This window comes from Xiphias gladius, chromosome 3 (assembly GCF_016859285.1).
Source record: "Xiphias gladius isolate SHS-SW01 ecotype Sanya breed wild chromosome 3, ASM1685928v1, whole genome shotgun sequence".
Classification (NCBI taxonomy): domain Eukaryota; kingdom Metazoa; phylum Chordata; class Actinopteri; order Istiophoriformes; family Xiphiidae; genus Xiphias; species Xiphias gladius.
Window position 1 is genome coordinate 23,116,182 of NC_053402.1, and position 71,650 is coordinate 23,187,831.

At 46.1% G+C, this 71,650-nt stretch overlaps 2 protein-coding genes and 1 long non-coding RNA gene across 3 annotated transcripts; 2 read left to right on the plus strand and 1 right to left on the minus strand.

Annotated features, from left to right (window-relative positions):
- Positions 1-1,831: 1,831 nt before the first annotated feature.
- On the minus strand, positions 1,832-13,343 carry LOC120806743. Its single transcript, XR_005709730.1, has 4 exons — positions 13,244-13,343; positions 6,445-6,492; positions 3,528-3,597; positions 1,832-2,647 (listed from the first exon to the last, which is right to left on the minus strand). It is a non-coding gene; the product is annotated as an uncharacterized LOC120806743 (long non-coding RNA).
- LOC120806738 (phosphoinositide-interacting protein-like) lies at positions 11,810-12,217 on the plus strand. Its single transcript, XM_040158125.1, has one exon. It carries the CDS (start codon positions 11,810-11,812, stop codon positions 12,215-12,217), a length of 408 nt encoding a protein of 135 aa, XP_040014059.1.
- A 9,705-nt stretch (positions 13,344-23,048) lies between the features above and the next one.
- On the plus strand, positions 23,049-39,275 carry foxk2b (forkhead box K2b). Its single transcript, XM_040158113.1, has 9 exons — positions 23,049-23,711; positions 29,893-30,087; positions 31,686-31,839; positions 32,824-32,970; positions 33,192-33,385; positions 33,979-34,181; positions 34,881-35,129; positions 36,055-36,255; positions 37,606-39,275. The coding sequence occupies exons 1-9, from the start codon at positions 23,419-23,421 to the stop codon at positions 37,824-37,826; spliced, it is 1,857 nt and encodes a 618-aa protein (XP_040014047.1). The 5' UTR covers positions 23,049-23,418; the 3' UTR covers positions 37,827-39,275.
- Positions 39,276-71,650: the final 32,375 nt, after the last annotated feature.

A 71,650-nucleotide genomic window follows, 5' to 3' on the forward strand; every position in this document is an offset into this window, starting at 1 on the left:
GAAAATTAAGGATAATGCCGTACCCGGCACGCGAGGCGAACATTTAGGGCCTCGGTGGTAAACTGCAACATCATATTTCACCCTGGACGTTTAGGAAAAAAAGGAACACGCCCAAGTGCATAATAGAGGCTGCTGTATTTTTGGAGACAGTCTCTAAAGCAGGAATCCTTAAGGTCCTACTTCTCTGTCCGTCTTGGCTGCTGAGATGCTTCAGGAACTAAAAACGGGCGGCATAAGCCCAGTCCAAGCTTAGAGCCTTTATGTGCTGGGTGCAGTTTGAATAACGACTGTGTTTATTTAAAAGGTGAAGTCTGTCATTTTCTGGGTTTTTTTTTTTTTTTTTTTTAACCTGACCATGTAAATTACGGGCGTAGTTGGCTTCAGTTTTTAAATCAAGGGATGTGCACGTCTGAGTTTCTCCCCCCATCGTCACTGGAAAAGATGAGCTCATTTCGCTGGTCTTTGCAAATGTTAACGCTCTAAACTAAACAGGAAACGGTAACATCACGATAAATCTAGGACCTGGTTGTTGTCGTGTGTTATTCCACCTGTTAAACAGTCAGGAATAAAGGTGCCCCCCCCCCTTTAGTTAAGAAAGTGCTCAACACAGGTTTTTGGACATTCTGTATTCAGCCATTTCAAATGTGAAATTATCATCGTGTCATGAGGGATATCGTCACCTTTGAAATGTCCAAGAACACACGCAGTAAACCTGCGCTTGAATCTTGTAAAATGCTGTTTCACATGTTTCACTCCAAGTGTTGTCCCTTGCAGGAAAGCAAGGGACAACAAGAAATGTAGGTTTTCACGTGTGATGTTTTACATTTCACCCGTCGAATAACTCCGAGCCACACGGCACGTGCGCCTTTACCCGACCCTCTTTAGGAGGGTATGCGGGGGGGGGGGGGCTGTTCCACTAAAAACAAGGCCCAGACCTGAGAGAAAGCCTAAGAAACACGGCACATGGCCGAATGAGGAGGCACAATGGTGACTGAGCCTACGACCCACTGATGAAAGTATTGCAATATTTATATATCCGCAGTATTTCAAACTGGGCTCTGGCGACATTCCCAGAAGAAAAAGCTGTAGTAAGTTACTGCTAATGCCAAGCAGCTTCACATTAAAAGCATTTAACTTGCGAGACATGACTTGACTTTTATTATGAAGTAGTAGACGTGTTTGCCAGTGAGCTTAGCCCCTTACCGCCACCGCTCATTAAAAATGCGTCCACAAAACAAGACAAGGGTCGTTTGGGGCAGTTTCGGCCAGAGGGTCGGTCTGGATCAGGCGGGAGCGGCCACGGCGAGCTGTTCGCTGAAGGGCTGCACGCCTCCGACTGCTCAGCGAGGTAACCGGCTCCTTCCACTGTGCCCCGCCGTTTCGCGGACTCAGGCCGTGCGCAGCATACAATCAGATCACCGCAGCTCAGAGAATTGTGGGAAAAAAGCCAATTACTGCCTGACTTCTTCGTTAAAATGACAGCACTTTGTTTTGCAGCCCCCGGAGTGCCGCGCCCTGTAGTATTAAACCACATCTGCTGTTACCACCAGCAACTGCAGCTGTCGCCGAATCCACCAGGACTGAGATCTTCCGGGTCGGCGCTTTTAAAAGTCAGTTTTGTAACCGTCACCTTTTTCATCCTAATCTGCACGTCTGCTATTTGTGAACTGATCACACGTGAAATGGGATTCATGTTATTCCCAAAGGTCAAAAACCAACATTTATACTCTGATGTGCCTTTTATTTGATTTTATTTTTTTAATGAGAAACAGGTTTTAAAATGGACACGTGATGTGAAACTGACATGTGCTATTTTGTATTCTGTCCCTTTAAGTTTGCAAAAAAACAGTTGTGATACACCGGATGTTGCACATTGTTACTCCTAAGTAGCAGTGACAGTGAGCATACATGGGTGAATGATGTCCCCCATTATTTTTCTAAATCTTGGGAGATTCGGCGCTTGGAGCTGAAATTGCCGAATCGGAGCCGAGTAGGAGGAAACTTGCCAACTGCCGCCTGTTGTGAGTCTCTTCCTCGCTGTTTCCTCGGAGCAATCTAAAGTCTGCGAGGCCTCAGAGCTCAACGGGGGAGTTTTTCTCCAGGTGCCACAGTCGGACCCCCCCCCCCATATTGACTTTTCAGCATGCGGCAGGAGGCTCCCATTTATCTTGATTAGGTCTGAACATCTGTGCAGCCCCGGCCATCAAAGTGCCATTGAGCGTCAGCGTCTTGGAGTCTGCTCAGCACACACACGAAATGGGGAGGTCCGCGATACTTCCCCATACGACCGCGGGATCTCCTCCTTACTGCTGATGGCCGTGTGGATCAATACCATCGATTGGTCCCTTCTGCTCAGAGGGGCGGCGGCATTTCAAAAGGAACTCCAGCCACTACTTTGATATTACATCTGCCAGAGGGTTTCTCCATCGAAAATGACACCTGCCTAAGCCTTGACCTGTGATCTCTGCGCTTCAGCAAAGACGAGGCAGCGCTGCAGCCCGGTCGCCGTGGAAACCTCGGCATTATGGAGCACTGATTGTGAAATCTCAATCATAGATAGGCGTCCGGCTGCAGTGCCTGTATCCCTTTGACCCCAGTTAGATTGCTCTTATTTCCCATGGTTCAGGAAGCCAGGCCCTCTTTATATCTGAAATTAGATGTCAGAGTCTCTCATAACAGTCTGTATATTACTTCACTCGGTTTGTAACCTCGACCAAGAGCGCTCCACTTCGTTTCAGGGCTGACATCATTAGAGTTTTATTGCTTCTAAGAGGATCACGAAGAACCGAAGATGACACGCTGGAAGTTGGAGGCTGGAAGGCTTCAAACAGCGGCCAGTCACCTCGAGTTTTTCCAGATCGCTCGTTTCTTCCTTTTTTTCTCTGACTGTCTTTGTGTTTCTCTGTGCTTTTAATCACTAAATCTTGTGTAAAGTACCTGAATTTCTGATGAGCAATGCTCATCACCCGGAAAAATAAAAATAAAATAAATCACAATAATAGTAATACATCTGTTCCTTGCAGCATTTCTTTTCAACACACTTCTAAGTGCAGAGCCCGGGTTTGGTGTACAGAAAAACGCTCTAAAAACCTGACGTGATCTTAGATGACATCTTGGAAATTTGATATTCGCAGCACAGGATCGCCCGTCTGCAGCCATCCCCCCTTAATTTCTGACACACAACAGCAAGATAGCATCCAGTTCCCTCTGTAAATATTAGAAAAATCTTCATTTAATATTTACAGTGGCAATCGGTGAACTCGGCATTTGACTTGATGTGGATGATGCTCGTCGCTTTGTCTGCTTTGTCTTGTCCGGTCACCTGAGTCGCAGCTGTTCCTAATCTCGACGACTACCGTCTAATTCAATCCACACTTCAAAATTCCCCTCGTATTTGTATTTGACTTTTATGTAAAACGCATCACATCCTCCGTTTCAAAAACAGACGTAGAGAGGAGTAAATTTCTGGCTGAAAAATACACGTTTTCACAGAAGCATAACAAGCCCACCAGTGAAAAGAGGCTTACCCTTTCTGACCTTTATGTCCGTTCTCACCGGGCAAGGCTGACTGCTCCCAATGCCCTGTTTACAGTTACACTAGGACAGAAACGGAGAACAGAAAACAGACAGAGTTTTAAAACAGAGCAGAATAATAGACGATAAACAGGATACGGTTAAAGTTGCTACAGCTGATTTCGGAGCAGCTGAAAAGAGACGGGTGGCGAACACAACGCCGACACGTCATCGCGCTTTCAAGTTGATGTGACACTTTCACAGCGGGCACGTAACGGGATTATCATCCAGTCGGGGTCATGTTTGCCGCCACCTGATGAATGTGAGTCCGACGTTCACTCCTGAGAAAATACCCACCTGTCTATTTAGCTGCTGGAGGCTCAGGCTGAGTTCACCAGCAAGTCGCTAACTGCGTCGGTTTGTCAGTAGGTAGGTGTGTGTGTGTGTGTGTGTGTGTGCTGGTCTGCCCCACTATCTCCAACGGCAGCAACAACGAGGACGTTTTGGGGGGGTGGGGGGTTATTTACTCATAACTCTGAATTTTTTTTATTTACATTAGAGTAACTTGGCGTACGTTCCTCCTTTTTCTAGGGGTTAGTATGCAAAAGCTGATTTGTAAGAAATGACGTCATTATGCGCCTGTACATTGTGCCACCGCAGGCAACAAGCCTCGGTGCTCCAGGAAACAGAACTGCTGCTCCTCGGGGGGGGGGGGTGTCTTTCCTACTGACAGTGTGTGTGAAATACAGCGTTTTATCAAGGGGAAGACCTACAACGGGCAAATGTTTCATACGCTAGCTTCGATCTGTGTTGTGTTACAGAGCGGCAGAGCAGAGTTGTTCTACGAAAGTGTTACTGTAAAGCAGATAATGCTGAGACCTTTACACTGGCTGTGATGATTATACACCTAGCAGTATGCACGCTTTCAGCTCGCTTACGGAGCAACAATGCACTTTTATACCATACTTGTACCATCTTTAACGCTGTTCAGACTGTATATATTAACAGAAGGGCCACAGGAGCCCTTTCATATAGCCTACGTTAAAAGGTTATTCCCTTTAAGTGCATCATACACCGTCTTTTATACATTTCTGGCCAGGACTGTAAGTGTACATAAACAAGACCTTAATGCATGGCGCCAACGTCACGTAAGTACTCGTCCTCTTTGATGACAGTGGCGTGGGGCGCGGTGTGACGAGCCTGAAATGAAACGTAGAGGCTGTTATTTTTAGAAATAATTTCACCACGCAGGGCTCTGTGGGCTACAGACGGCCAAATGTGACGTAAACAAAGTGGCCAGCATCAGGCAAAATAATACAAAAAATGTGTTTGCTTCCCTTTCAGCATCTTAATTACATGTTTTTCTCCGCCGAGTTTTTGTCCAGAGGCTGCTGCCGGGCCCCCTCTCTTTAGGGCCTCTCTCTAATTCAAAACGGGACAAATACGTGACTCATCGCGGACTCATTATCAGCATTTTAGAAAAATCATCTAATTATTCATTTCAAGTTGAGTGCACTCTCCCGGCGAGCGCGGTTCACCCGCTGAGGCTCGCGGCAATATGCGGAGACGGGCTCTGTCGTCAACGACAGTGTCCTGTTAATTCAGCCGGATCTCTCGCCCAGAGCGCCGCGTTCATGCAGACCGGCGGGGGACGGTCCCGGGTCACCTATCCCACTTTTACCTTTAACAGGTTGTTTGAAACGCCTGTTATTTTCTCAGACATTGTTCTCTGGAGCTTCCTTTTCACAGTTCGCATCACGATTCATGTCTCGCTGCATCCGGCTGGGATTTTACAAAAAATAAATAAATAAAAATATCACACCATCAAGTGGGTAAGATATGGAAGAAAAGGTTGAGGCATCGGTGAGCTGGACACTGAACTGGTGAGCTGGTGCTTACAGTAGAAAATGCATCAAAATTTTCATCAGGCGATTCTTCAATACAAAGGAATTTGAGATGATCACACCGTGACTAACACTGCAACTAAAATGAAAGGTATTCTTATTCTTGCCCTCATAATCATGGGCCATTCTAACGACGCACACTAACTTTAAACTTGCTGCCCTCCTTGGGGAAATTGGAGAAACACGACTCAAACAAATACATCAGTGCACGAGGCACTCGCCTCCTCCCGCTTTCCAAATAACGTTAAATCCTACAAATAAAGTCAAATCCTACATAAAATTATTTCCTGAGCTTGTGTTTGAATCTGACCAAAAGTATCCACAGAGATGAACCCTCTGGCTTAGTGTTGCTTACTGCGTAGGCATCTACTCCTGGGGCAGCTTGCCAGCCAACTAAACAGCTGCCCGTTCGTGTGCACACGTCAGTGTGTTTGCACGCGTAAGCCTGCGGATCCTCTGCGGGTTTAGCGTGTCGTCGCGCTGGAGAGTGTCTTCCGAGGAAATTCAAGACGACGACGACGTGCCGGTTATCCGGTGGACATTTATGTTGCCGATGATGAGCCACAACTTTGCGACCCCAGTACACAGATGAGGAGCCCAACCAGATGGAAGAGGGAAGACAAAAGAACGGAGGAGGGGCTGTCCCTGATGTATGGTTTTGTCTTGCAGGGTCCCCATTTCCCAGATCTCCATAATCGTGGTGTCGAGTGCAAAGTTAGCGTGACCAGTGGTCAGAACGGCCAGAATTACGACAATAAGATCAAGGTTTAAAAATACCAGTATTTACCTTCAGCTACAAATGGGTGTTTACCTGGTTTATTTGTACATAATGGGGTATGAGGAATCTTCTGACACACCGTGGGCTCCTGAAAATCTGAAGACCGAGTCGCAAGGAGCAGCACATGTGGATGAACAACCCAGCATATAATTTGGCCTGTGATCATACTGTAAAAGAGAGGATTCCCAAAGGTTTGTGTGGAAGAAAAGGAAAAATAATGGTCAGCGCAGCATGTAGCAAAGATCTCACCTCCGTGTCCACTGGCCAGTTTCAGTCAGCAACCTCCGACATCCCCACCTTGAAAAAAAAAAAAAGAGAGAGCGAGAACATGAACCATCAGATCAACAGGAGCATGGCACACTTTGTTCTTTGCCCAATTATCAGACTGGGAAAACAAATCTGTCAGAAATGAGATGTGGCTGAGCTATTGATCTGTTTTTACACTCCCCATCCTCTCCTTTCCCTCAGCATCTATTAGCAGTGCCTGCCTTTCCACGTCTTTGACATGCCGCTGCAGGGGTGGAAAAGTGCAGGCCACCGACGTCATGAAGGCCCGGGCACCGGGACATTCAGGGACCGCGGGTGCTGCTGAAAGCACGTATTGTGTGCTCTGTTTGTGTGCCAGTGCCCTGAATCAACTAGACGGCTAAGGAAAACGGATATATGTTCATACTCGTTGGACGCTGTGACCACCAAAGCGCGGAAATGCGATGGGGGGAAAGCGTGCCTTCGCTTTCCTTGCTGCGGACCGGTAGTGGATGGAAACATCCCCCCTAAACAGCTCGAGCACATATTTGATAACACCTTCTGTTGCTCGTACTTCACGACAGACACGTTATCACACAACATTATTTCATGTCAAAGCCGTTTAATGTTCATTGACATCTAAAAAGAATGAATTTTACTCGTTTTTGTTCGTAATCTCCCTCTCTCACACCATCTAATGCTATGGAATTCGTTTACTATCTATTAGCCGCTGTGCTAATATTTGTGGAGGGACGCTGGAGACGCCCCCGGAGAAACAAACACATTAGGTAGCCCAGCGAGGACATTTGTGTAAGCCTTCCCCAGCCGTATCCCATCAGATTTCCTACATGTCGGTCATGGTTTTAATCCTGGATGAACAAAGAAAGCTTGAATACAGTTCATTCCGTCTCACTTTTTCTTTTGAAAACGGACGGCAGGCTGTCTGCAACAGCAGTGACCTACCTAATCTGTCCTCCAACTACTTTGTTCTCCAACCTGATATGAGACAGGGATTTGCTTTATTTTCCACCGTGGTTCCTTAGGATTGTTATAGCTGAACCAGCCCCGGAGAGACGGAGTACGACTAACAGGGCAATTTACCATTCCTCGATGTTGATAATATATTAAACATGTTCGACCCACTTTTAAGTCAATTTAAGTTATTACAAATACCGAGAGAGCTGGTTGAAATATCCTGCTGGAGAATCAGAATTCATTTCGCTCCTCGGACTAATTTTAAAGGCGTAGCATTCTCTGTGTGCATAACACACTCGGTGACTCGGTGGTCAGCATCGCCGGCGTGGTAGCTTCAGTGGCAGCGCTGAGGTTTGAAACTAAGGCCTTATTTTTGCTTTGCTGGCGCTGCACACATGACACAAAAACCAAGGGGGGAGAGTTCAAGCCTCTGGCACCATAGAGGGAAAAAAAAAAAAAAAAAGGCTTGATGGGACCTTACAACTGATGTTATTGGCACTCCGGAAGGGCTTGTTAAACAATACGTTGGCCCGTGGTATGAACTACTGGTGGACACGCAGCACTGCAGCAACATCTGAGCCAGACCAGTGTCTTTTCGGCAGTTTTTGAGACGGCGCTACTGGCGGGTCTGATCGAGGCCTTAGTTTTGTGTCCTTCGCGCCATCGTTTGGACCGGGACCTCCCGGCGAAGCGGGATAACCGTGGGCACACACAAGCCCCGGTTTGTCGGGGGCTGCCTGTGCTCACTTGCTCTGAGCTGTACGCTCCCTTCGGAAGGAACATAATGCCTCTCGTGAACTCTCGATCGTCGAATCAGTCCAAAGCGCAGGATATTCCTCTGGAAGATGGGTACTGGGGAGGTTGGGGGGAAGCCGGATACATCTGAAAAGCGAAAACTAAGATTTCAAACTAAATGCACAAAGCATGATCGGCGACATTGAGCGGAGTGAAAGTATCAGTGGCTGCTGCTGTCCTTTGAGGAGTAGACCTATGAATATCAGAGAGCTCCCTGCGTTTCCATGGGTGAAAGAACCTTTATGCTACAGTTGTTTACTTGCCCTCCCCCCTAGGATTACTCAACAAAAAGCTGTAAATATGCAAAGCAGATTAATTAGTTTTCCAAGGTCACCTGTACAGAAAGGGGCTCTGTGTGTGTTAATAATTCAGCGGTGTATCACCTGAAATGTGACTTGTCTGCAGACGAGCGAATATCTGCAGATGAGTTGCCGCACGGGCTTTATTGATATTTGCTCAGGAGTTAACGAGGCTCTGTGCGAGGCCTCATTTGGCCAAAACGTATTCCTGTTTAATCCACAGCCTTCAAAAAACTGCAAGGGTTGGAGTTGTTAGAGCATCTTAGTTCTGGTGGCTTTAACCGGAGGGTGCACACTGTGCCTCAAAGTCCACAGTTCATTTGAATCCAATCCTAAAACCCCTGCCAAACCAAAGTCAGCGTGCTGACTCAAGATGAGACTTATTAGCTCTAATCCCTGGCAGCCCTCTGTGTTTGCATTATCAAACAGGATTAGACTGATACCTGTGTGTCGGCTGACCAGTACACTGGCTCAACTTTTAACTTTTGAACACTGACGTGTCACATAATACACCTTTTGATATGATACAGGATCCTCTTTGGCTGCAGAAACTTAAGTCTGGGAAACCCGCAACATTTTTTAATTGGCACTGCAAAATCGTTTTTACGTTTCCAACGCTGTCATCCGAACATAAATTCTACAAGCCTAAATTCTACATGTCCTACAAGCCCAATGTATTTTAGAATTTTTTCCTGAACCGCGTAGAAGATAAATGGATGGTGATCACTGATTGAGTGAGGTGGGTCGGCCTGCTTTGCAAACTGCTGACTGTTTAGATGAGTTTCATTACTCCGTCTTTCAGCGGATGGGCTACTGTGTTCGTGTCAGAGAGTCGCATGTAGAGTATCAACATGAAATATGAGCAGTGTCCTCAAATTAGCGCTGCGATAAGCTTTTTTTTTTCCATGATATGCCGATCCGATTATTTTCACAACTTGCTTATCTTGACTGATCTTTTGGTCAGTGAAACTGAAAGTGCCGGTCATCACTTTCCTGAGGCCCAAGATCACGTCAGTATGTCAAAAATGTTGTGCGCGTTCTGTAGTTCGGTCCGATGAGCGGTCCAAAACCTCAAGGGTAATCGATTTATCGTCACATGGGACACAAGAAAAGTGTCTTAGAAAGATCATTACGTTTCTGTCCATCAAGCAATCGGTTCACTGTCAGATTGTTCCACCCCTCCTTCAAATGCCCACATCCACCTGGACGTTACGCTACGCCCACTACACTTGAGGTCCAAAAATCACATCCTGCCTGTTGCTAAAATGCTACCTCATCTTGATCAAACGCACAGGGTGAATGGAGGTCGACAGCCGCACCTCACTTTTCAAGAGGTTCACTCAGAAGTGTAAAATACCCTCAGATGACTTTGATCAACCGCCCACTCAGATGGACCGTTAAAGAGAATTAGGCACATCATAATCGCAAAGATACTGTAAGGCATTACGTGGAATGGATAATTAATTTCTCACGTGGCTGCAAAATAAAAGACTTTGATCCATACGGAACATCAGAAGGAACCGGAGCCTGAGGTGATTACAAAAACCCACGGAATTGACCGATTAATTAAACTGATCCCGGTATGAAAGATTTCGCCAAAAGTCAATGACACAGCCAAACTGAGTTCGAACGTTTGCCCGCGCGCCGAGGCACATACCAGCACTGCCCTCTGCTGGGTCACGTGGCTCATTGCGAGCACTGGCAGGTTTCCTCACACCAGTTGTTGTGCCACGGGATGGTACGGTGGTGCCTTTCAGAGAGATGACAGCAGTAATCTAATGAGATCAGGGTGGGGGTTCAGTGTTTACTAAGTACAAGTGGCGGTGCTGAAGAGCCATCTTCGGGGGCCTCGGATTTCTCCGGGGAGTGTAATCCCGTTAAAGTGTGAGATCATGTTCAGATCAATGGCCTCATACTGACAACTGTGTCTCGCCGACAGAGCACACAAAGCAACAAAGACACAAATGTAATATCAGGGCCGCTTAATGGAAACAGGAATGTTATACAACCCCCGCCCCGCCGCCCCCGCATCCGAGGCATCTGAGGCAGGACATTTTAGAAGCTGAATAACGAGATGACGAATAACATCCTAAATTTGACCAAAATTCTACACGATTTCCTCTATTTTCCGAGGGTTAATTATGCTGCACAGGTTTCATCGACCTCGTGTTCGGCAAACAAAACTACAACTCGCGAATAATTGCTCCGGGGTACTTTGGGATCAATGCCGTACCAGCGTTATCAGGCTGTATTGGAAAGTCTCTGTATGGGTGATTGCTTGCTACATCAATTCGGCTCTAACAGAGGGCCATTTCCTAGTCGCTGCCCTGCCCTGCTCCTCTTTGTGTGGAAAGAGTACCAGCCAACTGAGGCAGATTATTTTCCTCTCCTTGTCCAGCCCTGGGAAATTTCAGACATTTTACACAAACGGGCAACGACCGAGCTGCTCGTAGAAGTTTTTTTTCAAAATCGTTTCACGAGCCCGACGGAGGCTCGAGCCTGAGTGCTTTGGGGTCTATGGGAATCCTCTGGGGACCGGAAGGCAAGCTCCTCGCCCTGGATGCAACGTCAGGACTGACCGTCTGCGATGTTAGATGATGGTAAGGGGATGGTAGTAGCAGGATCCTCTTGAGGAGGTGCAGAGAGCAGAGGAGGGTGGGCAGATGGTTGTTCAATGGGAATCTGTGTCATTGCATTTTACTGGTTTCTCCGGTCGGACGGTGGGTGGAATTTTTTTTTTTTTCCAGCTTCTGCCTCAGATTTCTGGATGTTTTCTAATGGTTAAGAGATTTAAACTTATCGTCGGCTCTTCAGAAATAAAGACAAAGGAAGTTGATCCAGATTTTAAAAGGTAGGTGTTGGTCTACTTGTTTACTTGTGTGTGCCTGGTGTGATCTGCTTCCCAGCTGCAAATGGGTGGAAAGGACAGCAGTTTATGTTCAAGCTAGGTGATTCAAGAAGGCAAAAATATGCAGCCATGACATTATTAGATAGAAAAAAGTCCACATTTTAACAACAAATCAATGCTGATTTTAAAATCCTTTTGTCATTTTCTCATAAGTATGATTTAAGTCTTTAACAATGGCTTCCTGGTAACAGTTCTCTCCATTTTTTTGCGATGTAAAGACAGTATCACTCATTTTATCTCCTGCTTAATACCTTGTTAGTTGTGGAAGGTAAAGATTTTACATTATCCACCCATTATACTTTCTTGTATAAGAGCAAATATGTAAGAGAAGCATGACATCCTCAGACCGACTCCTGTTCTACGTTACTCCTACAGAGTCATCCAGGAGGCCATGCCGGGCAGCCCAGAGAACATCCCCTTGGGAGAGTGCACCCTCTCCCAGTCCAGGGACCAGCTGACGCCCTCCAGCCGCACGGAGAGCACCGTGTTCAGCCTCTCTCGCAGCGAGTCCCTCTGGACCTCCGAGACCTCCCGCAGCAAATGCGAAGTCTACTGGTTCCCCATCCACCTCATGTCCACCGGGGGCAGCTTCCTGGCATGCGGCATCATCATCAGCGGCCTGTACTTTGCCGGCCACTGCAGGAAGGTCACTAACATCCTGGGACCCGCCCTGCTGTCCATTGGGCTGATGGTTTTCGTGGTGGGGGTGGTCCTGATCCCCATCACTAAGGAGAACAGGAAGCGGTCGACAATGAAGAGGCCCCTTAGCTACTACAGGCCTCCCATGTTCAATCTGTGACGACACGGGGCGTTGATATTCTGTCGCGAAAAACCTTCCTGCTCGGAAGTAATCCCGAACGAGCAACGTTAAGACCACACTGAATTGAAATTGACCTTTTCGGCACGGGCGCCTCCTCGCACAAGAATTCCGAAAACTCTGCGTGGCGGTGACGTTTATATTGATTCCCCTGATTTACCAGGATTGACAAGACCAAGCGCTTGTCTCGGTCTCATGTGTGCATGACAACGTTTACATTAATAGCCATGACTGTCGAAAAGAGGGTGAGAGTGCACGGCAAACAATGAGCTGTACAAAACGCAAGGATTCACACATTTACACACAACTTAGCAATGGGGATACGAAAGAGAGAAAACTGCCCTAATGAATATTTATGAGGGAAAAGTGCACAAGGGGGATTTCCTAATGCTGTGCGGTACAGTATATGCCAATTCATGCATAATTAAAAGCTGCGAGAGCTTATAATTGTTAGTTCCCAGTTTACTGTGTGTCAGGTTGCATCCACTGAAGCCCTCGCTGTGGCAGAGAATCACCGGGAAGGCAACTTTGAATCTAAACGCACTCGTCCTCGCACATATGTAAAAGAGAGAGAATCTGACTTCCGTGACCTGAAAGTACATTTTCATGGGATTTAAATATCATGTGGCAGGAAATTCTAATTAACCCCTTCAGACCCTGCCTCTGAAGTAAGGGACGATAAATATTTATTGGTGCCAGCCACTCTGAAAAATGCACAATTTGAAAATGAGATCTCGGCCTGTCAAGAGTAGATTGTATTTATAGCAGCTGTAATCAATACTCTTATATTAAGAATGGCTCGTCGCATGTATCAGAGAAGCAAAGCTCGTAGTGATGAACCTACAGAGAATGATCACCCGACTCTGCAGTTCCTCTCGGCTCACTGAATCGGTTTTTCTGGTCTGTTTTTGGTTCGATCTCATAGCGTCATTCCTGGCCACGGCAGGCAGCCGTTTTCAGCCAAAAAAACAAAAACAAAAACAAACTATAAAACCAACTGTATGCTACCTGTCCTCCACCAAAGAGCAGACGGCCGAGGTGAGAGACTAGCTGGCAAACGCAGAGGAACATCTAGCTGCTAATGAGCTAGTTTTCTCAGGAGCCACCGGGAGGGTGTCATGATTTCTGTCTCCGGCTTTTTATTGGCCTCCTGTCATACTCCACCCACTCACCAGATGTCCCCGGACTTTGTTCCTGTTTCCACGTCCACCCGCTCACCTGTTTTCCATTTCCAGTCACTGGAACCTCCCCGCCAACCTACACACCAGTTCCCTATTTCTCTCATCTGCTCCACGGTATTTACACCAGCCCTGTTTCCCCAGTCAGTTGCTGGATTGTTTGCTAACGTCTCTGTGTGTGTGTGTGTGTGTGTGTGTTTCACTTTGGGCTGCTCATGCTGTGGACGCCTGTTCCAGCTACTTGTATGTAGTTACCTGCCCGCCCGCCCCTCATCAATTACTCTATTAAAGTCCCTTCGTCGCACCACTCTGCCTGTGTGTCCTCCCTGCCTCTGCTCCTACCACCAGCCGTCACAGCCGTACATGCTGCTTGTGTTAAAACTAGCCAACTGTCGTTAACTTAAAGGGTGATAATACGTCAGTGTTGTGTTGAAAGCTTCCACTTGTTCCTGCTGTCCCCAGGTGTCACAAAAAACAAAACAGAAAAAAATCAGTTGATGCATTTTTAATCAATAAATATAAATTTTTGGCATCTAAGTTACATCAGGACAACAGCATGACAGTCAAAAGGAAAAGGGTTAAGTCAGAAACATCTTTCAAATTCATTTATAGTTCATTCAAATAAATGAACGATGACAAATTCAGGGTAACGCTTCAGACTTTGGCCCGGGATAAACAATCTAAATGTACAGAATGAAATGCTCACTGCCTACTGGTACCTGTTGCTAGAGCAGAAGAAGTCCGGGTATGACATTAACACGCATAATTCATCATATCAAAATTACATTCGCAAATTTCTTCAACGCGGCGAAGGCAGGATTTTTCAAAACTGAACGTCAGCCCTGACAGAACGAGGTCTAGACTGACACAGAGGCCGATAACCATATACATTTTTACAGTAAATACTTGTGTTAGATGATATCAAGTTATTATTAAAGTTACCAAGTCAATTCATATCCCAGTTACTGTGATTATTGGTTACTTTCATAGGTCCTTCGCAACCATCTATACTGCATTCGAGAAGCCTCCAGACGGAGTCCCTCGACCTCTGAATCCACACGAGACTTATGTTACGGGCCAAGTTTGACCTGACGACCTTTTCCCACATACCGTACGTACTCTGCAGATTTCAAGAGAGTCTGCACAGAAGACATCCCAACCCCGACGGGCCTTAAAAAAACAGGTTCGAGATGATTCGCCGATTAACCGTTTATTTCATAAACCGGAGAATGAATCTGCAACTATCCTGATAATCAATTTATCCCTCAAAAAAAATTTCTCTGGTTCCAGCTTCTCTGACGTGAATAGCTAATTCTTCCTAAGATATCAGACCGAATATCTGTGGGTACTGAGCTGAAAAAACAAAACATTCGGCTATGTCGTGTGATGGGTATTTTATGGCCCAAACAATTTATGGATTAACCAAGAATATGATCAATAGATGAAAGTAATCACCAGTTACAGCCCTAAAACATCTATAAAACTAAACAGAACACGGAGACAACAGCGCCGAGGACTTCTCCAATAGCTTTATCAATCAATTTAAGCAAAAACAATACATGAGGCCTAGCTGATGCACACATCCTTAACACAACCAAGAGCTGATGCAAAAATCCATTACATATCATCTGTAGGACATTTTACACAGTCTCCGTCTAAACAGCCACATGCAGAAAATGTAATAAAGGCACAGGTTTACATAAAAATGTTGATTCGGCCTCACTCCTACATCGGAGAGGCGCAAGAATGAACTGGCAACGTGACTCTCGGGTGTAAAAGCATCAGACCTGAAGTTCTTAAGCTGCGATATTTGGCTCAAATAGAATGAAAATTAGTTTATAATATAGTTTTCTGGCGACATGTGGCTCCACTGTTGGTGTATAAACAAAAACCAGCCGATGCAACATGGTCAGGAGCAAAGCTGAGTCATGCGTGACCCCTGCGCTTACATCATTTTGACTACCAAATTAAAAACTTCTGCAACCCTTGCGCCATTTGCATCACGGGAACCGGGGCACATTGTTGTGGAATTTCGGACGTGTTCTTCAAATGCCTGACAACAGGAGAAAGACAAGTGGCTGATCCACAGGACAGTCGGCGCGCTTGAATCCGCGTGAGGAGGCCTAGGGAACCACCTTGTTTACCTTCTCTTGCCTTGGGGCGTTTCTCTACAGGTGCGCTGGCCCCAGCTCGGGTGGAAGGTGCGAAGCATCCTCCCGTTACGCAGGCCTAAAGAGTCCGGGATGTTTCCGCGATGGAGCTGATCAGGTGTTTGGGCGGCTGTGTGCTTCTGTTCCTGATGGCCGTGGCTTTGGACGTCGTCGGCCTGATCCTGCTTTTCGTCGGGATATTCGCCAACCTGCGCCTCGACGGCCGCTTTTACGGCGACTTCTTCATCTACACCGGCTCCCTGACCATCTTCTTCAGCCTGGGCTGCTGGCTCATGTGGTACGCGGGCAACGTCCAGGTGTCCGAGGACGACGGCCCGAAGAGGAGGAACGGCGCGGTCGACGCGCTGGCGAGGAAAATATCCGCGAGGTTGAGCCAGAGAGCGAAGGGGGAGGAACGCGTGAAATGCGTCGCGGACGGGGACCGCGGCCGGCTGGGTTCGCCTCCGCGCACAGCCGGCAGGGCGACACGGGGCAGGTCATCTGCCTACCACAATGAAGGGTACGATGACTCCCTGGACCCCCCTGCCGCGGAGAGCGAAGTGGAAACGGACAAGGAAGACGTGAACCGCCACCACCACCGTCCGGAACGAGTACCTTCGTAGAAACGTACTTGTAAATGGGCCTGTGTGCGCGTAGCCCAGAGCTCTAAAGCCCCTCGCTGCACCCCAGACAAAGTTGTCTCCGCGCGGAAAAGAGAGTCTCTAAATATTCGTGATCGTTTTTCCTCTTTAGAAACGAGGACGTGTTTTACAGGTCAGAAATTTCCCAAGAATTCCCCAGGAAGTTTCCTGGAAAGGACTTGGTACTATTTATAGGGCAGATGGAGAGTGTTTTGATCAGTACTCTCGATTGATCACTTCCAATTAGTGTGTGTATGTGTGTGTGTGTGTGTGTGTGTGTGTGTCTATATATATATATATATATATAGATACACACACTGTATATAGCGAAAGTGAGAAATTGGTCTAGAGGCAAGAATACGATGGAACATAAATCAACAAATATTTATTGAGAAATCATGTGTAAATCGTTGACCCATAAAGTGAATGATTACTACTATACATTTTTATTTTTTATTTTATTGTATTCATGTAACTGTTCAGTTGTATTTTTTTTACGCACATTCTGTGTCGAAGCTTTTCTTTCACTCAGGCAGAGCTTGACTACCAGCCAGATCCCCAAAGCGGGCGGCCGCCTGGGGCCCCGGGCTCCAAGAGGCCCCAAAGTGTCAAGGTTCACCATGCGGCTGTCAGCTTGTGGTAATTTAACTTACTGCAGATATGTTTGTTAAAACCACTCAAGCACGGTATGAACTGAAAAGATGAGAGCCTCAGGGCATCGCCTGCACTGTTACCTAATCTTGAGGGCCCTGTCTTGTAGAGGGGTCCTAAGCTGGAATCTAGTTTCAGGGCCTTTATTATCTCAGTTTACACTGTGCTCGTATGGTGCGTTTTTGTTCTAAATGAAATCCTGCTTAATCGAGTTAACGGATTCTCTAAATACTAAATAATGCACAGAGAATGGGAGAAACATATGGCCAATAAGGGCCCACGGCTCGTATTGGCCCAGGGGGCCCTCATTAGTTTTATACGGCCCTTGATGTACTGCATCTTGCGTCTTCAAAATACGAGAATCTGCCTATAAAATAGTTAGTTTCTTTGGAAGTAATTGTAGCCTGAACTCCCCGCTAGGTTCCTAAAAACCCCATAAACCCCCCCCCAAAAAAACTACAGAGCACACAACCATACGGCCTTCTTAGAAAGTCTGTTGTATTGCGTTGTGCATTGTGTCCAACCAGGAAGGGCCAATATTCCTGTCTGAACAGTCCTTTGTCACATCTTTCGAGTGCATTTAACATCACTCTATACAAGTTGTAGCTGCTACCCGAGACAGTAAAGTCAAGCCGTGTTTGTTCTTTGATTTGCTGTCAAACAAACGCACTGGTCGGACTGGTTTTGTCCCAGCGGTGTGATGTTGGTTAAACAAAACCTAAAAAAAAACACCTCAACACAGGATCGTGTGTGTGAACCTGGAAACCTGCATAACACACCGCAATATCCACTAAGCACTAACAGCCAGTCGGCACGACGGACAGCGTAAGTCACTCTCGTCCTGCTCGGGAGAGCGTTAGAGTAAATAAAACATAAGTCATCTCTGCTCTGTGCACCTGCGGTAATGGCAGGCAGGACAGTGAGTCAAAGCCGCGGAGACGAGACAAACACTGGCAGCTTGGCCGATGGAGCAAGGCGCTAAAAGAGGATCTTCCATTACGTGCATTTCCTCTTTGTGACGCTCACCTCACAATAGGTATCGTCATTGTAGCGATGCACGAACCATGGATTATTAAATATTTAAGGGAGGCTTGAATGCAGTGTATCCACCTGTGGAGCTGCTCCCAAGCTAAACACAGAGGGCAAATAAACTTCCCGGGCTAAATTCTCCGGGAGTGAAGTCCAGAGGAGGCTTTGAACAATCTGATAAAAGATGGCAATTAATCAAAGGAGGCTCCGCAACGTGTTGCCACCAGCACAGCGGTGGCTGACTACATGGTATACGTGCACAAGGCTGTCGTGCAGGTTACATGGGGTGACGTGTCACATTAATGACATGAAAGGTGCAAAACAAGTCAGCCCTGCAGAAGAATGAAGATGGACTGTGGGGCTTTCAGCTGCCATAGACGATCAGCACAACCCATTGTTGTGTTGGGATACTAGTCCTGCCACTAAGTCTTGAGTTATGAGAGAAATGTAAGGCGTGCTTCTGGTGAAAAAGAATGATCCCGAGGACAGGGAAGCACTTTTCTGGAGAGACTTGCTCTCACTCCTGTCAGACCTTCAGAGGACACCCACGTGTCCGTCTCGCCAGGCCCGGCTATGGAACAGGGGAGGTTCACCATCCTCTTCCTGTCGCTGGCTGTGATTTTGGACGTCGTCGGCCTCATCCTCTTCTTTGTGGGGATCTTTGCACCTCTGAGCTTCTGGGACTTTTTCGTGCTGTCCGGACCTTTGCTCATCTTCCTCAGCCTGGTTTTCTGGATATTCTGGTACCTGGGGAACCTCACTGTGTCTGAGGAGGAGCTCGACCTGTGCAAACAGGACACACTGTGATCACAGCATGAGGGAACCTGGACCGAGTTGCGTCCGGCCCAGAGACTGGAATCTGTCAAACCGGCCACATGATGATGAAAGGGGAACCGGCAGGTGGGACTGACGCAGAAGCTTCATCCAATATCACCAATCTGTGAACCTCTGGCCCCCTGAACCCCTCGGAGTTTTGCCTCAGCGGAGGATATGCGATCAGTTCGAATCCAGGCACAACCTGGAACAAATTGGAATAATCCTAGAAGATAAAACAAACTCCCGTCCACCCTTTGGCTTCGGGGTAAAAACAACGTGTCGTGTTGTGAATGGACAGCAGTGATTCCTGGACTTTGTCGGAGTAGAAAATGTATTTCTTAGCACTTCCAACAGGAGGAGGAGGCTTTTAAAATCTGCACCGTAATGATGCTGTACGTCTTATCTAGTTATCATCATCTATGGACATTGTGAGTTGATATTTATATTTCAGCATGTCTCTGCATGTTCATTTAAGACGGATAAGCTTGTGAAATAAGAAACTGAAAATGCTTTAAAATGACTTTCGTTGTGTTCTTTGTGAGGCTGCTCCTCCATTTAAAAACCAGCCAAACGGGCAGCGTGGGTTTTTAGCTCGGGGTTATTTCGGTAAGATCCACCCAGTGCAGAGCAGAGAGAACACACATCACTCTCCCAAAGACAAAAGTACCGGGGGATGTCGAAAGGCAGAAATCATGCTCCTTCACAAAGCATTGAATCTAAAACACCAAACTCAAGGCGCGCTCAAGGGTTTTTCCCAGTCAGCAGCCCTCACTTAAAGAAAAAAAAACCAAAATCCAAATGCTGGATCTGTGCTGCGGTTTGTTCACAGCAGCAGCCAGCGAGGAGGACGAAACTCATACTCCTCCTCCACGCCCAATTCTTCCCAACCTTAATCAGCACTCAAGGCACCATTAGCTCCCTCAGACAAGGAGAGTGTTATTAATGTGTCCATTTGGTTCCTGTCCCTTAGAGAGGAAATGGAGGAGAGGCGTAATGGGGCTCTCTCTCTCTCTCTGTCTCTCTCCGTCTCTCTGCAAAGAGATGGAAACCCTGCTGCTCGGCCCCTCCTCCCCCACGGGACACCACCCTCTTTGTTATACTGAAATCCCCATATTGTCTCCATGGTATACGTCTTCATAATCTTAATCAGAGCTGTACTCATCAGAGCACAATAGCGTCTCCCGTGAAAGAGGCAGATTATGAGAGGTTTTACTTTCAGAACACGAGGCTCAATAGCATCCGTCCTGACTTGGTTATGGCTAAAATCAAATAACGCAGCGCGACGGAGCACACGCTCCTTTTTTGCAGGTAATGCTCGGCAGATATTAGGCTGTAAATCCCGATCGTGTGGGTTGAAAGAGCTTTGACCGACAGCTGATTCTCCCTTTAACTGTGCCACGGCGGACGCCGCTCTTCCTGGAAAGCAACGGAACTGACCGACACCGGTGGAAAAACAAGGAGTTTACCGCAAGACGGAGACACAAAAAAGTACAATAAGAAACGCGGATAAATAGATAAATCTTTCAAATGTCTTTGATTTAAGGGTTCTCAATAGCTCTGATGTGGGTTTCTAAATGGCTTCATGAAATCCTCCTGATAGGTACTATCACTTGAGATTTGTAGTATCAAAAGTACGGTCAAAATTAGTTACCTGGAACGATCAATCAATCAAACGCGTGTCAATGTAATTGTTAGACAAATGTTAGGCCCATTGGGCAGCTCACGTTGATCACAATCTTCACAAACGCTACGTTACCAATGAGCAGATAAATGGCGGTTTACATTGGCTGTGGGCAAGTGCATCTGTCTCTTGGCGGGTGGTGAGGCGGTGTGCATTACTGGTGCTCTGTTTTTCGGACACTGCCCTCAGCCTAAAAGCTTAAAATGGCTGGCAGGTCCGCGGTGTCTTCTTTTTTGGAGGATTGTGAAGGTGCATGTCTCCCTCCAGTGGTTGCTAAGAGTCGAAGGCAGAGGTTCTCTCAGGTCGCTCTTACGGGCTCCTTCGGCAGGAAGGAGGGGGAAAAAAAAAAAAGAACTAAAACCATAACATCCTGCCTCGTGTAGCCTATCAGACTCCGGGCTGCATTTGTCACAGTGAAAATCCCGTTGCAGTGAATGATACTTTACCGGCGGGTTTTACTCTCCAGCAGGTTTCTCCCCTTCAAGGCCTCAGTCCACCGAACATTAGAGCCACATCCTTGTCTGTTCAAGGGGGAAATGCAGCCGTCAAATGTGTCCATTTAAAGGCATCGCTTTAACTTAACCTCACTGCCATGGCTTTTAGCCTACCGGTGCAGATGTTTCACTCTTTTTTTGTTTTTTGTTTTGGAGGATTATTCCTGCACATATCCAGTGAGGAAGGAACGTGTGAAATGGTTTTCGAATCTGCCAGTCTTCTCATTGCGCGGGTTTAACTATAAAGGCAAGATCACAAGAAGGAATGGGGGCCCACGGGACAAAGAGGAGTCACCGGGATGTCACGGGACGACGCCGTAATGGGATGAGACTCCGTAATTAGGACGTTTCACGGAGAAACAAAGCTGTCGGTGCATCAGATGTACAGAAAAAAAAAAAAAATCAACATCCACAATCAATAAAAATCAACAGATAACCTTTCTAATAGTGTATTATTCCAACATTTTATCTGCTGTTTGGCCAGTTGTACTGGTTTTCACACGCTTCACATATGTTACGCGTATATCTTAGATTTTACGTTTATATCAGACTTCATCGGGTTAATTCTTTCAGATGTTTTTGACGTAGTATGGAAATGACCAGTGAGGATCAAGCGAAGTAGCAAGTTTCCAATGGTGTCTTTGCAGTTGTAAAGAAAAACAAAAACAAAAAGTCAGTCTTTTAGCTGCCCCATACTGAAGAAAACAAAAAGTTAGTAAATGCAAAATAAATAATGATTTTAACCCCTTGTGCAAAATGTGGGGGGGAAAGGTGACGTAAAGGTGAACATTTCAGTCAGAGGACCATCGTCAGCACAACTTCCATGTCACGTACTTCGTCCCTTATGAGACAAACATCAGTATCTGATATCTGCGCAAGTGGGAACGCGATTTATTGATCGGTTATTATACGAAATGTGAGGAAGCACTAATAGAAAAACACCCACCACAACGTCCTAGAGCTCAAGGCACCGTTCTTCGGATTGATTGTTTTGTTTGACTAAGAAAAAAAGCTGAAAATCCTCCGGCACCGAGGACACGGTCGCTTGAGAAGTGACTGTAATGATTAATGGGTTATCAAAATGGATGCTCGTTGGTTCTTCTCTCATCGGCTGGTGGTCGGTCATTCCAGTTCTGTAAAGGTTTCCTAACCTCAGAGCCACGAGAACTAATGTTTTCTCGGAAGTGGCAGAGCGCGTCGCTTTGAAGTGCGTTTTATCGATGTTTTTTTTATCGTGTGTCGCCCCAAACGGGAACAGACATACGTAGCAATATAGGAAACCATGGAAACACGAAAGGCCATTTTTCCTTCTCTGTGGCCGTGACGACGGTGCTTTTTCGCGGTGTGGCCTCCGCGGACACGTTCACGCCGGGGTCTTCGCGGAAACCCACGGCGGGTTCCCGCGCGACAAGGCCGTTTTCCTCGCGGTAACCGGCCTCGGTTTCGCCCCCGCTCCACGCGTGTCAGCGCCCGACGGTCGCCTCGCGCCTTCCTCTGCGGTTGTTATTGTCCCGACGGAGGCCTTGGGTGTTGCGCGCGCACGCGCACACGCGCGGACCGTGTTTACAAACAAGTGGCCTACAGATGGCAGAGTCACTGGGCCTCACGGTGACGAGGCCCGCGGACGCATCGGGGTCACGCACGCACGCACGCACGCACGCTCTCACACACACACACACACACACACACACACACAGACACACACACCTGCAGCCTCCGCCAGGGTAAAATGAAGCAGGCCTAACATTTGTTTTGTTTTGTTTTGTTTGTTTGTTTTGTCCGGTTAGCGATCTGTTAACGATGACATTTTTGAAAGACGTCCGACCTCGTCTTCACCAACGTAGCGAGATGCTGCAAAGGGGGCAGCGCGCAAAGCCAGGCGTGGAGTCGGTAGTGGAGGAGGGAAGACCGTCGTGCCCCTGTGGCTGTGCGCTGCTGCGACGGCGAGACCGCGGGGAGCTAAAATCCCGCGGACTGCTCCGATACAGCCGGTCGACTCCCGGTTCGGACACGCGACTAGTCGGCGATGCCGACGCGTGGTCGTAGATCATCGATCATCCCCCCCCCCCCCGCGTTGATTACGCTGACTGGGTGCACGTGTAAAGCGGTCGAGCCACTCCTTTCCTGTGCGCACGGACGTGCCCGCGCCGCTTTTTGCGTCTCGCCGAGCGGCATATGCGCGAATAGCTGCACACCAACCGACCTTGAATGTGTCCTCGGATTTAATTCTGGCGTGCGATTGGCCGCAGCCCGGCGGCCGTGTCGCCTTGCTCCACTCTGACTGGCGGAGGGCGCTGTCAGTCGAGCCATATCCGCCTTCTGCTCCGTTCGGTTGGATCTCTCCGCTACCCTTTCTCTCGGCGGTGGGTTGGAGCCGCTGTCCCTGGCCTCGCATGTTCCCCTCTAAATTCCTGTTTTGAATTTGATGCCCCTCTTGTAGATTTGCTCCATTTTTACACGCCTCTGAAGGGCCGTAGTCGGGCGTCCGTAGACCCGTGTCTTATTTATCCCAGCATTTGGCGTTTAGAGACTTTAAGCCGAACATGGCCGTGGTGAGCGGATCGTCTGGGCCGGTTGCCCGGCTCGAGGGCCGTGAATTCGAATACATGATGAAAAAGCGCTCGGTGACCATCGGCCGGAACTCGTCTCAGGGCTCCGTGGACGTGAGCATGGGCCACTCCAGCTTCATCTCGCGGAGGCATCTGGAGATATTCACCGCCAGCGACGACGGCACCGGCAGCGGCGATTTCTACCTGAGGTGTCTCGGTAAAAACGGGGTGTTTGTAGACGGAGTGTTCCTCAGACGGGGCGCCCCTCCTCTGCAGCTACCGCGAATGTAAGTTCCCCCCTCTTGATGAACATGTGGGTGCATCGCTAGCAGCCAGGCAGCTAAAGTTAACAGTTAACAACACTGAGTTTTGTGTTGGCTAGCAGGGTCGAGAGGACCACGTGTTTTAGCATGTTAGCAAGAACTCCGCATCCTGTTCCCAAAGCCATTTTCTTTGTTGACATTCTTGTTAGCAACAGTGTTAATTAGCCGCCTGCCCTCATCCCACCCCCACCCACCCTCCCCCCGTGGTTAACTTAGCATTAGCCGCATTCCACAGTGTCTGTATTGAGCTAGTTAGCCAAAATAACTAAGCTAGCTCACAACTGTGGGGACGCTGCTGTTGATATAGATTGTTGGGTGTGTTTTTTTTTTTTTGCTTCGTTGTCTTCTTAAATCAAGTGGGCACTCTTAAACCAGAAATGTACGTGTCGTGATAGTGTAAACATTCACCCTTGTGGCCATGCAAACATGATAGCTAGCAGTTAGCTGTAGCAGCTCTGTAGTTGTGAATGGAAGCTCCTGTCGACCCCTAAACGTAAACAAACCAGCCCGTCCCCGCCCTGCCGGCTCACAACAGCGGAGCCTGCGGGACCTTTGGCCTCTATTAAAAACCGGCCGAACTCATACTAGCCAGTGTATTTCGTCAACTGTTTGCGAACAGTGTGCGTTGAACAGGAAATTGAGTTTGATGGTTCGTTTCGAAAATTAAAGAGTCACCTGTGAGAGGGTTCTGGTTAGCTTTTAAAAGGAAGTGCCTGAGCTGTGTCGTGCAGGTTGGAGCCTGCACCCTGCGACCGTATAACTTTCAGGATTGTTAATAATGTGCTACTTTCAAAACGTGCGTTTATCACACACACACAGAGAGATCTGCCCTGATCCTTACTTCACGTTACCAGTAGGCTGTTAAACTTGCCACTTGTATTCCAGTATGTATGTGCTGCTAGGTTTGGTTGGTAGGCCATGTTTTGGTGGCTGGTGCGGATATATATATATATTTTTATTTTTTTATTTTATTTTATTTTATTTAATCTGTAAGAAAAAAGAAAGTGACAAAGTAATACTAACTTGGATTCTTCTAGGTGTGTAGTGGCGCTAGGATGCTGATTTCATCAACAGGAAGGTGACTGCCGGCAATACTGAGAAACAATTAAACGTTAAAGTTATTTTTTATGCAAAAATGCCAAACGTCTCCAGGTTCTACGGTGTGATTAATATAATGCCTTTCTCTGTTTCATATGTGTGTAAATTGAAAGTCTTTCGATTTCGGACAGTTGGTCTGGTAAAACAAGCAATCTGAAGACTCCACCACGAGCTCTGGGAAACTGTGATGGACACATGATTATTTTTGACATTTTAACTGAGCAAACAATAAAAAATAAAAAAAAAGCACTTTAATCATCAATGAATATAATTGTTTATTGCATCCCTAAAATTTCTACCCATTTCCTGCCCCCAGCTTCTTAAATGTAAGGATTTGCTGCTTTTCTGTTTTTATGGGACTGCAAATCTTTTATCTGGAAAATCAAGCAATTTGAAGGCGTCACGTTGGGGCTTGGGAAAATTGACATTTTATAAACTAAAAGAGTAACTGATTCTTCAAAAATGTAATCATTTGAGTAATCAACAATAAAATGTCCTTGAGAATTTTGAAGTTGTGTGTGATTTTATGTCCTTAGCCTTATAATGTCTAATCAATTAAACTAAAATAAGGCAAGAGAACGTTAGATTACCAAATTCTTATTATCGACAGCTATTATCAAACATATAAGAAAGAAGGGCAAAAACTGTCAATATACAGAACTGAAACTACAAACCAAAAGTAGGAGAATTATAAATGAACCAAAAAAAAAAAAACAGCTTGTTTACATTTTGACCAGACAGATTTATTCGGGGATTTTGGCAGGAAGAAGTGGTTTTATTCGCTAAAGTGGCCTGCGATGTGAACAAACCTACCAGCCTCAGCCAACACTGGCCATACTTCCCACCCTGCTCTCAGCTATTGTGCAATTCTTCAATGAGAAACCACATTTTCTTTGTACTGCACAAAGAAAATGCTCCCTTTGACTTGATGCAATTTCTAAATTGGCTTTTTGCACAAAAATGAAAACCTCTTCAGCTGCACCCTGGTGATACTGAGGCTGACAGCTAAATCAATTTCTACACTGCTCCTCAGCCACATCATACATACACCGATGCATTTCATTATGTAGGCACCATTAGGAACAAGGAAAGAGCAGCAGTGGTTTCAGGTTCTCATATTGATCAGGCCAACTGCCAATAAAGAGCTTTTAATCAGCGGCAGGCTTTATTACTCGAGCCGCCATGAGTAAGACTCCGCATAGGAAGGGCTTGCATGCTGCACTGTAATCCTTGAGCTGGAGACGGCACTTTTTTAACGACCCTCACTGTCCTTGATAAGTCGGGTCCAGCTAAAGAGGCAGATTGACAGCATGAGAGAGAACTGGCAGAGCCGCGGCCCAGGGGACAGGTTGCTTGTATTCCAGGGATTCCTCCTTGGTGATGTAAACAGACCGAAGAGAAAGGAACATCTTTCCCTCCCCTGCCCTCCCTCCCCTTCTCTGTTCTCTCCCGCACCCACAAACTCTCTCCAAGTTGGTGCCCTTCCTGTCTCGCTGTCTTCTTTTGTTTACATTCTTTTTTCTCTCTTTTTTTTTTTTTTTCCTGCAGAGTGGGTGGTGGAGAAAATCAAGTGAAGGGTTTTCAGTCGAACACGCTTTGTTTGCAGCGTAGCATCTGTGTTTTGGAGTTTAGGCCTCATTGTTCATACAAGAGAAAAATAGGGTTGATAAGAGTTTTTTTCTTTGCCTACCTGTGTGGATGGGGGCTGTTCAGTAACGTAAACGCAGCTTTCCGAGCAACGAGCCTCACACGGCAAAATTTAAAAACTTCCCGTCTTGAATTAAAAGTGTTGCGTGTGGTGTTGAAACATTCAGTGGATGGTAGAGCAGGGTCTCGACAAACATTACTCTCTGAATACTGACAGAAACGTTTCCATCGCATTGAAAAAGTTTGTAGCAAATGCTTGTTCAGATTCAGATTTTCAAGCTTGAGTACTTACTTTGTTAGGATATTTCCTAACATAAATTGGGAAGTTTTGCTACCTCTTAGACTATGTATTTATATTTAAATTTCCATAGCACGGATGTATCAAGAAAGTTTGGCTTATTTTATTGAATGTGGAAAAGTGGTTAACCCCAATGCTGCAGTTAACAATTACATTCAATACTGATTAATCTTATTATTTTTCTTTTGATAAAATGTCATAAAAAAGTGGAAATTAGTCTCATATTTACAGCTTTTTTCTCATACAACAATTTGATTACCAAAATAGTTGCTGATTAATTTTCTCTTGATCAATTAATCAAAATCAGCCCCTGTTAACACAAGTTATATGCTTTATTTATATATATATATATATATATATATATGTTGTTTGGATATGGGACATGAAGCTCTGGAATCATCTTAGCCTAAGATACCTAAGATTTTCACGACGATACACAGCCTTACTTAACATACGGAAATTGGTTAATAGGTTTGATAATCCGTTAATTGTTTTGGTCATTCACAAGAAAAAATGACAAACTTTTGCTGGTTCAAGATCCTCAAATGAGAGGATTTGCTGCTTTTCTATGTTCTGTTGCTGTAATGTGCTGGGCTGCAACTAAGTGTTGTTTTAATTCCTAGAGCCCAAAGTGATTTTTGTTTTTGAACAACAGTCAAAAACCCTTCAACACTCACTGTCTTATAGACGTCAAAGAAAACCAGAAAATATTTACATCTGTTCAAGTGGAACCGCTGAGTTTTGTATTGTTTTGTTTTTGTTTTTTTTATCATTTTTGCTTCAAAAATGGCTTTAGCAGTTAATTGATGATCAGAATAGTGGACATTTAAACTACTGTTGATGAACTAATCATTTCAACTGCAATAATTTGAATGTCTTTGGGTTTTAGGGTGTTGGTTGGATAAAACGAGCAATCTGAAGTCATCCCATCTGGCAAATTCTGATCATTTTTTCAATGTTCCCTGACATTTCATTGACTAAATCTAATTACTAAAATAATTGATTAACTGATAATAAATAATCTCTAGTTGTAGCCCCAGTTGCAGGTTTATAGACCAGGGAGTTTTTGAAAAAAAAAAACGAGCTTTTATAGCAGCTTAAAAACTTGCTGTAATGGTTTTCGAGGAATATTTGGTGGTTAACTATGACTCAGTCTAAACCCAGACAGACTCTGAACCTTAAGGAATGCTCGGCCAACATCAGCATGTGCTGCCGAAGTAATATACTCTCAAATTGTAATATTTCTAAAGCTTATTATTCCCATATCAGAGTCTAAAATGTTTATTGCGTGGGTCAGTATTTATATTTGAACATACAGCGGCGTTTGACAGCAGGGTGAAATGCAGGAAAGAACATAAAGGAGTTTATTGTTCTTGATATTTTCTAATTTATTGGTATATTTAGATATCGCTGCTCCCACTCTGTCAGTTATACACAGTTGCTAGATATTGAGAAATGCTCTGATGTTATTTAAGGATCCTCTATAACTTTATCAGATCCACAGAGAAGTCTCTACCCTGAAAGGGTGCTTGGAGGGCACATGCATAATGAAAATGGCTCCTCTCGGCAGTCTGGCTCCAGGAAGTGTTTCAGTCTCCTCCTGTGAGCGGCAAAGCTAATTTGAGATGTAAGTGTCGAGGATACAGTTCTCTCAGCAGATGCCAGCTCTGCGAGAGCCTGGCAAAGGAGAAAAAACAAAACTGCTGTGCCTGGCACTCCCTAACTAAATGAAAACCAATGTGTGCCTGCTCCGTCTCCAGGGTGTCGGGCAGCCTGGTCCTAACACTGATTTAGAGGAGTTCCTTCTATTCCCTGGTACCTGCGAATGTCCCAGATTTCCTTTTAACAGTTTCCCTTCAACCCTCTGATATATATGACTACGCTAAACCAATGGGGAGCCTGTTTTTATCAAATCCAAACTATTTAAATTACAAGAACTCCAGCCTTAAACTTAATCAGTTTCTGTTCGCAGCATCCTCGCATTCCTGAGTCCATTTTGTTGGTTTCGGTTTTTTATTTCCTCTGGATATCAAATAGCAGGAAAAAAAATCTCCTCTCACTTCTCCATCTAAAACATCAGTGATATATTTTTTATTTATTTTTTTTATGTATCGATCAGCGATAAACATCAATGGTGCAGACCTGTTGCCTTCAGTTGTACCTGTGTTTCTCACACCCACCTGTTAGTTCAAGATGGCGGAGTGCCCCCTTTAATTTGAGTGATCATGAGTGACAAGCCCCAGATTTGGTTTTGTGGTGGTGTGACTGCTGCTGTTATTTTCCAAGTCAGCCAACTGACTTCATCACCTCAGCTCCATCACTTTTATCCACAATTTTTTCCACCGACGGTGTCGAATCCAAAAAGCGCAAACACGTTACCGCTCAGATGGTCCGGTGTCATAACTGTGAGCTCGGCGCTGCTCGCTAGTTTTCTCAGTTTTGTGTTAAATGATACTCTAGTTTGCTGAGGGCCACAGGACATGCAGTAGATCCACCCCAGAGGCAGAGTTACCGAATTGTGTCGAGGTCAATGGGCCATAATTCAAAGCAGCCATAAGGAATGCTGCATTCAAGTCCCTACCCTATTTGCTGCAGTGTGTTGAAAGTCATTGTGGAAGGAAAGGTTCGGAGTAAAGCGGATATAATAACTAAAAAGAATTGCACATTTTCACCTGAGGCATATTTTATATTTGACGTGTCGCTGACACATCTTATATTTAACAGTCTAATTTAGGCCTGTTCTTCTCGGAGGCAACCGCTCCCTCTGAAAACCAGCACATATCAGAGGCACTTCCAGTCAACTCCGCTCCTCTGCGGTTTTATAATGATTCATCAGGCCGTCGCATCAGTGTTCAAATTTAATTAACTAACGCATTGTCTCTCTCAGCTAATTAAAGTCGGGCCAAGAATCAGCAAGCAGTTCTAACCCGGCAGAGCTTTATGTGGTGTTATCAAGTACTCACTGATTTGATTTGCCTTTGAAATGCTGTTTTCATCAGCACTTTTACAAAAAAAGGGGGGCGGTGTTTTATTATTTCTTGTTTTTTTTTGTTTTGTTTTGTTTTGCTTTTTTTTAAATCCTCTGTCTGTTTCCTTTTGCAGGTGCACTTTCAGGTTCCCCAGCACAAACATCAAGATCACATTCACGGCCCTGTCCAGTGGGAAGAAAGTGAAGCGCGAAGCTCCCGAGTCCCCAGTGAAACCAGTACAGCCCCAGATCTCTCCCCTGACCATCAACATTCCAGACAACATCGCTCACCTAATGAGCCCCCTGCCATCGCCTACTGGCACCATTAGGTACTCCCCACTGGAAACGACGCGTTCGCTGACCTAGAGCAGGCAGCAATCAGCTTTTCTTCGTGCGACCAAAATCCTCCCGTCACAGTGATTATTTCCCCCATCAAATTAGTGTCTGGAAAACAATCTCACAGACGAGGGTTGTTCGTTTAGCAAAGATGCCGAAAGCAGCAAACATTTATTATAATAAGGTTAATTCAACCTAAACTCTAAATTCAAAAAACTATTCATCATAGTTGTCAGTTTAATCCTGATCGGAAACTATAATTAAAAAATTATTATTTTTTTTAGTAGGTTTTTTTAGGACTTATTTCTTGATGTGTGACCTTGAATATCTGTCTCAATCTTAAGAAAGGTTGGTGGATTGTGAAAATCAGAGTGACAGTGATGGGAGTAAGTCCAGGACAAAGTCTGATATGATGTATTTTATAAATACTGTGTGTTAGGATGTTTGGTCCACGAACTTCGATATTAATAAAAAAGACAACGCGGAGTGTCGTCTCTCACGGTAACTCAGACATTAGGAGGAAGAAAAGCGAAACAAATATGCTCAATGATAAAGTGAGCACGGTGTCCCGAAGTAACCCTTAACGTTTCTGTGCGTGATCGCACCGCGCGCCATACAAAATGACACTGCTAAAACAGATTCTGTCATCCTCCGCTAGCCACCTGATAGTTTTGGCTGCTTACCATAATCTCACTGACCTAGCAACATAACAGGGCTACAAATAAACCATAATGCAAAACTCTGTGAAAGACTGTAGTTACACTGGTACTGTCGCCGTTCAAAAAAGAATATCTGTTGCAATGGATGAACACGCAGTTGTCGGAAATGCACGACACGCCCCACTTTTTTCTGTTTTCGGGGGAAAAAAATAGTCTTATATTCGGGGCCAATGCGGTGTCCTTTCTCTCCAGAGCGGCAGAGAAATCTCAGCATAGTTCATTCGGTTTAGGCGCCGCGCCTGAGCCTTACGAAGGCAGGGAAGACCCTGTGATCAGCTTAGGCTTAGGTCACCGACTGCAGGGCTCAGAGAGGGAGGTGGCTCCACCTCGCTCTCCCAGATCCTCTCAACCCCCGATCTCAGCCAGATGGCTAAAGACCAACCCGCTTTTCTTCTCTCGTACAAGTCTCCCCTGTAGGTTAAACGATGGAATGTGTGTACTTCTCACAAACAAACAAACACGCAGTCGAAGTAATGAAGGCGGCAGCAGGTGTTGTACATGCGAGAATCCCGAGCTGCTGCCTCTCAGTGTTTGTTTGTTTGTTTGGTTTGCCAACATCTCCAGGGCCCCCGATAACTGAAACAGATATTAAATATAGAGAGAGTGCTTTACATTAAGTCCCCTTCATCCCCTGGTTATTCAACCTATTAACTGTATAATCACACATGATTAAAGTTTGAGTTCGTCGTTGCTTCAGGCCTGATTGTGGCTCCTAAAGTGGCTGCAGTGTTCCCAGATAATGTGGGAGGTAGAGCAGTTTACCTCCAAGCACTTAATTCAAACCTATTGTCGGTTGTTTATTTCTTGACTGAGTATAAATTATATTTGTAGTAAGCGTCTTGGCAGCTGACGGTGTTGCTGTTTCCCTGCAGTGCTGCTAACTCGTGCCCCTCCAGCCCGCGGGGCGCGGGCTCTTCGGGCTACAGGATGGGTGGTCGCATGGTCAGCTCTGCAGAGCTGCAGCTTATAAACGACAACTCGCAGCCTGAGAACGACAAAGAGGCCTCCGGAGGGGACAGTCCTAAGGTGAGACTAATACCAAGTGTAGCCCAGTCACTAGTCCCCCCCCCACTTTCATTTAACGTTTCATCGCTCATTTCACCGTAAATCTTGATGTCAGTTCAGTCTGCCATTGTCACCGCTCTCCCGTACACTCCCACAGAGCAGTATGTAGTTTTGAAAAGTGAATCGCACGTCCTCCGGTGTTGAACATGTCGTATCACAACATTTCAGACACAAGAAGCACGTTCTGTTCTGTTGCTCATTGTTGTTTTCTGGCCACTGTGGACCGTTGATCAAGGAAGGCGTGTAATTCTCACTTAACCTACAGTTTATAGCGTAAATGTAACAAAACGAAAATTTTCTGACAACTCAGACTTTTGTTCGTTGTTTCCAACACGCAGTAGTGAAAAAAATTGCTACACACTGTCAACGAATGCTGTCCATTGAATTAACGTGTGCTATGTTTTGGTCAGTCAACATTTGTCAGACATATTTTGAGTGAAAAAAAAAAAAAAACGTTGTCTGACAAAAACATAACATTTTTATACCTCTGACACATACGTCTGTCTACAGGACTGCACTGGGTTTGGGATTCTGCCGGACCCAACACAAATCTCACGGGAGCGGGCGGTTTTAGCTTTGCTGCGGGGTGGGAGCGGACGGTCAAAAACCAAACCGCGGGTCCCGGGATTGAGGACCACCGCCGAATGTCATTCATATCCAGCCCCGTCCATTACGCAAACGATGACTTCAGTCTCGTTGGGGGGTGTTGTTTGTATTCTTGTGTTTAGCAACTCCTGACTGCAGTATAAGGATTCTGCAGGAAATAGGAAGGAGAACATTCTCACCTTTTGTTTTTTCTATGATTTTCTCTCCTTGGGTGGTTTGAAGAAATTCAAAACATATTTTCTTATTAGAGGATGACATGAGGACATTTTGTTTCCTGATTCTAGTAGAAAGTTTTGGCCGCGTGACGCATGAAATCTGCATTTCTCCTCTGCTCCACAGGATGACTCCAAACCTCCGTACTCCTATGCACAGCTGATCGTCCAGGCCATAACACTGGCTCCAGACAAGCAGCTCACACTAAATGGAATCTACAATCACATCACAAAAAACTACCCTTACTACAGGACTGCGGACAAGGGCTGGCAGGTGAGTTTTTGGCCTCGTGTTCATCTGTTGGAGCAGCACTCGGACTGTCAGCATGATGATACATATGGAAAAGACCTGCTGAAGAACCTCTGCCCAAAACCTCCGCGCAGAGTTTCCCTAGAAACAGTCACAAACATAATCTTTAAGACATCCATAATAAAAAACCGTTTAGAGCATCTTTTTTGCTTGAGCGTCCTCCTCGGGCCTTTTCTCTGTTGCAGAACTCGATCCGTCACAATCTGTCTTTGAACCGTTACTTCATCAAAGTGGCACGGTCGCAGGAAGAACCAGGCAAAGGTTCGTTCTGGAGGATAGACCCGTCCTCGGAGGGCAAGCTCATCGAGCAGGCCTTCAGGAAACGAAGGCCCCGGGGAGTCCCCTGCTTCAGGACCCCACACGGACCCCTCTCCTCCAGGTCTGGCTTCGTCCCACCATCACACACTCCTACTTTGATTCATAAACAGAATCGCTCACATGAAGAACCCACTGAAACACGATTTTGCTGCAGTGTAGAAGCATTTTATCTGGATGTTTTGTTTGCCTGTAATAAATTGTGCTTGAGCTGGTGTCGCCATAACAGCAGAGCCCCCACGTAAAACCGAGTGGGGCCCCACACATTACTCGTTGTGTACGCCACAGTAAAGCTTTGCTGTGAGGTGTCAGAATACCTACGAAATAAAACTGTGAGCCCAGACACTTAATCGATTTCAGTATACTGCCAGTAAACGTATAGTTCTGCATGAGTCATCAACACAATCTGCTAACATTTCATAGCAAGACTCACAGTCACGCCTACAACTTTGTGTGTTGGCGTTTCCCTTTGCGATTGCGTATTATGGTGCTAATTGTCGCATACATTTTCATGGAGAATTGTTTGCCAGGCCGGTGATGAGACCATTTAAGTCTCGATTTTCTCTGTCCTGGGCGTGTCTGCAACACGTGGACCACCCACGCCACCTCTTCTGTTGTGAATGTAATTAACATTTGTCCGACCCTGACTTGTCTCAGGAGTGCACCGGCGTCTCCCAATCACTCGGGGGTGCTCTCCGCTCACTCCAGCGGCGTCCAAACCCCTGACAGCCTATCACGAGAGGGCTCCCCGGTTCCCCTGGAGCTGGAGACCTCCTCTGCTCCCGCCCCGGCGTCCACCACAGCAGTCCAGCCCAAGCTGGCGGTCATCCAGGAAGCACGCTTTGCACAAAACACACCAGGTAGAAGACCGTCCCTCTCTGCTGTCCGATTGTCTCTTTCCCTCTTGCAAGGCGGTTTAAAGCAGTGTTTTTCAGACTCCAGCGGAGCTGCTTTAGCTCCTGTGGATGTTGACTCTGGCTTACGTCCCATCTCTGCCGAGTCAGAGGTTAGGTGTACAATCACTCCCATTGTCTCTGGCAATTCTCTCGGGGGGTGAACATATGATTGTGGTTGTCAAGGGCTCTGCCAAAAGTCTTAATTAATTTTTTTTACACAGTGTTCAACCAGTCCTCAAAAGGTTATCTGTGCTGAGCAAACTAAATAAAACACAATTTATCAGTAGATTTAGCTGTAAAACTATAAAAAGGTTGTTAAATTTTATTGCCACTCAGGTTACTTGTTGGACTGCTTTATTGTCTCCTGTCTAAACACTTGCAGGTCTTGAACCTGTCTGCCCATGTCACAACTTTTCAGCAGCAGTGTTAGACGTGAAAAGTTTAAGATGCATCTCTGGTCTGTTTCTTCTGCTGCTATATTTTTCGTTTTCCCTCTGTCTTTGTCTTTTCAACTCTGTGCTGCAAGTGCTTTTTCTTTTGCCCTGAATGTCTGAGAAAGTGTGTTTACTCTTCATGTATGTCACGTCCTTAATTTGAGTTGTGTTATTCAATAATTAGATGCTAGCTCTCTCGCGTTTATGACCCCGTTCCTCCGTCTGACAGGCTCGCCTGTGAACAACCAGCCGGTACTCATAGCAGTCCAGCGTCAGTTACCTCAAACCATCAAGCCAGTGACCTACACCATGGCCTCCCCGGTGAGCACCAGCACCTCCCAGCCTGCTGTCCAGACTGTCCACGTCCTGCAGCAGATCCCGGCGGGGTCCCTCAGCCCCGCCACCGTCATCGCCCAGCCGGCCACCATCATCAACAAGAGCGAGCTGCAGGAGAACGGTGAGCACGCGGAGGTCAAAGGTGAGTCGGGGAAATCCTTTTTTTCCCTTTGGCATCATTACCTGCTGTATCACCTCTTATCCTGCAATTGGCGTCAGTGGTTTGATGTTTTCCTCATGAATGAAACCCAAAGAATTTTATGACTTTGACCAACCTGTTTGTCTCAGAAGCAGGGAGCGGTCTGTTGGACATCATAGTCATTGTCACTTCCCATCAGTAACATTAGCGACTTGGCTACCAAACAACAGAAAGCTGTACTGCAGTGTATTGGTACCAAACCAGTTGTGTCATCTGGGCCCTGCTATCATTTGACACATGACCGTGTTTGTGTGCGAACACGAACTGATTTCAGTTCATGTAACCTCATGTCTGACATTATTTCTGATTTGGCAGAACAGTAATGAAAGTGAATGAAGTGAGAAAAGCGATGGATATGAAGCTAATACGTTCAGCGTTCATTTATGTTTACAATCCATCTATAACGTCGCCATCCTGATTGTTCATACTGTAACTACATATGACGTCTGTCACCTGTCGGTCCGTCCTGGAACTGGGATCCCGCCTTTGTTGCTCTTTGCTCTCCCTGGGGTTTCTTCTGTGTTTTTTGTTTTTTGTTTTTTCCTTACCTGATTCGAGCCTCTAAGGACAGAGGGTGTACAGGTTTTAAACCCCCCCCCCCCCCGGCACTATTTATTAGTGCTGTATAAATAAGATCAACTTTACAAAAGAATGCCTGACGATGGAGCGGTTAGAAAGATTTTCAGCGCTGAACATCGCAGGCTCACGGCCCTTCCTCGTTGTAGCAACGCTTAACGCGTACGAGGTGCAAAGTCAGCTCACTACCGCCGTTACCGCGTAGTATGTCTTAACCAGACGATTCCATCCAGCGTTAACGGTCTAATCCATAACCAGTCACTGAATTATTTAAACGTTTTTGTCCTCTCAGTCAAAGTGGAGACAGTTCCCACCATCGCCTCTATAGGCGGCTCCAGTCGCATCATCCAGAGCTCCCAGTCGGCCACGCCCCTGCAGACTGTTACCATTGTGCAGCAGGCCCCCCTGGGTCAGCACCAGCTGCCCATTAAGGCCATCACGCAGAACGGCACCCACAGCATCACCACTGCCATCCAGGGACCCGCCAGCTCAGGTGAGACGCGCAGGAAAAAGTGTGAACGGCAGGTGTGGGACGTTTTGTTTGTGGAAATGCCCCCTCAGAGAAACAGCAACGTTGTTTTCAAGGATTTTATTAGATGAACCCGTGTAGTTATTGCTTCCATTATGATTTCTGAGTCTGCTAATTCCGAAGAATTGGGATGTTATTTATTGAATTAGAAGCTAGTAGAGAAACTGAAGTACACCTGGTGTTTCAATACTTTTTGGATGGATGTCAGTAAGTCTTGACTGAGGGGAAGCAAACAGAACTTAGTCGGGGGCTGATCTGCTCACCGGAGCTTCCAGCAACTTTGCATTGAATATTTTATATCGCACATTAATGGACCTGAAGTGGAACGAATACAGCGTAAAGGGTAACAATGTGGCTCTTGTTACATATTCAGACTACATTTAAATATTAATGAGGCTCACAGCCTTCAACATTTTATTATTATGCATTACATTAAAAAAAAACGTCCTTTTCAAAACGTCCACAACCGCGTTTTTAATTCAAACTTCTTTGTAATACCATATTTTTGATGACGACAATTTTGTTTCACAATAAAATTCCACGTCCATAAATGACAATACTAAATTTGGGTCCTAAACTACTAATTGTTCTATGTATCGGATTAATCAACTGATTATTCTCTCGACTAATCGGTTAAAGGTGCTACAGGTAAGGTCTCTCTGCCGGTAGCACGTGGTGGGTGGTGATGGTCGCTCACCAAGAGCGTCGGCCGTCGCGAGAGGTCAGAACACGCGCTCTGGGCGGCGCCGCTTCCTCATCCTCCGATGTTGGACTGAGGGCAGACTGGACGCTACGGCGACTCACCAGAGCAGAGTAGTATTACTCGAAGGGACGGGGCCGGGGCTAGCCTCTTAGCACGCTAACTTCGGTAGAAGAAAGGAAGTGATGGAAACAGAAACGAAAACGAGAGTGGACATTGGCGTTGCTTTTCACAGCTGGAGACGCCTCTTGAAAAGTAGTTTTAATTTTAATTCATTTTAGCGGGACTACATGATGAATCTACTGGTCTCTTCAGCTCTAGGCTCGTGTGGTCACTAATAAATGGTACCGTGATGGGCGCTACAAGACGTAACCAAATTCAAGTGAACCTCAAGATCTCTGACAGTTATGTTTATGTTCAACAAGGAACACTTTCTCCGTCTCCACTGAATAGAAAAACGACTTTATTATCCCATACTCGCGGCAGCCGAGCCAGACCACACTTCCCACAGGCCTGCTGCTTCCAGATGTTGGTTAACCGCGGCTTGAGCAGTTATGTCAGTGAAATGTTTCCTCCGTTAACCCGCCTCCTCCTTTCTCTCTCCTGCTGTTCAGCTCCAGCTGTGGCCAGCCCCCTCCACCTGCTGGCGGCCCACGCCTCCGCCTCGGCTTCCCTCCCCACCAAACGGCAGAACGGGGACCAGCTGGCCGGCGAACAGCCGGACGCCAAGCGCATCAAATCGGAGGACGAGGCGGCCCCGGCCCCTTCGACCCCGGCCGTCTCGGCAGACTCGGACTCGTCGGCAGCTAACGACCAAGGCAGCCACATCAACTAGTCTGTACAACCACACGCATCACACAACCCCCCCCTACCACCACCACCACCACCACCACCGCTTTCTCCTCCCTCCACGGTTCCTCCCTCTCTCGTCCCCGTCGTTTTGTTTTGTTACTCCTCCTTCTACCACTGACTCCAGAGGTGCCAAATGGAGAGGATTTCTTTTCATTTTCAGTTTGGGTTATCTGTTCTAGAGCATCGAAAGAAAGAAATAATGTCCACCCCTTTTTAAAGACCGGAACGTGGGTTGAGAACAAAGTAAAGAAATGGGACAAAGATGAACTCAAAGGTGTCCCCCTGTGAGCCGCTGAAACAGGAGAGTGAACTAAACCCAAGACCACAGGAAGCCTTAACAACAATTAACCCTTAAGAGCTGACCTTTGACCTCACACGGTCCAGCGGGGAGAGGCCCTGACTCAGCTCGGGCTGCACGCCACCTTTCTGTCGCATCTACCTCAGAGCAGATAGGAGACTCCGGCAGCCAGCAGACAACATCCTCCCCGGTCCGTGACCAACCGAGTAACGAGTATGACGAGCATTCAATGGTTAAACTTTTCTCTTTTCTCTTTTTTCTTTTCCTTGTTCTTTTCTTTTTTCTCTTTCTTTTTTTTTTTTTTTTTTTAAGGAAAGTAACAGTCAACGCATTCAGACATTCAGAAAGGGATCAACTCGGAGCCAATATTCCTGAAACTCTGGCAGCTAGCCTCTCACAATACTGACCTTCCTTTATCGCAGCTGTACGTAGATATGCAGTATTTTGTTGTTCAAAATGTGGAGCATAGGATTTTTTTTTTTTTTTTTTTTTTTAAATGTATTTTCACTTATCTAGATAAGTAATAATTTAATTAAAGGAAGAGTATAAAATGGTGAGGTTGGTGACATTTCGGTAACTAAGTTTGAAATCTCACTTTTTTTATGTGGACTTCCTTTTCTGTTCAGTGAAACAGTGTGATAGTTTTCGTAACGTTTGTTTCTTTCCCCCCTTGTTCTGACATATCCATATGAAATTGCTTCGTTATACCTACATATTTTAATACTTGCACAGATAACCAATAAGCATATGAAATCTCCCAGTGTAGTTCCAGATGTTGACCTTGCATGTATCCGACAGAGAAGTTGTTAACTGTAAATCGAACGGATGAAAAAAAAAAAAAAGACCTGCTTTGTCCAAACCAGACCTGCACTTGATTAAATGTTTGTGTTTTCATTTCCCTCTTCCTCCTCCTTTTTTGTTTTGCTCCCACCACCACCCTCCTCCTCCTCCTCCTCCTCCTCTTCCTTGTCTCTCTTGGCTGTGTTGACGTTGTGGTGTTGGCAGACCAGATCCCCGACCCCTTTTTGCTTGATTATTTTACTCTGCTCTGGCAACCTGGCGAGTCTGTTTTCTGATTGTACACGTTCCAAACAATAGTAAAAGAAAAAAAATTTGATGTTTGTTCTGCTTCAGTGGAGAAATGCTTTTTTTTTTTTTTTTTTCCTTTTTTTTTTTTTTTTTTTTTTAAATAAATTAATTTAAAGCCCTTATCTGTATCTGCATCTTTTGCTTCAGTATCTGAATGATGGTTTTGGTTTTTTTTTGATGCTGCTGTTGTTTCCACGTTTCTCCACTGAGGAGCAGTAAAGGAGCGTTTTTAAACCGCCGGACGGCTGGAAGGGCAGCAGATTAACTTTGCCCTTTAACACAAGATGGCCGCATCCTAACACAGGAGCGGTCAAGTGCACAGCAAAAACCCATCGGTATGTAATAATATACTCTACATAGTAGGATAGAGTTCATCGTTACACATTGATTTAATATAGTTGAATTATTTCATCCATCTTTTTCATACAAATGTTGCCTCTCAGTTTGTATTATTTTTTTTCCATGTTCTTACATCTGGAGCAAAACATTTATCTCCAATTCTGGTGTTTTGAAGAATTGTTACTGTACGTTTTAAGGCCGCTCTCCTACTTCTCAAGCTAAAAAAACAAACATTTAAGAACCCACTGGATTGTTTGAAGGACACTTTGTCAAAGCTGAAAAAAAGAACACACTCTCTATTTTGACACTGGCGGATGTATTTTCAATGCAGGAACTGGCTTTACTAAGCAAAACAGAGAACTATTTGGGTGAAGAAAAGATAAAACTTAGTTGTTTATGCTCCTGTATGTTTTCTAAGCCGAACTCAAGGTAGTAGGAAAAAGTAGACTGAAATTGCAATTTATGTTCCGTCAAGGCTGGACAACCAACCGGGCAAAGTGGGCAACTGCCCAGGGGCCACAGAGCCTTAAGTCAAAAAGAGCCCCGGGTTTACTCTGCTCTACTTAATTCTAAATAATTAGTTTAACTGCAAATCTGTTAGAAATGTAAACCGCAGAAGCACATGACAACTGTGACGGTTCCTCCTCCCGCCTCCTTGTGGCCCCAGCCTTGAAGAGGGACCCGTGCCGAAAAATCTAGTTTCAGGACCTTAAATGTTTAGTTTCTGTTGTGGTAGTTTGTTGTGAAGTGTTTTATCAAACCGCTTCCATTTTTCTGTGTCTTAAGTAACGAACCCTCAGAAAACCTCAGGCAAGGTCGTATTACTCCACCACAGAAGCACTGCAAGGCTGCAACCGACAATTACTTCCATTATCAATACGTCTGACAATTATTTTCTTTAATGACCCATTGATTGTTCAGCCTATGAAATGTCAGAAAATAGCTTTAAATGGCCGCCATTAATTAATCCCTGAAGCTCAAGTTAACATTCAGATTGATTTGTTTTGTATGAGCAGCATTCAAAAGCTCAAAAATGTTGAGTTTGCAATCAGAGAAAACTCAAATCAATTTAAAAAAAAAAAATCAGTAATGACAATTACTTTAGTCAATAAAGCAATCAGCTGAAAGAGTAGTCATTTCAGCTCTGGCTTGCTTTCTGGCTCCCTCAGGAAATGATGAAACGGGGCTCAGTTGGGGGCCCGACCACAGATTTTGGTTAATCCGGCCATGTGCCCGGCGAAATCGATTCTTTGTAAATCTAAGAACCGGAAGTCAGATGTGAGTTAGTTCAACGAGGAGGGGTCTGCTCCTCTTATTTGAAAGATGTGGAAGCTTCGTCTAGCGAGCCGACGTGAGAGAGGAGTTGCGCGGGGGGCTTTGCGGGACGAGGGAGCTGAGACGGAGAGCATTGCGTCAAAGTACGGAGAGCGGAGCGCAGAAACCACAGGGCGACGCACGTCTGATGCTCCTGAGCTGCCAGTTGCTACGCCGCTTCGTTAGCTTACAAGGCACCGGAGGCACGTAAAAGCTATGCCGTGGTCTGATGTGTCCGGATAAACACGCCCAGCGATAGTCTTAACCATTATCCGTTCGTACCCCGCCGAGCTGCCTACATTCCTCCTTTTGTGTAGGAGGTGTTTCCTCACCTCCGGCCGACACAGGATTCGGTCGACAGAGCTGCGAGCAGAGGAAGGCGTGACCTTCAGAGTAGTCCTGAGACTCAGCGGCGCGTTTGTTAACTTCGTTAGACGCTGGTTGCGCCCGGGGTTCGGTGTGTGAAGAAGGAAAACGAGGGACTCATTCTTCTAATCATCCTGCTCGCTTGTGATCAAGCATCCGTGTCTCAAACCCAACAACCCTGTCCCGCCTCAACAGACATCGGTCAAGTAACACCTGGATCTCAAGATGCAAAGTGGTGAAAAGATGTGAATTATTCGCAGTAATAAATACCGTCCGTGTCAGTAATTTTGAGCCGAGAAAGTCTCGCCCGCGGTTTGAGCAGAGCCGCAGAGGACAACGCACGCAACGCGTTTTGCTGACAGATCGACAGGTTGGAAGGTCGCTGACGGGTGTGCGCTTTCATCCTCAGGTGTGCGGACGGAGGAACCGCCAGCAGATGTGTTACGTGTCCTTCACGGGATCAGAAAGAAGGAGGAATTCACCGGGAGCAGAGACTGGGAGGGAGACAAGTGGAACCAGCAACTGATTCTGAAATCGCTGAGGTCCACTGTTCTTCATGTTATAAGACTAAAACTGAAAAAAGCTAACTACCACCAGGGGCAGGCCTAGCAGACCTCTGCCGGCATGCTAACAATGACTAACACAGAGTTACGGTCGTGGTTTGGTTCGGTTTGAGAAAAGGTCGCGGCTGTGGGTTGAAACTAGTACCTCCTTAAGGTTAGAGGACCTCTTGTCGCCGTGCTTGCAACGACAAACACGCGGTTAAGGTTGTGGAACGGCCGTGGATCCGGGGAACAGCGGCGACAATGGGTTTCACAGGAAAACCAAGCTGTGAGCGCCCTGTGTTTCGGTGCCCGAGGTACCAGGTCCCCCGACTTCCTCCTTTGTCATAATAACTCCGGCCACTAGAGGTCGCCCAGCACCAAAACGTAACCATGTGTCGTAATAAGGACAGATGAACTAATTCCTTCTTTAAAAAAAAAACGTGACCATTGCGCAGCCTTAGCCACGCGTTTATTACTGTTACCATGACGGCGAAGGTCTGGCACACTTGCCTCCTACGGGCGTATCAGAGGGGACGGACCTGAGGGACCTAAATGACGTGAAGCTTCATCTTCTAGAACCTGGTTCTTCACCCCGGAAAGTCTCTCCTCCAGCGGACGGGACCCACCAGTCCCCCAACTTGACTCAAAACGAGTCAGGTTCTGTAACGGGTGCGAGACGGACGGGTTCGGCGGGTCGACGACGAGTCCCTGACCTCTTGGCCCCCCTCTCGCTCCAGACTGGCGAGCTGGCTTCGCAAAGTAAACGCGCACACCGCACAACACGGAGCCGCCGCGGGACTGATGCCGGCACGCGCCGGCGACTGCTTCTGGTCTGCTCTCCGACGTCGCCCCCCCCCCGCTACAGCACGATGACAGACACCCGGGGACGGGGGACAAAACAGTGGGAAGAACACGGCGGTGGGGTGGGGGTTGTTGCCTCCACTGCTGGTTGTGTAGGTGGATTCTCCATAGAAACCAAGAGCTTGTTGCAGCTTCCTGTGCTGAGTGTTGATACTCTTGGGGGGGTGATGACGAGTGAGTCATCTGCCAATGGACGACCAAGAACTCTGCATGATTTGTGTTCACTGAAAATGGTTTCGGCGCTTCTTTTCAAGGGAGGGAGCTTTTTCTCTCAGGGGCAGATCTAATCACTGACGTCCGAAACTGGGGCTTGATGTCTTTTATTAGCCGGTCTCCCGGGTCATGAGGTTGCTCGCTGCGGAGGAAAACTATTCCAGGTCCCTGGCCCCCCCTGATAACATCTAGTCTCCCGAGGGGGGGGGCTGACGTCAGAGGCCCTAAAAGCTGGTCCACGTCTGATGAAAAGACCCGCGCCGAGGTACAATCCCGGTTACACAAAATCTGCCTCCCCACGTGGATCTGCTCTCGTGATCCCGCTATTTTAAGAGACTGAGTCGGTCTCTGACGATTTGGTCATTATTGGCACCCCCCCCCCCCCAGGTTTTTGACATAACTGTGGGAAAAACAACGAGCCTTTCAGTCTCGCAGCCAGAAACGAGTTCACGTCGAGTCGAAGCGTCATGAACTCTGCCGCCAACTTGGTTCTTTTTTTTCCCTGATCATCTCTTACCTATGATTATTATTGTGTCATGGGGGGTAGTGGGGGTGGTGGGGGCGGGGTCTCATGCTGCAGATCTGGTGAAACGGTCCGATCCCGGTGGATTGTAAAGTTGTATTTATTGGCTCTTTATCAGCTTTTCATTTTTGATTTGGTTTCTTCGTCCTTTCCGGCTCCTTCTTAACGAGATCCGTTGTTCCGAACTTTGTCCTTTTACCGCCCCGAGGAGTTTTGCCGTTTTAAACGACTCCCCACAAAGTTCTTATTCATCCCGCTCATTTCTTTTTTTTCTCTCTTTGCATTTTTGCATTCGGTAGTGTCGTCGTCCTCTCCCGCCGCCCGAGGGGACGGCTCACGAGGCTCTCGGCGGGAGGCAGCCGTCGCGTGGAGCGATTCTTGTGAATGAAACGCGTCACTTCCTGGGTCCGGGTCCCTTTTTTTTTTTTTTTCAGAATAAGGGACCATCCCACCCGTGAACAGCGAGTAGAACGGCTCTCACGAGCCGTCGGGGGAATACGCGGGTTTTTGTGTCACGGAACTTAACCACTACAGCGTCGCCGCACTCCGGAGAGCCTCGCGGGACGGGGATCAACCCCGCTCCCTTTAGTGACGGACTCCGTTTGGCGTGTCCCCCCCAGTCAAAAGCAGAGAGCACTGGCTGCAGACCGGCTTCGTTAGACGTCCGCCGCGGGGTCTGCGGCGCTCCCACTTGACCGCACGGTGGCAGCGCAGAGCAACGGACGCCCTCTCGCGCGCCCGCGCATCGCCCCCCCCCCCGTCCACGCGGACGCACAGCATTTGCAGCGAGGTCACGAGCGCTGCGCAGGACACCGCGACAGAAGCGCCGACCCCCTGTTGAACGTGGTTTTTCTTTTGCACTCCCTCAGCCCCTCATCGGCCCCGGCGCCCGATGGTGGCCCGCGCGGCGGCCATTTCCATCAGCGGCAGCGAGGGGAATGAGGACGGAAGGACGAAAGCGTGATGGAGACAGAGTGGGAGATGGGAAAAAAAAAATCAGTGAGAGAGAGGGAGTGGGTGTCTTTGAGCAGAGAGGAGAGAGGCTCCACTCCGGGAGGCTGTGTGGGCGTTTGTTGCCAGTGAGCTGTGCCGCCTGTGACCCTCCGCGGAGCCTGTGACCTGGGACCGGACGCCGGCGGCCACGAACGCCCAGGGATCCCCCCCCAAAAAAAAAACAAACCTCTCTCGCACAGCAGCGGCAAATGGATGCCGGGAGCGCTGAGGGCACTCGGAGGCATTTCGGCGAGAGGCCTCGACGCGTGCTGGCGTCTACGTTCTAATGGGATGCTGAAACCACTTGATGTGCCAAGTATGAGGTGCTTCTGCCATGTGTCGGCTCAGTGATGAGTGCTCCGTTTCCTCCCTCCCCCCCCGTCTCCCGTTTTATCTCTCCGTCTCCCCCGTGGATGGGGTTGGACATGTGGCTTGCTGCTGCTCGCTCTAGGTGTGGGAAGGCCGAGAATCAAGCGGTGCCGCCGGGTCATTAAGTGGTCTGAAAACATCACATGAGATCCTCTTGGACCGAGATTAGAGGGGGGGCCTCGGAGGAAGGGCGGCCGGTTTTCCCGTTCCGTAACGCATTTTTTTTTTTAGAGCTCGACAAACACGCCGGGCCAGGCTGTGAGGGCACATTTTACTCTGCGCGCGACCACAGAGCCACTGTGGAAAACAATGTTCGTCACAGCTCAATGAGAGGGGAGGAAGTGGGGCTACGTCCCCGTCATGTTGCCTCATAAGCACTTCAAACATACAAAGTATGCGTGTGAACATACATGTACAAGCGACTGGGTTCAACCCTGCTGGGGTTTTTTTTGGCCGAGAAATTATGTTGTGTTTTTTTTTGATCGACTGGACTTTGCGTTATGACAGTATATCTGGAATGTTTTCAATTCAACAAAACAGAAACTTTAGAGGGATTCGCCGGTGTAGGAGGAGCTAGAGAATCGGCCCTAGTGTCCCAGACAATCGAGGGGAGACCAAAACCCTTCAAACTCCAAAACCAGGACTACAGCACACAAAGAGCACAAACCTCCACCGAGGCTCACAGTCCTCAAAGTCTGTCACGCTTAAGCCACTATGTGTAGAATTTTGATGTGATTATATCATCTTTCAAATTACTGGTGGATGGTTTAGGTTTTGAAACCGTCCCAGGGAAATTGGGTTGGGGCTGTGTGGTACTTTCCATCCTCCATTTTCACCGTCTCTGTGTCAGACCCAGAAGGGAGTGTAGCGTTGTCCATTGCTGTCGACAAAATTGCGTATGATGCCCTGGTAAAAGACACCCAAATTCTCTTTCTACTTAATAAAATCGTACACGTAGTGGCTTTAAAGCTTCTAACAGACAGGATGCAACATCATTATTCATTTGGAGTCATGTTTCCGGCCACCTGATGAATCTAAGTCCAACATTCGATCTCCTTTATGCTCCGGTTTGGTCTCCACCAACACCTGAGAAAAAATACAGCCCGTTGGCTGCTAAACGCTCCTCTCTCTCTCTCCTCCAGCCAGTCACGAGCTTTGTCCACCTGCTGCACAAGAAGTGCACAGTGGGTCTATCGGAGCTTTTTAGCTGAAAACAGCTGCCCGCCGATGGAAGCAAATATGGGCGAGAATGAGGTTTGCGAGCCGACGAGCAGGAAGATGCCACTGCAGAATCAGTTTTCCGTGGTGTCATCACTACGAGCAACACCTTTCCCACTACACACAGTCCTATGATCAACTGTTCATGTAAAGTTATTGATTAGTGAAGCTTTTATGGTACAAAAAGATATTTTTAATTTAAAATAGGTTAAGATTGGTGCCAAAATACACACATTGACAAAAATCAGGGGATGCCTGAACCATGCAGTTTGCGACAAAACAGCAAAAATGCTTCGCAATGTCATGCGCGTATTTTTACGCATCAAAGTCTGTTTCCAGGTGTTTTGGGGGGGGGGGGTCATGAGTCTGATACATTGTGTTATACGGGTGCAAAACTAACAAATTTCATGTTAGTCTGTTGACAGGTTTTTGAGATACGCTGCTTGTCAACGAACAGGCAAGACTTTCATTTTCTCTCGTCAGAGGAGACTATGTTCACTCTGGGGTCAGAGCTAACCACCGAAGCGTGTAGGCAGTATGACCATATTAATATACAGCTGCTTCTAAATTTAAATTTTTTCTGTTGTTACCTGTATAAAGATACTTCAGCGAGGTCCTGGCGGTCACAGCGTCACCGTTTAAAAAACTGCCATAGGTTTGTGTTTTTATATAAATGATATGTACAGAAAATATGATGTGAGAAGTTTTAAATTACTTTGAACGTGTGAATTTTGCAGCTTTTTTTTTTTTTTGCTTTGCTTTTAAACGTGAAGCCATTATGATAATTGCCACCGACAATAAAATGTGCGGCTCGCAGGTCAGATTCCGAGAGGAACTTCTGCTGGTGAAGGCTGATTAAGGGAGGGAGAAATTTATTTCGTAACGTTCAACTGAGCACAACAAAAGATCTCATGTCTACTTGGCACATTTACAAGAAGCCGGGAAACCACGCACCAGAACACACTGGTATCTCTGTAACGTCAAGTATTAAGAATAAGCGATCAATGCTTCTTCCAACGGTCAATAATGTTTCCTCTAGGAACAAACGATCTGATCCCAACACCCAAAAAAAAAATATCTGCACTCTTTTGACCAAAAAAAAAAAAAACCCTGTGAACTTAGAAATACAGCCTGAACCTGTCTGAGCTCAGCTCGTTTAACCGGAATCCAAACACTGGCATTCAATCAATAAGTCAAACTGAAAGTGAACTAGATGGAGCAAAGGTGTATTTTCAGTTATGTGCCGAAAGGCTTTAGAATTTTTTTCTTAAGTTACACAGAAAACTTGAAGCTGATGATGTAAAGTGAATTTTTAGCATCCAAATCACTACCGAACCACTCGAAAACATTACAATTTCTGTTCTTCAAGAAGTCAGATTACGGACATTCATGGTCCCCAGAGGACGATTCATGTTTATTTTTGCGACTCCGTGACCTGCTCCAAACTTCAGCCCAAACCTCCCTTTAATCAACATCGTGGGTCAGACACAGGTATCCATTGACACTCCATTTGGGGGGGGGGGGGGGTTTGACACTCAATCAAATGGACAAATTATCAACTTGGAACATATTTGAGAAATAATGGCTAGATTTTAATTAAACTGGCTGTTGATATTCATGGTCCCCAGACAATGAAACCCTTTGATTTCCTTGACCTCCTGTCCTTGTTTTAGCTTAACCGCAGGACAAAATTTCCACTTGTACAAAGAAATAAATATCTAACGACCGGCGCACTGCAATGACATTTTTTGAGCATATTCATGCTCTCCAAAAGATGAACTTTAAAATTTATTCTGGCACCACCCTCGCGACAAAAGTTGAAATTGGGACACAAGACATCAAAAATGACCCTGATTTTCATGAATCCAAATTAGCCAGAGACTGCTTTTCATGCTTAATCTATTTAGATTTGTTTCCAGTTTCCAGACCGATCAGTGGGGTATTCCTGTACAGCTCATGGTGGGACTCCCCCTGCAGAGTGAAGACATTACCGTGGGGCCTGATTGCTAAAGACTCCTCACATAGCTCAGTTTCACCTGTTGTACTCTTTAGGCCCTTCTTTCAGTTCTGTCAAATAGTCTCTCCTGACCTTTCCTCTAGCAACCAAAACTAGGCCGAAATTCCCAAAATGTTTCTGGTCCGCTGGTATTTAAGGAATTCAGCAATGGCATTCTACCAATACCTGAAGGGATTTTATACAAGAAGTATTAAAATCTAATGTGCAGTTTGCTTCGAAATTTATTGAGCACATTCATGTTTCCAAGGGGATAAAGCTTTTTCTTTTACTATTATTATTATTTTAACACCCCTGGCTTTTCTTCTAGTGTCATCCTCAGTTCAAAGTTTTCTAATGTACGATGTTGTTCAATCCATCCAAGACATTCATATCTTGGGGTATAAAAAAGATTGCATCCTCATGGTCACTAGCAGTGCTATGGGCTTTTTTTTTTTTTCTTATGTTTTCTTTAAGTGGTGAGTGAAGGAGAATTTTTCACCTCACTTAAAAGGGTAAAAGGAAGCCACACCGGTATACAAACACCTGGAAAATACAGATATCTGGTGTTTACATTCAGCAGGGTTAAATTTTTAGGACCGGGCTGCGCAAAGGGTTATGTGCTTGTTAATTTCCAATTTTTTTTTTTTTCGTGATCTTAAAGCATCTAAAAACCGTGTTGGCATGCATCAAATCAGACTTTATCATCCTTAACACCGTGAGTGTCCCTTTCACCCAAATACACCGTAGAAGCTCTAATAAGAGTTAGACATTGCCTCGACATTAATGCAGTAAGAAAAAAAACCCAAAACATGCCGCCACCGTCAATTAAGATGGAGAAGATTTAAAGAGAAATTTAAGGAAATGCGATGAAGAATTTGGATTCACTTGATTTAAAGCGAAGAATAAAGCGAAATGCTTTAAAGAAAATACCCCGAGCTTTTTCGCCGTCTTGCTTTTTAATTGCATTCTTCACTGAGGTGACTGAAAAGGCTCTTGAAGATAATTTACCAAGGCCATGTGAGAGGCTCAGCGCCGCTGGCCCTCTCGCCTCCTAATTAGTCAGTGTCATTTTCTCCGAGCACCCAGCTCAGTTCCCAAGGAAACAACGAGTCCGCTTTCAAACTGCAGCAGGTTTTTTTTTTTTTTTTTTTTTAAATTATGTTCCTGCCAGCGTTGCATTCACGGGCTTCCATACAACCGACACACACAAGGAGAGAATGCATTTCAATCAGGGATTTTTATTCTCCGAGAGCACCATTGTGTCACGAGCTGAATGCTCGTCATCCTATACATAGGACTTCCCGTTGTCGCAAAGATCGCTTCTCCTGCCACTTTTCCACTGTGCTCACTTCACAACATGAGATAATGGCTCCCCTCAATTTGTTGCATCATGTCTCCAGGACTACCGATTCTCTGATGGCAGAGCCTTTCGCAACACGTGACGCCGCACGTGTTGTCAGGAGGAAAACACACCTGTTCACCTGTGGCCTGCGTGTGTGTGTGTGTCTGTGTGTGTGTGTGTGTGTGTGTGTGTGTGTGTGTGTGTGTGTGTGTGTGTGTGCGCAGTCGTTTCAGTCTCGTCTTCTGTTCTGCAGTCTAGATGCTGGTTTGGGAATGTCATGGAGTTTCTTTTTGAGGAATCTGTCGTCAAGATTAAATCCCGCATCATCTCACATCTGTCCTATTTCTGAACGATGCTTCTTTCCTCAAACAATAAGTCTAAAAGTAAAAGTTTATTTGGACTCAACCCCCCACACAAACACACACACACACACACACACCGTTGTGCTGCCCCCAAAATACTGTTTGCTGTTGTCTGAGTAAAGTTTGCTTAAAAACAACAGTGTCCAGCTTTGTTAGAAAATTACTTTTACTTTTTTTTTAAATTCAAAGTATAGCTTCGAGAGATGGATTAACACGTTGTTGGTTTTGGTTTTTTAATGGGATTTGGCCCTAAGTAAAATACAGAAAAACATCGGCCTCATTCTTCAATTCACCACACTCTCTGTGAAGCGCGTGTCACGCTGTCCACCGCCGGAAGTCCCCCTCGTACAGTTTGTTTGTTATGCTACCGACTTCAAGCTACGTACTCAGAACAGGACGCCTACAATCTCTATCCTGGCATGTGTCAGGAAGTCGGACTGCGTCCATTTCCCCAAAACACATTCCGGAAAAATAAGGAAGGAAGACGAGGAAGTCGGACCGAAAAATTCATGACTGGATGAAAGAGAAATGAATAGAAGATAAAACAAAAAGTAAATACAATAAATAAATAAAAATGTAACAGTGAAATAAAATAATAGAAAATAAAAACGGAAAAAATTAGAAATCAAGAGGTAAACTAGAGTAGACCATGTTCCTTTAACGTAATGGATACATTTTCTACTCTGTCTTCTTCAAACACCTCAGCCCCTAAATTTAGAATCTTTTTTGAGATGTCCATTATCAAGACAATAACAGCTGCTTCACTATTTAACTAAAGAAAAGAAGAAAAAAAGAAAGAATCTTCAACCAGGGGACTGGACATCGGAAGCTGACCTGCTGGTGCGTCCATGCAGAGTAAAGCTGCAGGTGACTTACACAACCACCTGTGAGGCCACATGTGACATCAATGTGCCTGAGGCCGCCGGGGCTGAGAGCCCACGGGGACCACTCGTGGCGAGGAGGGGTGGCTCCGTCAAAGCCGCTCCGGCCCAACGCGCGTTGTCGTGACGGCTGAACGCCGCCGATTAGAAGCGCGGGGCGCCTCCTTCAGTCCGCATTACCGTCGCATCCAGACTCCGGTCCTCCGGCTTGGGTTTCAAAAGAGTGACGAGTCAGAGGGGAAAACAAAATGCCAGAATGTCCACAGAAAACTTTTCAAGCCGCGGTACGATGCGTTGTATAATCTGTGACCAATTTTACAGCTAACGCTCTTTGTAATGCAAAACTCCCCATGAAATTATCAGGCCGTCGCGGAAAGAATCAGTCCGCTGTCAAGCAGCTGTTAAGCACCGGTCTGAAAAACCAAATACACGTGTAGCTGGATGGAGCTCAGCCGTGTGCAGTAGAGAGGTTTCGGCTGATTGTGGTATAAGAACACCTGTATCTAGAAGGTAGAAATATTCCAGATGTGATTGAAAAGCACGAGTCGAGGGAAGTTTTCTTTTTTCTTCTTTTCTCTCCTGTAGAGTAAATGCAGATTTAATTTATTACTCCACTAGAATTTTCATATTTGCAAAATCAGTGTACATCCCAGTCTTTGCGTCGGATTATGCTTAATGTCTGCACCGCTCATGCTTTGGTACAATTCGGGTCTCCGAGTGTCCGTGGACAGCTGCGTGAGGCTAACCAGCATCTTTTAGACGTGGCCGGGGTCGGAGGTCAAGCCCACTCAATAATCCCTCGTTCCGTTCAGTTCAGCTGATAAATTACATCTGTTCGGTCTCTCTGGTTTGTGTCAAGGTTGGAAACCCATTTGAAACGGCACAGAACAAAAACAATAGGAGCAGCTGGGCTATTCTTGCCCTTTTAGGGAAAACATGATTTCTGTGGGTGCGGATTCCTGGTTGCTCCCAGTCCAAGTGAAGTTTTTACAAATCTACTTAGTTCTGCACGTCAACGCTGCATATTTCTAAGAGAAAAGCCTGTTTAGCTTGTACTTGGGGTCAGCATTACCTATCAATAATGAGAGCTTTTGTCGTTTTTATTCACCACCTTAAACACGAAGCTGGTGGTTTAAGAAGGGGCGTGAGATTGATACCAGACTGTCGTGCTCATCACCTGGGGAACCTCCGGAGAGTGGGGTCCAATATTATCCCGGTAGTTTTCATCATAACCAAAGCAATGACAGGTCTGTGAATTTATCAAACTGTTGTACTAAAATAAAGCTAAATAAAATTAAAAAAAAAAAACTATATAGTTGCTTCAAGTGTAGTTTGATCCCTCGTTTTGTTTTTGAGGTGGTGATGAGCAGTGGTTCCCTCTGTGCACAGTTGACAAAACTAAAATGTCAGTGATTTAACATATGACATCCGTCTCTAAAATTAATTTCACAACATTAGGAAAAATAATGTTTATAGTTATACAGCTTTGTGTGCTGAGACTTAGTATTTGAATACATTTGTTCCATGAATTTCAGAGAATATTCATTCGCCGAGTTATCAGCTACATAAGAGCACACAGATTTGGACTATTTCAAAGTTTAAGAGTCATGGTTTCATTTGGCTGATTTTTAGATGAATTTCCCAGACTTTGGATCACACTAGACTGCTGTTATTGGGGGAGGGGGGGGTATATTTAATGTGCAAAATAGTAAATAAATCAAAGTGGGAAGTGCTCCATAGAAATGTAGATTACATGCATAATACTAGAGATGAAAAATCCAATTTGTTCCAGTTTGCTGACAAATCCCAGTCAACTTTAATAACTGATCCGATTTCAAAGCAGTTTCAAATTTATTGCGTCTCATCCATTAGTCGCCAAGGCAACCGTTGTATTTGATTAGCAAAGAAAAAAAAAAAGCTGAAGGTGTTGCTATCCCAACAGTCCAGCCTGGTTGCTCGCAGCAGGCAGTGACACTGGGTGCCAGTCAGTTCAGGCCTGGCCCCTGTGTACACTGATCTATTTTTACCAGCCAGTCGCCGACGGCGTGCCCTACATTTCCCTCTCAGATGTACAGTACACGGCCTCTGAGCCGCGTTGGGCGATTCGGCCTCAGAATCGGAGGAGCAGGAGTCTCGTCGGGAGGAAACGCTGGCTGTCACACATCGCTTTGTGCGGCTGTCGGCGGTGGGCGAGGAAGGCTTTGGGACTCATCTTAGCAGTGTTTACGTTGAGCCTTGGTTTACACCAATCGGCCGTCCCAACGTAGAGAAAGATGCAGCATCACTAATGGCCGCTAGAGGGAGCACCAGCTGCGCCCTCGAGCCAGTGTTTTTCCTAAAGACGATATCGTCTCATTTTCACCCTTCCAATGTGAAAAGAAGGCCTTTTAAAACAATATTAAGGTAAAGAGGCAGGTTTTCTGGGGGCGTTTGCTCGATTGACGGTGGTCTCAGCCTTTTTATCCTGGTTCTGGATCTAGAGAAACGACGACAAAAGCTGCCACAAAACTGGCAACAAGGGTTAATGCCTGGCCACACCAGGAAGTGGTACAACCACGTCAATCCATGCATCTATGCGACATATTCGGTCTAGAAGGACTGATGACGTAGTGCCTATTCTCACAGAGCTAACTAGCTTGCTATTGGTCTGTTAGCAAATTCCTTAGCGTACCGGTTCAGTTCAGTAGCTAATGTTACAATAAGTTCAGAGTTTATTCCAAAGACTTATTTGTACCATCGACTCCTGTCAGCAAACCGTTGCTTTGTGGAGCAATTCGTGCTCCAACAGAGGAGGGTTAATTAAGCTAACGAGCTAAGATACCTTCCTCCATTTTTGACACAGCGCCATCCCTTCAAATGAATTCACAGGTCAGAGCTCACCACTGTTGAACCTTGTAAGTCGACTCACAAAAATAACAATCCCCAAATCTGCATAATTCTTTGAGCGACGTAACAAATGTTTAGCTAACGGGTCTGAGTAACTGCTAAAGCAGTTTCTGCGTCGACCGAAAATGACATTGGCGAGATGGACGCATCGGTCACTGCTCACTTGTTAGGGCAAAATATCCACCACGAAACAGAAAGAGGTGATGGGTCAGAACGAATAATGAAAAGAAAATGAAACGGTAACTCAGTCTGTTTATAAAGCTCTCAGACTGATCTGAAGCGGTTGCCGTTTTCTCTTTCAACCTCAGCACCACCCAGAATCCTGACCTTTGACCAAATCTGGATTGTTTGGATTGACTTTCCCTTCATAAACAGTGAGTCCAGTGTTAGGTCAAATGTTATGGAAATGGTAATGTTTTAAAGCGGCTATAATTGATAATCTTATAATATCAGTGAATCAAAGTAAAAACAAACCTACAGGGAATTATCAGCTGAATCTGCAGCTCCCCCGTGGCTTTACAGAGCTTTTTAGTGAGTTTCTGCACATTGTTTATCTGTCCGGACCACGACTCTACTGCTGTGGTTCACTCTCAGCGCTCTTATAGCGTCGTTTTCTGCTGTTTTTTCAGAGTAAAAGCTCTAAAAAGCCACTGTCGACTGCCTGCTCAGCAGCAAACAGCAGACAGACACACTTAGAGACCAGGTGGTGAACGTAGTGGAGCATTTAGCAACTAAAGAGACAGAGATTTCCCTCAGGAGTTGGTAGAGACCAAAACCAGAGCCAAAAGAATCCAATGTTTCAGTTTTTCCATATTTAAGCATTGATGTAGTTGGATAGTGATGGCTGAATGTGTTCCATCTTTTATATTGTCACTTCTTATGTGCACTACAGCAGCTCTACATCCATGTTTGTCTACAGTCTGTGGTTTCTTGCACGTTTTAGCATCAGGCAAGAGTAAGTTTGGCAATAATGAACTTTTGTACTCAGGGGGGAAAAAATGTGGTGAGCGGTAAACTGCAGAAGAGTTCGTGTTTACCAGCCCAGTATCTGTTGGCAAAACTCATCACAAACAGATGAGAACTCATTTCTGTTTAGTAAACAATTTGAATTAGTAATTTCTGTTTTTATATTTAATTCTTGCCTGGTGCATGTTTAATCTACAGCCCAACACGGACCAGAGGAAAATAAGAACCTGTAATAAATGGCCCCCTGCTTATAGGCAAAATGTATGTTTTAAGCTTATTGGAGGGGCCTATATGATTAATGGTCATTAGATGTCGGAGTGCTCATTAATTACACTCGTTCCAAAACGCAGAGAACCGTAAAACCAACAAAACCAGCCCTGATGAACCTATGAGTAACCCCTAGATTACTACGAGACATTTTTAATGTCACTCCGGCGATAAATTAATGCACTATGATAATGAATGAGTTTTAAACAAGGTGTGTGTGTGTGTGTGTGTGTGGGGGGGGGGGGGTCTTGTCTCCGATTATGGTTTGATTTTATGCTTGCATATTTGTTGTCTTTTACACCGTGTCAGTTTTCTGTCTTGAAAACGTCCAGAGCAACAAGTGCAACGCTGCGGCGTGCCTGCGGCTCCAGGCAAGGTAGACGCAAAGTAAACCAAAGGTAGAAAATATTAGGATTGCAGAAGGGCGGGTAGAGGGTCAGAAACTGTACATTGCCCAGATTGATGGTGCGACACATGTGTGAGGCCCTGTTTCTGTGAACTGCATTCCTTGTGCAGGGAGGCCTCCAGGATAGGGGCTTGCTGCAGTATTCTTGTGCCTGCCTGCTTAATCACATTTACAGGCGGCCACAAGCCACGGCCGGGGACTTCCAGACTGTCTGGAGCGGACTCGGGAACTCACATGGCAGACCATGCTTGCTGCTCAGGTCCCCGCCGCAGAGGCATGCCTCTCTCCTTCCAGACCGTGGCGCAAACCAATAGTTCAGCCCCTCCGTTCGGCGCTCCGCCCTTCCTCCGCTCCGCCCCGAGTCCACCTCCCGGCCCGGATTCCACCCCAGGTCTTCGCTCTAGCTTGTTCCCTACTTCGAAAGTAGGTCACTGTTTGCTTTGTATTATTCAGCAACTGGAATGATTGTGCAGTGAGGGTTTCTTGACTGTGATCTGGGTGACATGCAGCCAGCCAGTGGTGTGCAGAGCGAAAAAAAAAGAGAGAGGGAGGAACCCGCCAGGCGGCATCAACAGCAACACACCCCGACAGGTTGATTGAAATAATGTTTGGCATCGGGAAGCAAAGTGAAGCTTCTCCATCAGTTTTGCGCCCTCAGACCGAAACGGCAGCCTCAGCGAATGACCTCTCTGCCCACGTCGGCCTGTAGGTTTCGTGCCACAGGGGGAAACGGTGGGATCCTTAATGAGCAGTCATGAGGGGGCCGGTGAACAAACGGCAGCGCGAGCGGTGAGCCGAGGAGCCGGGAGGTCACGGCAACAAGGGGTCATGAAATGCTTTAACATTTAAGAGCATGAAATGAAACGAGGCTTCTGCAGGCACACACGACCATCTAGACGAGATGAACTCCCACTGAGTTCATCTCCCACTTGCCACAGCTCCCGCACAGCCTCCAGTGCATTAATAAAATCTGGCAGGAGTTTGGTCTGTGTGCGTGCGAGTACATACAGCATATTTGTGCCCACTTGGTATCAAATACTTTCAATTTTTTTCTGCTAAGTGAATCTGTATTCAGTCCAGTGGGGCTTTAGCCCAGGCTGGGATCCTACCTGGAATGCCGGGCTGTTACGTAACTCTCAGAGGACTTTGGATGATCTGTGATTGATGCACTTTGTGCCATGTTTTTCACGACCGGCTCCATCTGAAAAATACAGCAGTGGCGCACACGCACAAACAAAAGTACGCACGATGAAATCATTTGCCAGTGTTAAGCTATGTGTAAAAGAATCAGTGGGCTAATGAATTGGCCATCTGTTGAATCACTCAGTGGTTCTGAGAATTTATCAGCTGTCTTTCTCGTAGTTGGATACCGCGGAAAATTATTAGTGTGGGAAAGGGGCCCAAAATAGGAGAAGGGTTATTATTTTTAGTCACCGACGGCATAAGTAACTGTTCAGTTAGTTGAGACAAGTCAAGTCAAATTTTATCCATGTAACCCAACATCACAAATCACAAATTTGCCTCAAGGGGCTTATTAATCTGCACAGCATACGACACCCTCTGCCCTTACACCCTTGAATCAGACGAGGAAAAACTCCCCCCAAAAAATCCTTCAACGGGGAAAGAAAAAATGGACGAGACCTCGGGAGGAGCGACGGAGGAGGGATCCCTCTCCCAGGACGGACAGACAGGCAACAGATGTGCTGTGCGCAGATCCGAGCAACGCAGTAGAGTTTCAGTATGAAGAATCAGGATGACAACATTATAGACTGTAAACAGTGACGAGTATTATGAGCGGCTAGAATGCTTGGGATGCACTATTTTATGTTTGTCATAATTCCTAACGTGAAACTTGTTGGATATTCCGAAAAATATTGTTCCGTTCACACAGCGTGTTTAACATAGTAAACCATTTTAAATTCTTTATGCACCCAAAAGAACACTACAGCACTTTATGGCGAGTTTGAGCTCATTGTTTAGCAATCAGCGACTTAACTGTTTTGGTTCACTCTCGCTCCACTAATAGTGTCGTTTTCGGTGAAAAACCTCTAAAAACCCACTGTGCTCTACCTGCTCAGCACCAAACGGCAGAGGGACGCGGTCAGAGACCAGCTTGTGAACATAGCGGAGCATTTAGCAGCTAAACAGCCAGATATTTCACTCAGGAGCTGGTGGAGACCCAAAACAGAGCTTAAAGAGAGGGAATACTGGACTTTACATACATCAGGTGGCCAGAAACACGACTCCAAATGAATGATAATGTCGCTCCGTGTCTGCTGGATGTTCAAATAAGCAACTGTGTTGTTAACGTGTTCACCGTATCGGCTGAAAATACGATATGTGAAACGTTACGTGTTCAAAAGTTGTTTCCGCTTACCACACCTGGCCAAAAACATCCGTTATTGCAAGTTTGAATTATTATTACAAATGTTGTGCCAATTCCACACTGCTATTTTCAGGTCAAGTATTATCAAGTCAAGATATGTGAGGTTCAGCCTCCCCCTCCACGCTAATAACTGAATCGAGAAAATATCCGACATAATAACCGCAGAGGATGCAGTACATTGATCAAATCCGGCCGGCGTTTGGTCTGTGTGCATGCAGGTATATAGAGCACAGAGCATTCTGTTGTTTTGTGCCAAATGAATCTGTATTCGGGCCACATCACCATGTTAATGCTGCTGACGAACGAGCAGGATGCCTCCCAACACAAAGCCTGCGGGTTTCAAATTGATATGCTGGCCAGAATCAAGTGAGCATATAAGCAGGAATAAATCATGCCCTGGTTTCCTGCTGCAGTTTCTGATAACCTTTTCCTGTCCTCATTAACAGATGGAGATTATAGATGCGCCGCTTTTTTGAAATCTGTCATGGTTTCATCTCAGTGTGATAAAAAAAAAACCCCCATCAGAACGGTTTCCTGCCTCGCTGTTTGTAGCTCCCACATTCATCTTTGTAACTAATCTGTAGCCATAAAATGTGATAAATATTAAAGTAGTCTGTGGCTCTGGTTGCATGGAGAAGTGTAGCTGTTAATATTTACCCTGTGCTCTTGCGACATACAGGAAGGTTGCACAAATGCTTTTTTTTTTTTTTTCTCGAACCACAGAAAATCTATTACTTTCCCCATAGCATGTCTGAATAACATGACCGAAAAAATAGACGCCCACAAACCACCATCACAATGTGCGATTCAGCTGTTTATTACACTAACGAGAAAAAAGGGACCAGGCCGAAGCGGAAACGTTTCTCGACAGCAGCAGTAGCAAATCTCTCTTAAACTCGGGGCCTGGCCTGTCTCATGATTTTGTGCCGCCTGTCTTTTTTTTTTTGTGCCTGGACACCTTCACCTTTCTGCACTCCTTCCTGGCCGAAGAAATATTAGGATTATTCCTTTTAAACTCACAGGGAACATATCAAATGTGCAGTACAGAGGAAAAATATCTTAACAATAGTGAGCCTCCTCTCTCAGTAGCAAAGGAGGAACTGTAGAGAAAGTCAGTCCCGGTTTCTCTTAACCATGAACGCAGTCTTTCCTTTAACCAAGCAGGTTTTAGTTGCCCATACATAGCCAAATCTTGTGAGGATCACAAAATGCCCTTCAGTCGCTTTTGAAAGAGTTATATTTTGGAAGATACTGATCTATTTGAGGACTCGCCGCAATAAGTGGTGCTGCCCACATCCTTATTGGGGCCGAGCCTGTAGCATCTGTTAAAGTCCTCGCTCGACATCCATCCAAAAAACGCAAACAAAAAACAAAAAACAAACAAACACAAAACAATCTGAAATGTCACCTACGTGATTTGTTTAGTTTTTGCTGAGCAGCCAGCGGGCCCAATTTGGTGCTGACTGTGTGGCATCGCTGCATACAGCATAAGCATTTTTCCCTTTTTACATAGAAGAATAATGCTTAGACCAGTGTAGTTTTTGTTCATAAAGGGTAATGCAACCATGAAGGCCTGACCCAGCCGGTCAGAGGCTCCTACTGTCTATTACTCACCTCCTGAACATTAAACTGTGGCACAAGCATCAGCAGGTTTTTTGGTCGTTAAAGAGCTTTAATGCCAGTGGGAAAATGTTGAATTATGCATGATTTGATTCAAAACCACTCTCTACCACTTTCTAACTGCCTGGTGACACAAATGGATGAAAGACTCCTAGTTGTGACAGAGAGGCCTCCTGTAAGGTTGGTTTATTTTGTGTCCGCAACCTCCGTTTTTGTAGTTTGTGTTCACATCTACGAAACTGTACAAAAACTCCACGAGCATTTCCACGTGAAAACCTCTCCGGTCAGCACCAGGGAGAGTGTACCATCGTAGCAACGGTTTCAGTGGGAGCACGCAACCCACACAGCCGCCTGGCTGTTTCAGTGTGTCTCTGTTGCCTGGCTCACAGGTGGGTTTATAGCTGGTACTGTTGGCAGCCTCATCCCTCACAGGGAACAACAGAAAAATCGCCCAACGTGTCCCACAGCGCCGGAGATGAAGGACACTGTCTGCCTCAGATAAGCTGTGTCCCGGGGGCGAAGAATGGACCAAAACGTTCTACTCAAGTAGGAGTGCTGCTCTTTTGAAGAAATATTACCTTTTTTAGTCTTGTGGTGCTGTGTTTGTTGCAAACAGACACTTTTGGAGTCCTGACAACTAAATTAGCTTTGGGGCAAATGAAAACTCCTGTATCGGACTCATTGTCATGCACCACGTGTGTCCAGGATGCTGAGCTGCTTTTGGGCCGAGCAGTTTCGGTCACTTGGATCCAGTGCATGTTGTAGAAAAAGGTTTTTAAGAGAATGGAAATGTGGAGAGGAAACTGGTCTCAAGTAATGTTTGTGAGGAGGATCGGTTACAGTGTGCACCAATGCTAACACAACTACTGACGGCAAAAGACTGAATAGATCGAGTTCCCGTGCTTTCAATTTAAGGCTAATAGTGTCAGTGCTTCTTTTGACTGTCCCCAGCAAAGTTAGCTTAGCAGTAGGACGAGGCTAAGGCAACCAATAACAGGCCTGTGGTGTGACGTGATGAATGGCTTCTTGTCTAAATGCTGCTATCGTGGATGGGACTTGTGTGACAATGTCACACAGTCAGATGCAGATGCTTCTCATGACTCTCGCCAGCTGCCGTTTCACTGGTCATGAACACACACACACAAAAAAAAAGGCAAGTTACCATTATAAAAAAAAATAAAAAACAAAAAACAAAACACCTGCGATCTGAAACTGCAGAAATGCCTCGTGGCGCCATATCTGCCATAGGTGCGGGCCTGCAGGTGAAGGTCAGTGATATGATCAGTCATGGATGGGGTCCTGTCTGCCCGCTCTGCTGTTCTCCCAGCGCTGCCTTATCTCTTCTGCAGGATCCTGCGTGCTGCGGACAGACACCGCTGACACAGACGAGCCTCCGGGTCAGAGCGCGGCTGGTGCTGAGCCTGCAGCCGCCATCTGCTGTGTGCTGAGCAGCGTCCTGAGCTCCGCCCCGAGAGAGACGCAGTACGGAGCACAGAGCCTTACCCCGTCCGACCCCTGAGTGCTGCTTTTATGCGCGCTCGCTGACATGCCTACTAACCCCGCTTCTGCCCACTGCACCGCATCATCCCGAATTCGCAGAATTACATTGGACCTCCCGTTTCTATTTAGAGTGGCAGTGTCACATAGATGGTGTCTGCCGTTCTCAACGACCTGAATAATAAAAGGGCTACAAGGGTTTGAACCAACGTCTGAAGGGCAGAAGCAGCAGCTTCGGTTTTTTTAAACATCCTCACGCTCTGAGATTATTTTCCATTAATTTAAGGTGAAATATTTGATGAGGGCTCATTATTGTCAAGGCTGCATGGAAAAAGCAAACAACTGCGCGGCCCTGTCTTGTCAGACTGAAGGCCAAGGTGATTGTGCCTTTGCTCACCACCGGTTTCCATTTTCTCAAGTACATGTTTAAAATATTTATTGCAACCTAATTGTATCGTATCTTTATTTTTAATTATTTGAGATTCTTCGATACACTTCTGTAGCTACCATTTATGTGTGGTGTTTGCTTCTCGCTGCCGCCTTCTCGCTGCATTTTCTTTGTCTGATCAACCACCGTGGGTGGCTTTTGCAAATTGGCCCCATTTCTCTCTTCATTTCAAGGCCGTCTTTTCCCACAAAAGAGATTGCAAAGCCCTAGGTTTTTTAGAAAGGAAATGTAAACGCTCGATGGTGTTTACATGCTCTATGCTCAATTACGTCACCTGTACCGGAGCAGCAGAACAAATTTCTTGACAGGTTCTTGAAGCTTCCGAAAGCCACATTTATGTAAGGAAAATCAGAAAACACATGCGTGCTTTACTTCAGACTGACGCTCCTCCATTAGTTGTTGAGGAACATCCTCCCACTCCGTGCTGTGATTCTTGTATCGGTCAGACATCTGAAGAAAGACAAAAATAGCGTTATTATTAAAGTAGGGGCCGGAGGTGGAAGAGGGGTGAACTGTAGGTCAAACTTGCTGCTGTTGCAAATTCATGCCGGTGAGCAGAGGATGCAAAAACGTTCAGGGCACATTCTAGTGAGCGAGTAAATAAGCCACCGTCTGATTGATCACAGTCGAGCAGTGTGCATTATATGCAAAATCGTTACACGTGAAACTGGGTCGCGTCAGCCGGAATACGTAAGAGTGACAGCGTGAACTACTCTCTCCTTTGAACTCACCACGGTCGGCGAGGATGATGTTGCCTGGAAACAGAGAAACTGCTTATTCCTCAGTTCTCCAAGGTTTCACGTTGTGGTTGTTGTAACATCACCACAAGCCTTCAGCCTGTCTGAGCAGAAAAACGGTTTAGAGGCTAATTCTTTAAAAAACACAGTCCCACTCACAATAATGTTGTTGCTGTAGTTCCCCTCTAAAAAAAAAAAAAAAATTACATTATGTCATTCAACCAATTACTTAATCTGTCTGAGTCACATGTTTCTGCCATGATTTTCTCCTCAATGAGGTGACATAAGTCTGGGTTGCAAGAACAAGGACTAATCCTTTATTCTTGATTCAGTCAAGTGGGAGCCGTGGGCCTGAATGTGAAGCGCTGCTGAAGGTCCAGCATTCGTATTGTAGAGGAAATACAGGCATCACTGGACAGTGAATTAAACCTGACGCCGTACTCGATTCTTCTTTTGTTTTTTGTTTTTTTTCCTCTCTGGAACGAACCAAAGCGCCCTCCGACACATTTAGGTGGCTTGTTAAGATTTCCAAGACACGGAGGGATTTACTTAGTAATCCTCCCATCAGCTGGTCAAAGCCGGTCGACTATTTTTTGCCCCGCTGATAACAACGCTGTGCTATTCCTGCAGTGCTTTTAATCGCGGCTGACCGCCTCTGCACAGTGTGCATCGTGGGGAGACACTGGCTACATGTGTACATTCGACCGGCAGTTCCGGTCGATTCTGAGCGCTGCAGTGGCACATCAAAACTCAAAACTCAGACATATATGACAAATCAATGCAGACGTACTATCCCTGAAACAATTATCGGATTTTTGGACAGCTATCGGAAGCTTCTAAAACGGGAATTTTTGTCAGAGTGAGGGTTTTGGGATGAAAATCCGCATTCTTATCCCGCAAGCGTAAGTGGGGTTGTATCGTTTGGCCTCGGTTCATGCTGAGGTCATTTCGGCGGGCGCTTTTGCAAACGGAGCCTGTAATCTTCGCAGCCTTGCGGGAGGCAGATTACAGAAGGCAGATCAAAAAGGCTAGAAGCAAGCAATGGAAACAAACAGAGATACGCTGCACTACAGTTTGTCCTGATACTGTTATATTTTAACTGATTAACATCTTGTTTTACTGTATATTCAACTTGTTTCAGCTTTTCATTGAAACGATGTAATGGAATATTCCGACCCAACCACCAAATGAAAAAAAAAAAAAAAAAGCCTGTAGGCGTTTTGTGCATCGTTTTTTTCTACACGTTTTCCCCCTAATGCAGCCGGACATGTTTGGTACATTTGGAACCTCTGAGAGCTCCGCCGGACTTAAAAACTAAACTCGTGAAGATTTTGACAAAGTGTGGCTGCAGAGCATGAGTTGGTAATGACCTACCACCAGTGGGTGTTCAGGGGTTAAAATACCACGATGTAACCTGATTTGTACACTTTGTTTATCTCTTTGTAACCTCGTACTGTTTCCTCTTGACCTTCCTGCAAATGCAGTGATTGACTGTGATCCGCCAAGGAGGTTATCTTTCCCCCCTGTGGCTGTTTGTTTGTTTGTTTGTTTGCTTGTCAGCAGGATTGCACCAAAATGTAATGAACCGATTTGCACTGAACTTGCTGGAGAGATGGGGCATGGCCCAGGGAGGAACCCAATACATGTTGGCGCAGATCCCAGTCATTTACTATGAATTTTAATTTCTTCCTCTGAGCTCTGGTGTACCTTGGCGGGGGTCTGTGCTCTACTGAGTGCCATTCTAGTTTATATTAGTGATTGTGTTTGTGTTTGTATGACTCTGTGAAACTGTTGACAGAGAATAGCTGTAAGAGAATTTGTATATAAAGGTTAAAGGACAAACCACGTGTAAATTTAAAGAGAACGAATATCAACACAGAAAATTTGCTTTTTGAAGCTCTATTCTCACACTGTCAGTATCGTATTTGGTTCATAAAACCCAGTTAAGCTCTGTTCTTAAAGACTTCCTGTTATACACTTTGTGTATCATGGAGCAGAGCCAGCTCCATAGCAACTAAATGCTCATTAGTTGTTAGCGCTATGACATTAGCGTCTGTGTGAATCACTTGGCCTGAAGGCTGCCTGGCGAGCCTCCAAGGGGCTTCCGTGACAGCACCAGACAGCCGGAGGACAAGCCTACCAAACACACACTCACTCGTACAATCACACACACAACTCAGCGTCCCGCTCCTCTGTGCCTCCTCATCTTCCAAAGCCTCGGTTGGCTCTGCAGACGCCAGCCTGGCTCGACTCCGGCTGCCTGAAGGCAGGAGGACGGTACCGCCGGGGCAGCAGCTGCTGCTGCTGCCGCACCAGCGCTGGTACACCGGAAATAGCAGACGGGCCTGGAGAGCCTGGAGGACACTGTGTGCTTTGTCCATTCAAACGCACTGACAAACGGCGCATCACTCGCCACATTTTCCCCGGAGAGAATTCACTTCTTAACCCATTTAACCAAACAAACCTAGTTCTGAGTAGACACGCGTAAATATTAACCGATTATTGGAAGCCCAGGTAAGACACTTAGCTATCTCCCATGTTAAACCGGTTCCTGCAGCATGAAACCTTCTTTCACCTTTGGTTCAGCCGAAGCGGGACTGGAGTTCAGCCAACAGGTGGATTACTGAGCGCACGCACAGTGAACGTTCACCGTTTACTCCCATTTATAACTGCATCATTTGAGTAGGGCTCCTCTAAACGTGGGTTGTCAATGGGCCTGTCTGTCGTTAAACATTAGAGAAGCTGTAGCCACCACGCCAGAGCTTGCTCGGAGAAGGGCTGCGTGTTGCGTGATAACCCGAGATAATCAGTCAACTCGGAACCGCGAAAGGCAAATGAAGCAGCAGAGGTTGTGACCAATTATCATCAAATGCAAAAGGTCTACACTGGTGCCACCGCAGGAAGTAGCATGCAAAGAGTGTCGCGGTGGAGGTGGATAGCTGTTTCTACACTGGCATCCTTGTTAAACACATGTAGTATATGAAAATGACTTCAATCCTTCCCTTATCTGCAAACTGCTGATGTTGCATGGGAGCTCCACGAGACTTTCACAATCTGCTCTTCTGGTTTCAGGCTTTCCACAACATATGGAGCCTGGTGGGAGGGATTTGCTTCCCCTTCAACTGCAAGAGCAGTGGTTGGATCCAACAGTGATGCTGGGCGATAAGGTCTGGCTCGCAGTTGATGTTTTGGTTCACCCCAAAGGTGCCGGGCGGGGTTGAGGACAGGACTCTGCGCAGGCCATGTAGTGTTCCTAAATTCGGTCACGGAACGGTCTCGAGCGGTCTCCGCAGAGAAAGGGAAAATTGCGAGGATCAAACGGTGAACAAACTGTTAACCGTTTGATCTGAAACTGGCTCGGCCAGTTTCAGCTGCACCGGTGCACATATAAAAAGAGTTAGACAAAATCTCTGTTTTACACTTCACAAGGAAGTCTCGAGTCTTGGCGACGAGCTCCCAAGTCAAGACTGGCGAGTGCCAAGTAAAGTCAAAAGATAAGACCAACAAGTCCCAAGTCAAGACTAACGAGTCCCAAACTTGAGAGTCATTATGCGGCCCACACCAAATCTAATGGCATTTTGAATTTAATTAGTAATTAGTCAAATTTTAAGAAATAATGAAAAGTTAAAGTCGAGTTGCAAGTCTTAAGTGCAAGTCACGCGATGCAGGCTCTGTTGATAACCGCCGCGATCCCCCATGTGCAGTGATCTTCTACTTCCGCTCCTGCCCGTTGACTCAGTTCTCACGGCGTGGGCATCGACATACCTGCAACACCGGAGAAGCCGATCAAAGCCAGCTGATGTTAGCTGTGGTGGATAATCCCGTTTCTGCGGCTGCAGCACTCGCTCACCCGCTGATGGAAGCCCCGGCTCAACACCGGTAGCTTCACTCAACCTAACGTCGGAGTAGGAGCAGACAGCCGTCATTTAATAAGGCCCCGCCGGGTCCAGACTGTTTATGCTCTGTGTCATGGAAAAATGAGCGGGGTTGCCATCGAAATGGCCTGGCGTGCCGTGTCGACGTCCGCTGCCCGTTTTCTGCTTCTACTCTCAGACACACTGCAAGAGGCATGAACAGGGAAATTTAATTGTTTTTTCTTGTCTATGTGACAGGAGGAGAGAATCGGGAGAGAGATGTAAAAAGAGCGGAAAAACGGGGAGTCAGAAAGGGGAGGAGAGCGGGAGTGTAAAGCAAGGGAGAGAGAAAAGAGATGAGAATGTGAGAGACAGAGGGCATGTGCTTGGAAACGTGTGGGTCCATGCTGACAACATGTGACTCCTACAAAGCAGCCTTTTTTTTTTTTGGTTGTGTGTGTGGATTGTGCAGGATCATGCAGACTGTGAATAAAATCTCGTCATCTGTATCCCACCACCATCACCACCATGTTAAAAAAAGGGGGAAAGGGAGGAGAAAACTGATGCAGATTTTTGATAATGTACACCTCTTTTTTATTGCAGTGCCAGACACTCTTACTCATGGAGACCTAATCTGAAAATAAGGAAAAATATAATAGTTATATATGCTTTATAAATGTATGTATGGATCCTCTTTCTTGGGAAAATATTCCAATTGACTTATTCTCAATTTATTGTCAACCTTTATTTATTCATTTCTCATGTTTCTATTAGGTCCCTACGCATAATAACCATACTGCAAATAAAACTAAATTCTCCCGTAATATTACAGTCATTTGCCTACTCTCCGCTGTTACTGCGAGACCGACCGTTCCTAGCCTGGCTGCGCCCACGTGAAGCGGGAGTCCACACACTTCTGGCCATGGTAATGGCACGTTGTCCATACTGTATAAACTGTCATCACACTATTTAGCGAGCCCTCGTACGATGTACGGAAGCATTGGGATTCGTTGTGAATAAATCAGTATGATCGGATATGATAGAATATCTCATCTTAAGCAGTAACTTTCGTGGTCTGCTATGAATCCTGCCCAGTGCTGCAAAGGTTTTACTGTAGGATAAGCCTCTGCCACAGCGGAGGCCAATGGAAAACAAACAGTCACTGGGATTCGAGTTGCTTTCCCTCAGCTCCCAGCATTCGTTCCCAAAAAGGGTTAACGTTAGACAAAGTCCCGTTTCCAAAGTACTGTATGAAATTGAATTTCAAAACCAGCGAGTTACTCGCTCTCGTCACGAGCTGCCAAATCATTAATTCCGCTATGACTCTGCCCTAACAAAGATCACAGCGCGCTCCCAAAAAGAAGAATTGCTTTAATTGATGAGAATTCTGGTCACATCATTCTGCAATACTTGATTCGGACAATACGAACTGGTCTTTAGCAGCTCCGTGCTCTTAAAATGAACGGATTCATTCCCTCAATAACCAACACCCTTTAATCCTATGAGAGACTATGTATTTCCTTATTTTGGGTCTACTTTTTGACTAATTCATTCATCTGTGCGTTAAACAGTCAGGTCCTAACGACGACAATACTCAGCAGAGCGTCTGTCCATGTATCACTCCCCCCTCCTCCCTCGGTACACGGACTCGCGGCACACTGCAGGCTCCAGAAATACACTGTAACTGTCAGCCACTTGGGTTCACCTGCAGCCCGCTCTCCGCGAGCGTGGGCGGCCGGGGTGTACGGCGGCGAGCAGAGGGATGTGAGTGTTTAATGCAGCGCGTGGGACGTGGAGACGCGCAACCCTACACCTCAACATCTCTCACCTGCCTGGCAAGTGGAGATGATGAGCAGGTAGGTGGAGAGTCAGCTGGAAATTCAGGAGCTATAACCGGTGACTCTGTTTCTGCAGAAAGCCTGAAGTAGAGCTGGAGGACACAGGAATGTTTCCATTTCACATTTGGCAGAATGTGGTTTGTGGTAATTATCCTACCATACCATAAAGACGTATTACTTTGCTTGGTTTAGTGGAAAAAAGGGGGAATTTGGGCCAAAACAAGGTAAATTATAAGGGTGTAGTCCTAATTTACAGTCATATGATTCATTAATTGACACATCAAGCAGGTCATGTTTCATATGAAAGTCTTTCCCCTTGGCTTTCAAGGTACCCGGGAAAAACATAAACCTGACTCTGGGCCTTTGTCACAGTTCTCCCCTTTTCCGAATCAGGGTTTTGCCGAAGACTTTCCAGTGGAATTAAGTCTAGTTAAGGTATTTCTTCACGGCCCCGTTCTGTTCCCTGTTAAATACTAGTCACCGCACACAGGAGACGGAGAATGCAGGGGCGTGTTGTCAAATCAATACCGACAGCGCAAGCAGGTGCGGTTTGGTTTTTTTCAACACGAGAAAGCTTGGAGGAGGAAGCGTCATGGTGGTTGTTAATTTACACTATGAGGGCTGCAGGGGCTGGACGAAAGAACCCACAGAATCGAAGAGGCCTGCAGTGAGTTTGGTAAACCTCTGCAGGTCAAACCTGCGGTACTAAGCCGACCTTTACCTCCAGGGGGACGTCTCACGCTTCACAGGTTACCTGAAAGGTGCTGTATGCAAGTTTTTGCTATTGCTACATAGCCATCGTTAGCATTAACGGTTGTTTGCTCACTACTACTTGGTCCCTTCCTCGCCAAGAGCCGTCTCCGGCGGTGGAGAGCAACGCCAGTGCTACCTCTTGTTTTGCCTTTTGTTTTTTATGATTTCTTTTCTTGCTACTGAACTTAGCGTGCTGACCTGCTAGCACCAGCCCCTGCCGTCTCGTAACACCACTTTGCGAGGTGTAGACGATGACTTTGCGAACTGGGACCTCTTAGCTTTAGCCTCAAACTTACGTCATGATGCCATTTTTTTTTTTCAGCCCGTATAATTGACATTGTCGGCTCGAAATGACGATCCCGGTTTTGTCAACGTCTTTTTGAAATCAGGGACCCGCTGTCTCAAAAGTTACTAAAAGTTTTGCGGGGTAAATTTGCCAATGTAATCACTGCACACTGCGTAGTGAGGGTCTGCTTATCACTGCTGGTGATCTTTACTAGTGCTGATTCTTCTACATTTGCGAGCAAAATTCTTGAGACCTTTCCTCCAGCCACGTTTTATACAAGGCCAAAAGTATGCGGACATTTGCTACCGCTGTTACGGCATTGATGAGCCGCTATAACAGACTCCGCTCTTCTGGTTTCAGGCTTTCCGCCAGACTTTAAACTCGCCCGCAAAGGTTTATTCCCATTCAGCCACAAAAGCACGAGTGGTGAGCTCCAACACCGACGCTGGGAGATAAGGCCTGGCTCAGGGTCGGCGTTCCAGTTCGTCCCACGTGTTCTTTACGGGCCTGATTTAAGATGTACTGCAAGCAAACATACAGGAGGAGATTCCAGTCATTCTGGTCCATTTTGAGACGTTTCTCAAACGCTATAAATGCTTCATTGTTGAGTTTTTCTTTACTTGTTATCTGTCCGATAATGTCATCTTTTATGTCTACTGTCTTTTCTAATCTCTACATAGAATGCACCATTGTGAATGTGGTAAAAAACAAACAAAAAAAACAAAAAACGGCTGCAGCTTGTGCAGTTTCATCTGCTTTACAAACATATCAGGTAATTACACCGACTTCCTGCGAGTATTCTTTTAAGGCAGATATTCTGCCTGAGTGAAGGCTCCCTCCTGTCCAGACCCAAACGGTGTCCGCTGGGATGCTTGCGTAGTTTCAGACCCGGGACGCCGCTGTAACAAGCGGGGGGGATAACCGCCTGAGTCCATGTAATTGCTTTGCTAAGTGTTATGTAACAGGGATGGTTTTGTTGCAGATTCGGGATCATTTCAGCAGCAGTAGCAGGCTTAGAGGCTCAGTGCTGCTGGATTATTCCTGTATATTTCATCAAGCGTATTCATTTCCCCTCCTCCTTCTGTTATCCCATTTCTCAGAAAGAGAAAACTTCGCGCCTGACATCACTTGACCCATTTATGGCATCGGGTCGCGGTTCTGCTTTGGGCTTTATATTTCTCACCGACTCTCTCAACTCTTATTATTTATCCTATTTTAAAATTGCCAGGACAGTAGAAGAACCGTCCTTTGTAACGCTTGAGGAAGACAAAGGTCCTTTAGTTGGATTTGCTTTTGGCCGAGTATGCGTGCTATGATAGTAGGTGTGACACCTGCCCACATACTTTAGTGTAGTTTTGGTCTGCGGGGCTGCATTTCTTGGTGTGGCTCCTTAGTACCAGTGAAGACAAAGCTTACTGTTACAGCAACCACTGGTATCTAAGACAATAGTGTGCCTGCACCTTTGTTGCAACAGTTTGGGGAAGGCACTCTCCTGTTTCAACTTGACACTGCCCCCGGTGCACAAAGCGGATAACCCGCCGAGGTTTCTGGGTTCGAACCTGCCGGCGGGCCGGGGCCCTTTCTGTTGCCTGAGTTTGCATGTTCTCCCCGTGCCTGCGCGGGGCTTCCTCCCACAGTCCGAAGACGTGCAGGTTAACTGGCGACTCTAAATTGCCGATAGTTGTGAATGTGAGCGTGTTTTATCTCCATACATTTCACCCCTGTGTTGGTCTGGCGGCCTGTCCAGGGTGTACCGCACGTCTCGCCCATCGTCGGCGGCGATTGGCTCCTGATTGAGCCCCCGATTGAGCCCTGTGTGTCCGCATGCCCATGCAGTCCCATTGTTTTTTTCGTTTTTTTTCATGCAGCACTGTTGCAGTCTGAATTGGTGGATAAAAGAAGGTTGTAATTTTCAGACATCGCGTTCCCGTCTTCTGTAAACAGTGAAACGCTGTGCAATGCTGTTAGCGACATGCTAGCGCACCGAGTCATGCGTGCGCAGGTTTTGATGCCAACCAAGCGGCGGCAAGCTCGCCCCGTTCACACAGCCACGTTGTGGGGACTCGCCTCCCACCAGCGGACAGAACTTTGGTCCCCACAAGGTCGGCTATGACTGTCAGCGTTAAGACCTGCCTTTAGGGTCAGGGTTATGCGTGTGGCGTTTATGGCGTAGAGGGTGGGTTCGCCCGAATAACAAAACATGTTTTGTCACTTCGTAGCCGTGCAGATTACAAACTCAACGCGGTCTTTCCAAAAAGCAGCGTCCCGGTTGCTCTGCATATTACACAAAAAACTTCACGGTCAACAGTTTTCGCTGGGAATATTTCTTCAGTAAAAAGTAGCTCCCTCGGGATTATTGTAAATCAAGACCTGTCCTCAGGGGTCTTGTAGGACAAGATTGTGTGTGTGTGTGTGTGTGTGTGTGTGTGTGTGTGTGTGTGTGTGTGTGTGTGTGTGTGTGTGTGTGTGTGTGTGTGTCTCTTTGTCTCCAGTGTGTAAAACTAGTGAGTAGGACAATAATGGATGAGCAACCACACACGTTTCAGTGTTAGACAGCATTGCATGTGTTTTTCCAGAGGGTTTTTTTATTTTTTTATTTTCATGCATTTAGGCTAAAGTTGGTTAAAGAATTATGTCTATTTTTCTTAAAACACAAAGGACCCAGCCACAAGATCGGATAATGTTATGGAGGAGACGTTTGCCATGTTCACAAATAATTTTGCAGATGTTTGTGCACTTGAAGAAAGCCCCCACGAAACAGACAGCCAAAGTCAGAATATTTCCAAAAAGAAAAAAACTTCCTCATAACTGTTTGTGCTCGGCCTCTGAAGACGAACATGAACAAATAACCGTCGCTGTTGTTTATGCGGCGAGGGCATTTTCTCTTTTATAACTGTTTCTTATGTCACTTTAAAAGCATTTAGCCACATAAAAAGATTTTTTTTATCTGTACAACAAACGTCATGATAAAACAAACATCTTAGGGAAACTGACACGGACACTGAGGCGCAGTTACTCTCCGTTAAACTGTGTAATCCCCTCGGCTTCCACACACGGGTCTTTGTATTCTGCTGTTACAGTTTGAAAAATCACATTTTTGTGGGGCTGAAGTTCCTTGAATCCGTCTTTTTATGTGTCCTTGACTAATTCTGCC

What these genes read in the sequence shown, in the direction of transcription:
- LOC120806738 (XM_040158125.1), top strand. Translation starts at nt 11,810, where the DNA reads ATGCCGGGCAGCCCAGAGAACATCCCCTTGGGAGAGTGCACCCTCTCC.
- foxk2b (XM_040158113.1), top strand. Translation starts at nt 23,419, where the DNA reads ATGGCCGTGGTGAGCGGATCGTCTGGGCCGGTTGCCCGGCTCGAGGGC. An exon ending in TGAGCACGCGGAGGTCAAAG is followed by an intron (nt 35,130 to 36,054) that starts GTGAGTCGGGGA and finishes TTGTCCTCTCAG; the next exon opens with TCAAAGTGGAGACAGTTCCC. An exon ending in CCAGGGACCCGCCAGCTCAG is followed by an intron (nt 36,256 to 37,605) that starts GTGAGACGCGCA and finishes CCTGCTGTTCAG; the next exon opens with CTCCAGCTGTGGCCAGCCCC.